Consider the following 72,089-nt stretch of genomic DNA (forward strand, 5'->3'; position numbering starts at 1 on the left):
TCTGGAATCTGAGAGGAGCCACAAATTTCCTTCCACCCAGCGTTCCCCCACGTCTCCCGATAAAAATGATACCTCACTTGTGTGGGTAGGCCTAGCGCCCGCGACAGGATATGCCCCAAAACACAACGTGGACACATCACAGAAAACAGAGCTGTTTTTAGCAAAGTGACTACCTGGAGATTTTGGCCTCTAGCTCAGCCGCCACCTAGGTAAACCTACCAAACCTGTACATTTCTGAAAACTAGAGACCTAGGGGAATCCAAGGAGGGGTGACTTGTGTGGCTCGGACCAGGTTCTGTTACCCAGAATCCTTTGCAAACCTCAAAATTTGGCTAAAAAAACACATGTCCCTCACATTTCTGTGGCAGAAAGTTCTGGAATCTGAGAGGAGCTACAAATTTCCTTCCACCCAGCGTTCCCCCAAGTCTCCCGATAAAAATGATACCTCACTTGCGTGGGTAGGCCTAGCGCCGGCGACAGGAAACACCCCAAAGCGCAACGTGGACACATCCTAAATTTTGGAAAAAAACAGAGGTGTTTTTTGCGAAGTGCCTACCTGTAGATTTTGGCCTCTAGCTCAGCCGGCACCTAGGGAAACCTACCAAACCTGTGCATTTCTGAAAACTAGAGACCTAGGGGAATCCAAGGAGGGGTGACTTGCGGGGCTCGGACCAGGTTCTGTTACCCAGAATCCTTTGCAAACCTCAAAATTTGGCTAAAAAAACACATGTTCCTCACATTTCTGTGGCAGAAAGTTCTGGAATCTGAGAGGAGCCACAAATTTCCTTCCACCCAGTGTTCCCCCACGTCTCCCGATAAAAATGATACCTCACTTGTGTGGGGTAGGCCTAGCGCCCGCGACAGGATATGCCCCAAAACACAACGTGGACATATCACAGAAAACAGAGCTGTTTTTAGCAAAGTGACTACCTGTAGATTTTGGCCTCTACCTCAGCCGCCACCTAGGGGAAACCTACCAAACCTGTGCATTTCTGAAAACTAGAGACCTAGGGGAATCCAAGGAGGGGTGACTTGCGGGGCTCGGACCAGGTTCTGTTACCCAGAATCCTTTGCAAATCTCAAAATTTGGCTAAAAAAACACATGTTCCTCACATTTCTGTGGCAGAAAGTTCTGGAATCTGAGAGGAGCCACAAATTTCCTTCCACCCAGCGTTCCCCCACGTCTCCCGATAAAAATGATACCTCACTTGTGTGGGTAGGCCTAGCGCCCGCGACAGGATATGCCCCAAAACACAACGTGGACATATCACAGAAAACAGAGCTGTTTTTAGCAAAGTGACTACCTGTAGATTTTGGCCTCTAGCTCAGCCGGCACCTAGGGAAACCTACCAAACCTGTGCATTTCTGAAAACTAGAGACCTAGGGGAATCCAAGGAGGGTGACTTGTGTGGCTCGGACCAGGTGCTGTTACCCAGAATCCTTTGCAAACCTCAAAATTTGGCTAAAAAAACACATGTTCCTCACATTTCTGTGGCAGAAAGTTCTGAAATCTGAGAGGAGCCACAAATTTCCTTCCACCCAGCGTTCCCCCACGTCTCCCGATCAAAATGATACCTCACTTGTGTGGGTAGGCCTAGCGCCCGCGACAGGATATGCCCCAAAACACAACGTGGACACATCACAGAAAACAGAGCTGTTTTTAGCAAAGTGACTACCTGGAGATTTTGGCCTCTAGCTCAGCCGCCACCTAGGTAAACCTACCAAACCTGTACATTTCTGAAAACTAGAGACCTAGGGGAATCCAAGGAGGGGTGACTTGTGTGGCTCGGACCAGGTTCTGTTACCCAGAATCCTTTGCAAACCTCAAAATTTGGCTAAAAAAACACATGTCCCTCACATTTCTGTGGCAGAAAGTTCTGGAATCTGAGAGGAGCTACAAATTTCCTTCCACCCAGCATTCCCCCAAGTCTCCCGATAAAAATGATACCTCACTTGCGTGGGTAGGCCTAGCGCCGGCGACAGGAAACACCCCAAAGCGCAACGTGGACACATCCTAAATTTTGGAAAAAAAACAGAGGTGTTTTTTGCGAAGTGCCTACCTGTAGATTTTGGCCTCTAGCTCAGCCGGGCACCTAGGGAAACCTACCAAACCTGTGCATTTCTGAAAACTAGAGACCTAGGGGAATCCAAGGAGGGGTGACTTGCGGGGCTCGGACCAGGTTCTGTTACCCAGAATCCTTTGCAAACCTCAAAATTTGGCTAAAAAAACACATGTTCCTCACATTTCTGTGGCAGAAAGTTCTGGAATCTGAGAGGAGCCACAAATTTCCTTCTACCCAGCGTTCCCCCACGTCTCCCGATAAAAATGATACCTCACTTGTGTGGGTAGGCCTAGCGCCCGCGACAGGATATGCCCCAAAACACAACGTGGACACATCACATTTTTTTATAAAAAGCACTGCTTACCTGTGGATTTTGGCCTGTAGCTCAGCCGACACCTGAGGAAACCTAGCAAACCAGTGCATTTTTGAAAACTAGAAACCCAGGGGAATCCAAGATGGGGTGACTTGCGGGGCTCTGACCAGGTTATGTTACCCAGAATCCTTTGCAAACATCAAAATTTGGCCCAAAAAACACTTTTTCCTCTCATTTCGGTGACAGAAAGTTCTGGAATCTGAGAGGAGCCACAAATTTCCTTCCACCCAGCGTTCCCCTAAGTCTCTCGATAAAAATGGTACATCACTTCTGTGGGTAGGCCTAGCGCCCACAAAAGGAAATGGCCCAAAACACAACGTGGACACAACATATTTATTCACAGAAAACAGAGGTGTTTTTTGCAAGGTGCCTACCTGTGGTGTTTGGCCTGTAGCTCAGCCAGCCCCAGGGGGGGGGGGGGGGGCAGAAATGGCCTAAAATAAATTTGCCCCCCCCAACACCCACCCCCCCCGGGAGCGACCCTTGCCTATGGGGTCGCTCCCCCTGCGTGACATTGGCGTCAAAAAACAAATCCCCGGTGCCTAGTGGTTTCTGCCCCCTTGGGGGCAGGTTGACCTAAACTCAGCCAATCTGCCCCCAAGGGGGGCAGAAATGGCCTAAATACAATTTGTCCCCCAGGGGAGCGACTTTTGCCTGATGGGTCGCTCCCCATCTCTAAAAAAAAAAAACAAAGAAAAAAAAGAAAAATTCCCCTGGCGCCTAGAGGTTTCTGCCCCCCGGGGGGGCAGAAATGGCCTAAAATAAATTTGCCCCCCCAACACCCATCCCCCCCCCGGGAGCGACCCTTGCCTACGGGGTCGCTCCACCTGCGTGACATTGGCGCCAAAAAACAAATCCCCGGTGCCTAGTGGTTTCTGCCCCCTTGGGGGCAGATTGACCTAAAATTGGCCAATCTGCCCCCAGGGGGGCAGAAATGGTCTAAATACAATTTGCCCCCCCCAGGGGAGCGACCCTTCCCTGATGGGTCGCTCCCCATCTCTAAAAAAAGAAACAACAAAAAAAAATACAGAAAAAAAAAATTGCCCTGGTGCCTAGAGTGTTCTGCCCCCCCCCCGGGGGCAGTTCGGCCTAATAATAGGCCGATCTGTCCCCCGGGGGGGCAGAAATGGCCTAAAATAAATTTGCCCCCCCACCCCCCCCCCCCCCGGAGCGACCCTTGCCTACGGGGTCGCTCCCCCTGCGTGACATTGGTGCCAAAAAACAAATCCCCGGTGCCTAGTGGTTTCTGCCCCCTAGGGGGCAGATTGACCTAAAATTGGCCAATCTGCCCCCAGGGGGGCAGAAATGGTCTAAATACAATTTGCCCCCCCAGGGGAGCGACCCTTGCCTGATGGGTCGCTCCCCATCTCTAAAAAAAGAAACAAAAAAAAAAAAAAACACAAAAAAAAAATTGCCCTGGCGCCTAGAGTGTTCTGCCCCCCCCCCGGGGGCAGTTCGGCCTAATAATAGGCCGATCTGTCCCCCGGGGGGGCAGAAATGGCCTAAAATAAATTTGCCCCCCCCCGGGAGCGACCCTTGCCTACGGGGTCGCTCCCCCTGCGTGACATTGGCGCCAAAAAACAAATCCCCGGTGCCTAGTGGTTTCTGCCCCCTTGGGGCAGATTGACCTAAAATTGGCCAATCTGCCCCCAGGGGGGCAGAAATGGTCTAAATACAATTTGCCCCCCCAGGGGAGCGACCCTTGCCTGATGGGTCGCTCCCCATCTCTAAAAAAAGAAACAACAAAAAAAAAAAACACAAAAAAAAAATTGCCCTGGCGCCTAGAGTGTTCTGCCCCCCCCCCCCGGGGGCAGTTCGGCCTAATAATAGGCCGATCTGTCCCCCGGGGGGGCAGAAATGGCCTAAAATAAATTTGCCCCCCCAACCCCCACCCCCCCCGGGAGCGACCCTTGCCTACGGGGTCGCTCCCCCTGCGTGACATTGGCGCCAAAAAACAAATCCCCGGTGCCTAGTGGTTTCTGCCCCCTTGGGGGCAGATTGACCTAAAATTGGCCAATCTGCCCCCAGGGGGGCAGAAATGGTCTAAATACAATTTGCCCCCCCAGGGGAGCGACCCTTGCCTGATGGGTCGCTCCCCATCTCTAAAAAAAGAAACAACAAAAAAAAAAAAACACACAAAAAAAATTGCCCTGGTGCCTAGAGTGTTCTGCCCCCCCCCCCCCCGGGGGCAGTTCGGCCTAATAATAGGCCGATCTGTCCCCCGGGGGGGCAGAAATGGCCTAAAATACATTTGCCCCCCCCAACCCCCACCCCCCCCCCGGGAGCGACCCTTGCCTACGGGGTCGCTCCCCCTGCGTGACATTGGCGCCAAAAAACAAATCCCCGGTGCCTAGTGGTTTCTGCCCCCTTGGGGCAGATTGACCTAAAATTGGCCAATCTGCCCCCAGGGGGGCAGAAATGGTCTAAATACAATTTGCCCCCCCAGGGGAGCGACCCTTGCCTGATGGGTCGCTCCCCATCTCTAAAAAAAGAAACAACAAAAAAAAAAAACAAAAAAAAAAAATTGCCCTGGCGCCTAGAGTGTTCTGCCCCCCCCCCCGGGGGCAGTTCGGCCTAATAATAGGCCGATCTGTCCCCCGGGGGGGCAGAAATGGCCTAAAATAAATTTGCCCCCCCCAACCCCCACCCCCCCCCCGGGAGCGACCCTTGCCTACGGGGGTCGCTCCCCCTGCGTGACATTGGCGCCAAAAAACAAATCCCCGGGTGCCTAGTGGTTTCTGCCCCCCTTGGGGGCAGATTGACCTAAAATTGGCCAATCTGCCCCCAGGGGGGCAGAAATGGTCTAAATACAATTTGCCCCCCCAGGGGAGCGACCCTTGCCTGATGGGTCGCTCCCCATCTCTAAAAAAAGAAACAACAAAAAAAAAAAAACACTCAAAAAAAATTGCCCTGGTGCCTAGAGTGTTCTGCCCCCCCCCCTCGGGGGCAGTTCGGCCTAATAATAGGCCGATCTGTCCCCCGGGGGGGGCAGAAATGGCCTAAAATAAATTTGCCCCCCCAACCCCCACCCCCCCCCCGGGAGCGACCCTTGCCTACGGGGTCGCTCCCCCCTGCGTGACATTGGCGCCAAAAAAACAAATCCCCGGTGCCTAGTGGTTTCTGCCCCCTAGGGGGCAGATTGACCTAAAATTGGCCAATCTGCCCCCAGGGGGGCAGAAATGGTCTAAATACAATTTGCCCCCCCCAGGGGAGCGACCCTTGCCTGATGGGTCGCTCCCCATCTCTAAAAAAAGAAACAACAAAAAAAAAAAAACACAAAAAAATAATTGCCCTGGCGCCTAGAGTGTTCTGCCCCCCCCGGGGGGCAGTTCGGCCTAATAATAGGCCGATCTGTCCCCCGGGGGGGCAGAAATGGCCTAAAATAAATTTGCCCCCCCAACCCCCACCCCCCCCCCCCGGAGCGACCCTTGCCTACGGGGTCGCTCCCCCTGCGTGACATTGGCGCCAAAAAACAAATCCCCGGTGCCTAGTGGTTTCTGCCCCCTAGGGGGCAGATTGACTTAAAATTGGCCAATCTGCCCCCAGGGGGGGCAGAAATGGTCTAAATACAATTTGCCCCCCCCCCCAGGGGAGCGACCCTTGCCTGATGGGTCGCTCCCCATCTCTAAAAAAAAGAAACAACAAAAAAAAAAAACACAAAAAAAAAATTGCCCTGGCGCCTAGAGTGTTCTGCCCCCCCCCGGGGGCAGTTCGGCCTAATAATAGGCCGATCTGTCCCCCGGGGGGGCAGAAATGGCCTAAAATAAATTTGCCCCCCCAACCTCCACCCCCCCCCGGGAGCGACCCTTGCCTACGGGGTCGCTCCCCCTGCGTGACATTGGCGCCAAAAAACAAATCCCCGGTGCCTAGTGGTTTCTGCCCCCTAGGGGAAGATTGACCTAAAATTGGCCAATCTGCCCCCAGGGGGGCAGAAATGGTCTAAATACAATTTGCCCCCCCCCAGGGGAGCGACCCTTGCCTGATGGGTCGCTCCCCATCTCTAAAAAAAGAAACAACAAAAAAAAAACACAAAAAAAAAAATTGCCCTGGTGCCTAGAGTGTTCTGCCCCCCCCCCGGGGGGCAGTTCGGCCTAAAAATAGGCCGATCTGTCCCCCGGGGGGGCAGAAATGGCCTAAAATAAATTTGCCCCCCCAACACCCCCCCCCCCCCGGGAGCGACCCTTGCCTACGGGGTCGCTCCCCCTGCGTGACATTGGCGCCAAAAAACAAATCCCCGGTGCCTAGTGGTTTCTGCCCCCTAGGGGGCAGATTGACCTAAAATTGGCCAATCTGCCCCCAGGGGGGCAGAAATGGTCTAAATACAATTTGCCCCCCCCAGGGGAGCGACCCTTGCCTGATGGGTCGCTCCCCATCTCTAAAAAAAGAAACAACAAAAAAAAAAAACACAAAAAAAAATTGCCCTGGCGCCTAGAGTGTTCTGCCCCCCCCGGGGGCAGTTCGGCCTAATAATAGGCCGATCTGTCCCCCGGGGGGGCAGAAATGGCCTAAAATAAATTTGCCCCCCCAACCCCCACCCCCCCCCCCGGGAGCGACCCTTGCCTACGGGGTCGCTCCCCCTGCGTGACATTGGCGCCAAAAAACAAATCCCCGGTGCCTAGTGGTTTCTGCCCCCTTGGGGGCAGATTGACTTAAAATTGGCCAATCTGCCCCCAGGGGGGCAGAAATGGTCTAAATACAATTTGCCCCCCCCCAGGGGAGCGACCCTTGCCTGATGGGTCGCTCCCCATCTCTAAAAAAAGAAACAACAAAAAAAAAAAAACACAAAAAAAAAATTGCCCTGGCGCCTAGAGTGTTCTGCCCCCCCCCGGGGGCAGTTCGGCCTAATAATAGGCCGATCTGTCCCCCGGGGGGGCAGAAATGGCCTAAAATAAATTTGCCCCCCCAACCTCCACACCCCCCCGGGAGCGACCCTTGCCTACGGGGTCGCTCCCCCTGCGTGACATTGGCGCCAAAAAACAAATCCCCGGTGCCTAGTGGTTTCTGCCCCCTAGGGGGAAGATTGACCTAAAATTGGCCAATCTGCCCCCAGGGGGGCAGAAATGGTCTAAATACAATTTGCCCCCCCCAGGGGAGCGACCCTTGCCTGATGGGTCGCTCCCCATCTCTAAAAAAAGAAACAACAAAAAAAAAACACAAAAAAAAAATTGCCCTGGCGCCTAGAGTGTTCTGCCCCCCCCCGGGGGCAGTTCGGCCTAAAAATAGGCCGATCTGTCCCCCGGGGGGGCAGAAATGGCCTAAAATAAATTTGCCCCCCCAACACCCCCCCCCCCGGGAGCGACCCTTGCCTACGGGGTCGCTCCCCCTGCGTGACATTGGCGCCAAAAAACAAATCCCCCGGTGCCTAGTGGTTTCTGCCCCCTAGGGGGCAGATTGACCTAAAATTGGCCAATCTGCCCCCAGGGGGGCAGAAATGGTCTAAATACAATTTGCCCCCCCCAGGGGAGCGACCCTTGCCTGATGGGTCGCTCCCCATCTCTAAAAAAAGAAACAACAAAAAAAAAAAACACAAAAAAAAAAATTGCCCTGGCGCCTAGAGTGTTCTGCCCCCCCCGGGGGCAGTTCGGCCTAATAATAGGCCGATCTGTCCCCCGGGGGGGCAGAAATGGCCTAAAATAAATTTGCCCCCCCAACCCCCACCCCCCCCCCCCGGGAGCGACCCTTGCCTACGGGGTCGCTCCCCCTGCGTGACATTGGCGCCAAAAAACAAATCCCCGGTGCCTAGTGGTTTCTGCCCCCTTGGGGGCAGATTGACTTAAAATTGGCCAATCTGCCCCCAGGGGGGCAGAAATGGTCTAAATACAATTTGCCCCCCCCCAGGGGAGCGACCCTTGCCTGATGGGTCGCTCCCCATCTCTAAAAAAAGAAACAACAAAAAAAAAAAACACAAAAAAAAAATTGCCCTGGCGCCTAGAGTGTTCTGCCCCCCCCCGGGGGCAGTTCGGCCTAATAATAGGCCGATCTGTCCCCCGGGGGGGCAGAAATGGCCTAAAATAAATTTGCCCCCCCAACCTCCACACCCCCCCGGGAGCGACCCTTGCCTACGGGGTCGCTCCCCCTGCGTGACATTGGCGCCAAAAAACAAATCCCCGGTGCCTAGTGGTTTCTGCCCCCTAGGGGGAAGATTGACCTAAAATTGGCCAATCTGCCCCCAGGGGGGCAGAAATGGTCTAAATACAATTTGCCCCCCCCAGGGGAGCGACCCTTGCCTGATGGGTCGCTCCCCATCTCTAAAAAAAGAAACAACAAAAAAAAAACACAAAAAAAAAATTGCCCTGGTGCCTAGAGTGTTCAGCCCCCCCCGGGGGGCAGTTCGGCCTAATAATAGGCCGATCTGTCCCCCGGGGGGGGCAGAAATGGCCTAAAATAAATTTGCCCCCCCAACCCCCACCCCCCCCCCGGGAGCGACCCTTGCCTACGGGGTCGCTCCCCCTGCGTGACATTGGCGCTAAAAAACAAATCCCCGGTGCCTAGTGGTTTCTGCCCCCTTGGGGGCAGATTGACCTAAAATTGGCCAATCTGCCCCCAGGGGGGCAGAAATGGTCTAAATACAATTTGCCCCCCCAGGGGAGCGACCCTTGCCTGATGGGTCGCTCCCCATCTCTAAAAAAAGAAACAACAAAAAAAAAAAACACAAAAAAAAAATTGCCCTGGCGCCTAGAGTGTTCTGCCCCCCCCCCCGGGGGCAGTTCGGCCTAATAATAGGCCGATCTGTCCCCCGGGGGGGCAGAAATGGCCTAAAATAAATTTGCCCCCCCAACCCCCACCGCCCCCCCGGGAGCGACCCTTGCCTACGGGGTCGCTCCCCCTGCGTGACATTGGCGCCAAAAAACAAATCCCCGGTGCCTAGTGGTTTCTGCCCCCTTGGGGGCAGATTGACCTAAAATTGGCCAATCTGCCGCCAGGGGGGCAGAAATGGTCTAAATACAATTTGCCCCCCCAGGGGAGCGACCCTTGCCTGATGGGTCGCTCCCCATCTCTAAAAAAAGAAACAACAAAAAAAAAAACACAAAAAAAAAATTGCCCTGGCGCCTAGAGTGTTCTGCCCCCCCCCCCGGGGGCAGTTCGGCCTAAAAATAGGCCGATCTGTCCCCCGGGGGGCAGAAATGGCCTAAAATAAATTTGCCCCCCCAACCCCCACCCCCCCCCCCCGGGAGCGACCCTTGCCTACGGGGTCGCTCCCCCTGCGTGACATTGGCGCCAAAAAACAAATCCCCGGTGCCTAGTGGTTTCTGCCCCCTAGGGGGCAGATTGACCTAAAATTGGCCAATCTGCCCCCAGGGGGGCAGAAATGGTCTAAATACAATTTGCCCCCCCAGGGGAGCGACCCTTGCCTGATGGGTCGCTCCCCATCTCTAAAAAAAGAAACAACAAAAAAAAAAAAACACAAAAAAAAAATTGCCCTGGCGCCTAGAGTGTTCTGCCCCCCCCCGGGGGCAGTTCGGCCTAAAAATAGGCCGATCTGTCCCCCGGGGGGGCAGAAATGGCCTAAAATAAATTTGCCCCCCCAACCGGCACCCCCCCCGGGAGCGACCCTTGCCTACGGGGTCGCTCCCCCTGCGTGACATTGGCGCCAAAAAACAAATCCCCGGTGCCTAGTGGTTTCTGCCCCCTTGGGGGCAGATTGACCTAAAATCGGCCAATCTGCCCCCAGGGGGGCAGAAATGGTCTAAATACAATTTGCCCCCCAGGGGAGCGACCCTTGCCTGATGGGTCGCTCCCCATCTCTAAAAAAAAAAAAAAGAACAAAAAAAAAACACAAAAAAAAAAATTGCCCTGGCGCCTAGAGGTTTCTTCCCCCCCTGGTGGCAGATCGGCCTAATAATAGGCCGATCTGCCCCAGGGGGGGCAGAAAAGGCCTTCCCAAAAAATTGCCCCCCCTGGGAGCGACCCTTGCCAAAAGGGTCGCTTTGTTGCGTGACATTCGCGCGCAAAAACAAACTCCCTGGTGTCTAATGGTTTCTGCCCCCCTTGGGGGCAGATTGGCCTTATCAAAATAGGCCAATCTGCCCCCAAGGGGGGCAGAAATGGCCTAAATATATATTGCCCCGTAGGGGAGCGACCCTTGCCTAAGGGATCGCTCCCCACCTAAAAAAAAAGAATTCATCACAAAAAAAAAAAAAAAAAAAATGGTCCCTGGTGCCTAGAGGTTTCTGCCCCCCCTGGGGGCAGATCGGCCTAATAATAGGCCAATCTGCCCCCAGGGGGGGCAGAAAAGGCCTTCCTAAAAAAATGCCCCCCTGGGAGCGACCCTTGCCCAAGGGGTCGCTCCCTTTTGCCAATTTCAAGAAGAAAAAAAAAATCCCTGGTGTCTAGTGGGGTTTCAAAAGCCGGATTGCAAGCAATCCAGCTTTTGAAACCTGTGAGAGACTTCAAAGGGAAGGAAATACATTTCCTTCCCTTTGAAGCCTCTCGGGGCCTCCCCCATGGGATTGAAAAAGAAATGCAAAAGCATTTCTTTTTCAATCGCGCTGGAAGCTCTGCTTCCAGCGCGATGGGGGAGACCCTGTGACTAATCAGCGCGCGCTCGCGCGCTGACGTCACAGGGGGGGGTTGGGGGGGGGTCGGGGGTGGGAGGGGAAGGGCTTCCCCTTCCATCCCTGACTTGGGGGGGTGGGGGGGAACCCCTCAGAGGGAGCGAGAGCGCTCCCTCTGGGCTGTGTGCCGAGGACGTAGTGGTTACGTCCTCGGCACAGCAGCACTGTGCCGCTGGACGTAACCACTACGTCCGCGGCACAGAAGGGGTTAATGAAGCATCATACAGATGAGGTTCTGTTGTCACCTTAAACTATCTTGGATCCACAAGGAACCAGGTTAATCCATCTAATAAACTGCTATTAGATCTTACGGCGGATAATAATAAAAAATATTGTTGACAAGAATTTTGTAACAAAAGTTTTATTTACCACAAAAATCAAATACTAAAATAGCAGAAAAAATATCGTTGACACTAATATCATCCAAAATTTAGTTTAGTAGTGAATGTTTTATATTCAATATATAAATTTAATATAATGTAAATTAAATATATTCCACTAATATTTAATACTATATATACATATATACTGATATAAATACATTACAATAGTGTAAATGTATTACTATGACAATGTATATATTCTCATAATAGTACATTTGAATATGTAAAAACATTAATGTAAAAGAAATAGTTTTATTAATGATGTTGCTATACATATATATAGTAGGGAAAGTGTTGGACTTCAGAGGGGTTACATTTACTATTTCAACTCAAAACAGAGCAACAGTAGGGAAAGTGTTGGACTTCAGAGGGGTAAAATTTAATATTCACACTCTAGTCTGTGCACCAGAAGGGAAAGTGTTGGATTTTGGAGAGCTACCAATCAAAACAGCCAGCGGTAGGGATAGTGTTGAGCTGCAAAATGGTTACATTTACTATTCCTACTGCTGTCTAAGGAAGACTAAGGAAAGTATGTCACTTAAAAACATTAAGGCCCATATTTCTACTTTTTTAGCGCCGCATTTGCGCCGCTTTTTGACACAAAATCGGCGCAAACTTGCAAAATACAATTGTATATAGTATTGTATATTAATATAGTTTTGTAAGTTTGCACTGATTTTGCGTAAAAAAATGACTCAAATGCGGCGCTAAAAAAGTATAAATATGGGCCTAAATATATGAGTAAACCCATGAATGTAAAAAAATCTTAAAGTTTTAATATAAAAGTTATTAATAAACATGGAAAGTGTGTATGTATATAAATATATATATATATATATATATATATATATATATATATATATATATATACATATATATATCTATCGATCTATATATATATATATATATATATATATATACACACACAAGCACACCAAACCTGCCGGTTCTCCGAGGCCCTCGACGGCAGTCCAAGCACGGGTCCGGCCAACCATAAATACAATCCACACAGTATCTAATCAATTATAGATACACCCAGAACAGCATAGGTTGTTATCGTGTTGTATTGAAGGCTTCTCCCCAACGCATTTTGGCCCAGCCGAGCTTTGATCACGGGTGCAATGGCAATCAGCCCTCCTCACCATAAAAGTCCAAAATAAACATAGATGAGGGACTATTAAAATTTCTCAATAAGCACACCCGAGAGTCCCTGGGGCTGTTTTGGAGTGAAGTAAAAGGATTACTGAAATATTAATTTTGACAGATTAATACATAGTAATTTGTCTGCAAATGCCCCTGGAGAAAACATAGGTTAAAGTCAATCACATAAATAAAAATAGTCCTCAAAAGAGAAAGTGCGTGTAGTAATACATATAGCAGAAACACATTAGCATTATATTCTCTCAGTTTCCTATATACTGTACATAGTCACTAGATAGTAATTACCAATGTAATGAGTGAATTAACCTGTTAGGCCACTAGTCTGCCTGTGCATCCAACATTCCAAGCAAAAAAAGGGGCAAACAGTCATAACCATTCAAATGTTACTGTCAATAATCCACAGTCTCGCCCATGTGGGCCCTTTAAGCAAAGATTGCATACTAATGAAAACAAAATGTCATAATTTGGCTCCATCTAGTCATCCCTGTGTGCACATAATCTCGCCGCTGTAGGTTCACAGGCATTCCAAACCATTGTGAACATCCACGACCAAGATAATAGTGCTTGCCCCAAAACCTTGTGAAGGCCTCTGAAAGCACAAAACATTCTATGAAAGAAGGGAAAGGAAAAAGACAGGGTAATTAAAAACATATAAAAAAATTTGAAACACATTTTGAAAACCAATTAGAGGCTAAACAGAAACATTTATCTGAACAATCATTGCAAATGCATTGCCATATCCTCATCACAAGTCAACCCTTGAGGTGTCACTGTGTCGAAGTCAAGGACAAACCTTGACTCCAACTCCCTCAGAGTCTTCTCACTGTCACCCGATGGTCCTTCAACGTACTCAACCACAGGTTTTAATATACTCCGGTAGGGTACATCGGTACATCGGCACTCCTTAACCAAAAGATTTCCGAAAAAGAGCCTCCTTGCAAGGCACATCCGGAATTGCAGCGCCGGCCCGATGAGGAGCCAGCCCGTTAATGAAGCATACCTCCAATTGGTGGGTAAGGGTTCTTGCGTCTGACAATTGAGTGCCCTAATGACCTGGAAGTTCCCCCCTAGTTGGGCTAGAGTAGGACTTCACCTCTCGGAACAGTGTACTTTGTTGTATTGGATTCTAGTTAAGGGAGATTGTACACTAGGGCTGATTCACTATCCCGGTCCTTCTCATTTATTATGATAATTATAACTCACGCCCTGGCCATGCCCTGCTAATTACACCACACATTACATAATTCATGACATCTTCTATGACATCATTGATAATATCACTGCACATCTGCAGTGAAATTATAGATGAGAAAACTGTGCATGGCAGGGGAGCGAGTTATAGTTACTCTAGGGCATGTGTTAAAATTTCTTGCGATAACTATAACTGCTGAATTTCTATGGATTTGTGTGTGTAAAATCTGAACCTAACTGTAACACCCCTGTAAGCTTTGTTTTTCTTCAGTGAATTTCTAAGGGTTTTTTATTATCTTTTTATTACAAATGAAAACCAACAAACAGTGCACTGTAGCAGCCAGATCAGACAGGTAAGATCCACGATGATTGGAAGTGAGGTAGGGCCATCATTTTGAATAAGGCTACCTTTCCCAGCAAGGAGAGAGGTAGTGCTCTCTAGTGATGAGTATCTAGTCAGAGGCAGTCCAACAGGGGTTCAAGGTTTTGTGTGTAAAAGTGTTTAGGATTCGCTATAATGTATATCCCCAAATAGCGAAAGCCCCCTCCACCACCCCGGCTTTGCAATCTCTAGGGAGGTGAGGCACCTGTCCATGCAGAGGGTAAATGAGGGATTTATCCCAGTTGATGGTGTAGCTGGAATGTAGACGGTATATTTCGAGGATATGCATTGCCCTCACCAAAGTGTTTACAGGCCCAGAGATGTACAGAAGTATGTCCTCTACGTAGATGGAGATCATATCTTCTCATTCACCAGCCCATCACAGACCTCTAAACAGTGCATCAGCTCTCATCCAGGCCGCTAGAAGCTCAAGGACAAGGGCGAATATCAGGGGGGGAGTCGGCACCCCAGTCACGTACCCCACCTTAGCAGAAAGTAGGTAGCTGTACCCTCACCTGAGCCAAGGGTGCAGTGTAGAGGAGCTTTACCCTAGATATAAACTGTGGGCCAAAACCCTTACTCAAGATATAAACTGTGGGACAAAACCCAGTCTGACCAGCACTTCCAACAAGAAAGGCCACTCAATACTATTGAATGCCATTCGGGCATCCAAAGAAAGAACCAGAGTGTCTTCTTGGAGGTCGGGCACATGCCCCCGTGCACCATGTAGGCGTCATCGGTTGAGAGAGGTGTTACTTCCAGGCATAAAGCCAAATTGGTCTAGGTGGACTAGGGTACCAAACACCTGGACCAAACTAGTGACCAGTAGCTTGGCCAGGATTTTCACCTCCACGTTCAGGAGCGATATTGGCCTGTAGGAGGCACAGTTTTGTGTTGATTTATCCTCTATAGGTATTACCACTATTGTGGCCTGCCACTGGTCTATGGGCAGGGAACCCTTCTCCCTGCTTTCGCTGTACATTCGCAGGAGGTGGGGTGCTATCTTGGTTGCAGTGAGCGTGTACATTTCTATTGGGAGGCCACTGGGGCCCACCGCCCTGCCCGGGCCCAGGGCTCGGATTCCCTGTATCACCTCTGTGAGCTCTAGTTCCAGGGCCTTCGCATCTGGTTGGGAGAGTGTCAGAAGTTGCATGTCATTTAAGAGGTCTCTGCATTCTGCCGCCATCATGGTATGTGCTGATGAGTAAAGAGCCACATAGTGTGCCACAAAAGCATTTGCTATTCCTTGTCTATACTTCACCCATCCCCAATTCTCATTCAGGATTTCCAGAACCTAGCGGCTAGCTGCATTTCTCTTGTCCAGGCAAGGCAGACGTTTCCCTGCTTTATCCCCAACTTCAAATAGATGGTGCTAAGTTGTACGATAGTGGGCCTTAGTGACGTCCATGGCCAATTCCCTGTATTCGGCTTGTTTGAGTGTCAATTTGTGAGCAGAGTCTCCTCCCTCTCAGCACGTGAGCCCAGCTTCAGCCTCAAATATCTGTTGTTCCAGGGCCTCTAGTCTAGCTATCTGTTCTTTCTTATGCCCAACTATTAATGAGAGACCCTGGCTCCATGTGACCACTTTATAGGCCTCACACAGGGACTGGATGGACTCAAGGGAGTGTTCATTCTACTCTGAGTATTTCTCTGTGGCCTCCAATAATCTCTCACCGGGCGAGGAGTCTTCAGCTATCAGTGATCATGCACTATACAATATGGTCCTGGCCGTCCATTAGACCTTTGAACCGCCTATACCACAGAATGATTGAACATTCCTAAGGCTAAGTGGCGGGCTCCCTGAAAGCCTGGGATTTGGGTGGACAGGGTCAGGATATGATCATTTTGTGAAAGGCTTCCATGGGCTCCACAATGATACGTGTATTGTGTGGCCGTGGGGTTAAGGGTTCACCACACATGCACAAGGCAACCCAAAAGTCTGCCAGGGAAGAGGTGGCAGAGTATGCACCCCTTGGGGTGACAGTTTCTTACATTGCACATGGTACAGTTGAAATCGCCCTCCATCACCAATCCACCCAAGGGGAGGCGGAGCAGGAGGGCACTGAGCACCGAGAGCACCAAATCATGCAACCTCGGGGGACATAGACCGATATCATATTACAGACCTGGTCTTCCCAACTACCAGCGATCGATACATACCTCTCACGTGAGTCATGAAATACATTTTATAAAGTGAGGGGCATGGATCTGCATAGGAGTATGTCCCATCCCCTGGATTCAGTGGTGTAATCTGTGTGTGCCAATATTTTGTATCCCCATCTGTCCAGTGCTTTGTATGTATTCCCTTGGAGGTGTGTCTTCCGGAGTAGACCTACATCCAGAGAGTGTCTCTTGAGGAACTGTAAAACTACCCCCCCTTGATCCTATCTCCCAGGCCATTAACATTCCATGATAGGACCCCAAGGGTGGGGACATTTAGAGGATCAATCATGGTTATTTACTGGGAAAGGCCAGTGTAATGGAGAGGTTGATTCCCTCTACCCCTGGAGGGGGTTGTGGTCTAAACATGGGAACAAAGCTTGCACAGTACATCAAGAACAAGAACAAAAAATAAATACATTCCCCCTAAACAAGTAGCCTAGTGGGCCCATACCCAACCGCCGCCCCAACACAGTAGAGTACCCGTCACTCCAACACAACGTATACAACATTTGGAGGACTGCGACAGTGGACCAGGGGGCCATCAGCCCATCCTGAACAATGAAAGAGCTTTTACCAATGGAGGTCAGTTCAGTATGTCATCATTAGTGTCGAGGCTAAGGAGAGATGAGATGTCAAATCAATCTTGAGTTGTACTCTTCACCCCTCTCCTTTCGATATTAAGTCACTGCTTCTGTGCGGTTTGTGGAGGTAGGGATCTGCTGGTGTCCTGGTGGCTGCCAAGGTCTGGTGCAGTCCCTGCATCTTTGTGATCTTTTTGTTTCTGCTCCCAGCGGGCCCTAGGCCTGGGTCTCTATACCCTTCTCCAGCCTTCCAGTCAGGTTTTTCCTTCAGCCTATACACAAAGTTTAGCCAGAAAGAGCATAGAGTACTTAAGCTCACTGTCTCTCAGGGCCTTTTTCACCTCAAGGAAGCCGCATGCATCTTTTAGACCTTCATACCTTCATAGTGAAATCAGGGAAAAAGGTGATCTCTGAGTTTTCATAGAGGAGCATCGTGGCACTCCAGGCTGTTTGCAGTATGACTTCTCGATCTCAAAAGTTAAAGATTGTAGCAATTATCGGCCTGGGAGGTGGTCCCGGTTTCGGTGGGGCAATGGGGACTCCGTGGGCCCTCTCAACCAAGAAGAACTTGGAAAGGCCTTGAGACTGCAGTTCCTTCAGGTTTAGGGGCCCAACCCATCTGCGGAACTTCTGACAGGGAGGTTGCCGACATGCTGTCTACCTCCCTGTCGGACTCAATGCGACTTTCCGGCTGGGCTGACGGGCGGAAACCAAGGTTTCCGCTCACCAGCCCAGTGGGAAAGTCGCAGTAGCATTGTCGCTGACTCGTAGTCGAGCCGGTGGAAAATCTGCCACAGCATGGGGCAACAGCACCCTCGCAATGCTGTCTGCACAGCAGACAGTGAGCATTACAAGGGTGCTGGACGGGGGGGCTGCTGCACTGCCCATGCAAAGTGGCCCCCTGCACCTGTTCTCTCCCAACCTTTTCATGGTGGAGATACCACCATGAAAAGACTGGTGGAGAACTAGGTTGCAATCAGCAGGCGGCATTCCATGCAGCCCCACCCTGGCTGATTCCGACCTCCACCACCGTCAACCCATCAGGATCATTAATCCCATAGGAGATGGCAGTCCCCTGGGGGTCATAATCGCCACTGTGAGGCTGGTGGTCTCAAGACCGCCAGCCTCATATCGAGGCCCTAAGTCCTCAACAGAGAGGTCCACAGAGGGGCCCTCTGTTTGTTCAGGCACCCCAATTACCTAAATGTTATTGTGCTGAGAGCGGCCTTTGTAATCTTCAAGTCTGGCTTCCAGGGTATTTGTGGTGGTGCACAGGGTGCCTTAAAGACTGCTGCATCTGCTTTTAGAGAGGATGTGGGTTCCTCTACCTCTTTGGTCCGGGTCCCCATGTTCCGAAGGTCTACACAAATGAGTTAAACCTCTGCTGTCACAGAGTCAATTCTACTTTTCAGGGAGGTGCGCACACCCTGGATGGCACCATTATGTCCTGCAGTGTGCGAGACTCACCCACAGGGGACAGAGAGGAACTCGGCCCTGCACATCTGGGCCCTCTTTTGGTCCAGCAGTCTCCCTCAGGAGCACAAAATGATCCAGCTTGGTTTGGTGTCACCCACGGGCACTCTTGCCATCCGTCATGTTTCCTACACCCAGCTGTGGATATCAGGCCCGTGATGCCAGTCGTGTGAGAGAGGGAGTAGCATAGAGATAGCTGGGGGGCCAGCGGGGTAGTCCTTGTCGCCTGGCTAGGGCTGCAGTGTGGCTCGTGACAGCCTGTCTGTTTTCCCTCCGCCTCCTCCACTACCCCAATCTAGTAGTTGGTAGATGCATGTAAGGTGGCAACAGTGCGCCTGTGCACTGATGAGAATAACCTCAGGGTCTCTGCATCTAGAGATCAATGGGGGGCCATCATTCATGGCAGGGTTCCCTCTCCATTTTCCAATGTGCAACAGATGGTCACCTCTCCATGACTTGGACCCCTTCAGGCGCTTCTCCTCCCCGGCAGCATGAGCAAAATGTACTACTGGGCCTCAAGCTGATGTCAAGGAGTTCCTTCCATAGGGTGTCCCCAGTATGTCGCTCACTTTAAATCACTGGACTCAGTCTCCCCCACTGCATTTGAAAATGGTACCAAGTCAGAAGACAGTACCAAGTACTTTACTTGAAGGGCCCCCGTGGCGCAACACTTACTCTTGGTTTCCCTGATGTGGCCAATGTCCAAATGTCGTGGGCACTGCTGATCAGGCGACACTCTATTCATTTCCCAGGGTGGGATCTAGCGCACCACTACCACCCGCTCTGCAGGCCATGCATTCTGTTTCCCGGCCTCAGTGCCAGCATCGCCAGCGTAGCCCACCACCTCCACTTGGTGTGCCCCGCTGATCCTTCAAGCCCTAAGGGGCACCAATTTGGTGTCACCACGATCCAGGTTCCCCTTGGGGAGGAACGGCATCCAGGCCATGGCAGAGCGCACACCAGGGAACGCCCTTCGCTGACTGACAGGGCTGCACAGCCTCCTACAGGCCGCATCTCCTTAACTGCCTTCCAGGTGTATCTAAGTGTCACATGTGTGACTGGCTGTGTAGGTCTGTGAGTGAGTATGGGAGTGGTTGTGTGAATAGGTGTGTGAATGGCTGTGTGGGTGTGTGAGTGGCTTTGTGCACAATTGAGTGGGTGCGTGAGTGGCAGTATGGGTGTGTAAGTGGTTGTGTGAGTGGTTGTGTGAGTGGTTGTGTAAGAGGGTGTGTGAGTGTGTGAGTCAGTGTGGAAGTGGCTGTGTGGGTCAGTGAGTACATGTGTGAGTAGTTTTGTGAGTCTGTGAGTGGGTGTGAGAGTGGCTGTATTGACGTATGAGTGGTTATGTGGGTGTGTAAGTGGGTGTGTGAGTGGGTCTGCGAGTGGGTGTGTGAGTGGTTTTGTGATCTGTAAGTGGTTGTGTGTGTGAGTGGGTGTGTGAGTGCTGTGTGGGTCTGTGAGCGGGTGAATGAGTGGTTTTGTGGGTTTATGAGTGCGTGTGTGAGCATGTGAGTGAGTGTGTGAGTAGGTGTGAGTCTGTGAGTGGGTGTATCTGTTTTTTTTTAATTTGGTGTCCAAATCTGCAGAGGCACCTGAATCCACCCAAATCTGTGATGATCTGGTTGGATCCAGGTGGATCTGTGGATCCTTGTGCGCTAAAACAACATTTTGGACCATTCTTGTCCATGAGTTGTCCCGCACAGGCCCTTTCATCACTCCTGCAGGGTCAGGGTACCTCTACGAAGTCCCATTGAACAAAATGCCAGCCCAAACTTTCCTCTCAGGTTGCAGCCAGCCAATCATGGTCTTACTGTTGGCGAGTGGCGAGTGGCTCCACTAATCCATTTGGATCTGGGGAGGATCCACATAAGTTCAGTGTCTCTAGATATACATCAATCTTTTACTTTATTAACTCCAAAACTACTGAACAGATTTAGTCCAAATTCCAAAAATTCCTGGACCAAGATCTAGCTTTCTGCCAAATTTGGACGAATAACCCTGAAACTTTACAGATAGCAACTGAAGTGGCTGGCACATTAGTTTTGAAAAAAAGTTAAGATTTTTCAAACAGCACCAAAGATAACTACTTACTGGCAACCGCCAGTTTGTGAGATAAATATATATATATATATATATCTATATACATACACACACACACACACTCTCACTCACACACACGTGTTCAAATAATTTATCAATTCACATAATTATTATTTAATAAAATGATGATCAATTAATAAATATTTGTTATTCAATAATTAATTGATGAACTTCCCACCCTATACCCCTAAAAACCTAGCAGCCTGCACCTAAAATATATCTAAAAAAATAAGTACTCCTAAATTCTAAATTTGAAATCAAATAATTATTTAATAATTAATTGTTAATTATTACTTAATTAACTTCCTACCTGTCACCGCTACAAACCTACCATTCCACAACTAAAATATAGTTAAAATAAATAAGTATTCCTTAATTTACACATTTAAAATTCAATTCAATAATTAATTTACAAATAATAATAAGTAGGTAATTAATGGTTACTTAGGTTCCCAACCTATACCTCCTACACACCTAAAATCCTGCAAATAAAATATAAGTAAAATAAATTGGTATTCCATATGTTACATAATTAAATGTCAATTTAATAATTAACAACTAATAATAAATCATTAATTAATTTTTGCTTAATTACTTCCCGTCCTACACCCCTACAAACCTAACAGCTCACAAATAACATTGAACAAAAATAAATCAGTATTCAAAATTTATATAATAAATATCAATCACATAATCAAATAACATTTATTCAATAACTCATAATTAATTATTATCTAATTAACTTCCCACCTTTTTCCCCAAACACAACAACCTGCAACAACATTATACAACACTATTAAAAATTAAAGAAAAAATTCTTTATCACTTAAAATACAAGATATATTTAAAAAAATATTAACATTTATATAAAATATAACAAAATTAATATATAAACTAAAACACATTACAATAATTTTTAAAAAGAATATTTTAACATCTATACTGATGAACATGATATTAAAAACATCATTATTATTTAAAACGATATTACTTGCCTCAAAAACTGACATTCTTTTCAACGATATTTGTGGATCACAATATTTGTGTGTCACGATATTTAATTTTAGATATTTCGGTTTCCCTATATTTTTAATTTGTCCAAACACCCTTATGGCTGACCATTTAGGTGCGGTCAGTATGGGCAGACCAACCCTTGCTTGGTTCAGATCTTTATTGACTTGCAGAATTTAGACAATGGTATTTGCCTTGTTCCTCTCCATTTAGCAATCCACCAACTGTTGTGTTCCGCAGGCATCAGTACATTTCCTGATACTATTTACATCTGTGTTGGCCTCTAGGAGAGTTAATTATGGCACTCTCATATGTTCGTGGCGTCTAACTCCTGCTGAGGTTCAACCATCAGGCTTCAAATGGCTTCATACATTTAGGAGAATGCTTTGTGGCCATCCACAACTTGATTGTGAGGAGTTACCTTTAGCTCAAATGGTATTTGACTGAAATTCTGATACTCATAGAAGAGTCTTTAGTCTGGTCTGCAAGACTGTGGCCCAATTAACTGGGAAATCTTGCTTCTTAGAACCTGCAGCCAAAAACCTGGTGATTTCAATGCAGCAAGTTCTGAATTTTTATACCCAGGTTGAGAAATTTTGATCCTCCCTAATTGTGTTGTGTCACAATGCAGCACGGACATTCTTAAGTCTGTGCACTTGTCCTGTGTCATGCGTTTCTCCCAATCATTTACTGAACACATGTTAAGGTGCACAGAGTTTGGGTGTCACCTGGACGGAAGTCTTGCATCTCAGGGAGACACCCTACACCAAACACCTGAGTAAAGGCAATAGGACTACATGTTCCAAGAAGCTACATGACTCTTCTGAGAATTTCAGATGGTGGCAGCTACCATGAGTATAAGTTCTTTGGGGTCATAGTTAGGCAGTTGTGATACATTGTTGCTGCAGCTGGGGTTTGTTGTTTAGAAGTTGACATTCTCACAATCTGTTATTCTGAGAGGTCGACGAAAGACATTGTTGGAATCGTATAAGTATTCTTGAACCACGTACTTAAAAAGACATAAACTTTCACTTTAGGATTGCAAATTCTATTTTTCCTTTTTCTATATTAGCACAATGAGATGTCCTTTAGAATTAACAACTCAATACTCTACAGTACTGTACTGCTTTTACAAGAGGAGTCAATGGAATCATGTCTGTATTGGTTTAAAGCACATATGATAGAAACGTACTGATTAGGGCAAGTATGTGATTGCTGAATGTGTAGGCAAACCACAGGATGTTAATGAATGCTTTTCATATTGCAGTTGTCATCATCAATCCATTACATTGAACGTAATGATAACCATAGAGTATTGCCGCATAACATTTAAGGTAACTCTCCTCAGCAAACAATTTATAATAACTCAGAACGTTTTTTGCACTTTCCATATCAATCCTAATTACATTGCAGCTCAGGAAAAATAAAAAAGCTTCATTCCAAAATTGAGTGTGAAATGCAAAGTGTGCCAGCAGGTGTATCACATACAGTATCTGAAGTCAGATTCCTAGTGCAAAGCATAGCATGCTAAAAGTGTCAAGTCCAGCTGTTCAACCAGGCAGTGTGATAATATCCAGAGACTCTGTGCTCCCTCTCCTGTCCTGTTGTCCTTACCCCGGGTACACTGCTCACCAGCATAACAATCCTTTGCACAGTCATCAGTGACTTCAGGGAAGTGTGATTAGTAGCCTTTTAACTTTTTCTCTCGGTATACGTTTTATCTACATGTTGTTAGTATAAGGCTTACTGAGGGTTCAGAAAAGTGTGGAAGCTCACGTCGCTCCCACTGGGAATGGACTGCAAGGTTAGTACATCTTGACATGCTGTTACAAATGTCGAAGATAATTCTTCCTTTCACTGTCCTAGAAAAGCAAGCTATAATCATTGTAGCTATGATATTGTCTTGCCTTGATTTTGCCAATGCAGTTTAGTTTAGACTCCTAGGGAAGCTGTTGTGACTGCAGAACATTGTAATACACCTAGTCTAGGGCCTCCACAAGCATGATCACGTCCTGAGAACATTCCGCTCTTCACTAGTTGAAAATAAAGCAGAAAATACAAATTAATGTACTATGCTTTGTATGGCATGCATACTATAACTCCCTATGCTCCCGCAAGAATCTTGACACATAGCTAACTCTATTTGCTGAAGGTGTCCCACTTCAAAAGTCTGAGGTGTGGAGGGAGAGGTTTTTAAGTTCTTGGTGCTCAAATGTAGAACACCCTTCTGCTCTGTCTTGACCTAATTTCCAACAATCCGTTTTTTATGAAGATCTTAATAGCATATCTCTTTTTCCAAGGTTTGCACACTCATCTTTCCCATTGTGTCTGTGATCTGTTTGTTGTCTCCATGTTTGTGATCGCCTAACACCATGATGAAATTCCTGTCAAAGTTAGTTTCAAAATAAATAAATAAGTAAATGTAAACAAAATTTATTGCTAATAATATCACTTTTCTGACTTTCTTTGGGCTTTCCTATCTCCCCATCCTCCAAAGCTATTTACTTTATTTATGTTTTAATGAAATGCATCCACTTATTTTCTTTTGCACTTCAGATTTCAATTTATAATTTCGCTACCACACGTTGCCTTTCAAGAATGTCGCCTGCGGATTTGTATGCAAATGTTCAATAAGGAATACACAGTTTTTGCTTCCAGGATTCTTTCAGTTGGCTTTCAAGTTGACAATTTTTACTATTCATGACAATCCACACTTTATGAAACAGACACTGGCAAAGCCAATAGGTCTCCTCCTGTTGTCCTATTAGCTTTGCCAATGATGTGTAGCATTGGCAAAAAATAAGAGAGAGAAAAAGAGATCAAAAAGAGGAAAGACGCAATGATGCAGCGTGTCATTCCATAAGCATGCACATTTGTCACTTTGCATGTGCGCAGCATGGAATGATATGTGTTGTATATATTTTTTTATTTACGGATCCACTTGAGGCAGTAAATAAAAATTAATAAAATGTTCTTAATACAAATGTGATTTTGATAGTGTGGAGAGGCCTGGAGACAAATGGCAGCTGCTGTAAAAAAATGATTAACAATAAAAACATTTCTAAAGGACCGTGACCACAGTAGAGGAAAGGGTGACGAGCGAGAGGAGGAGCGCCTGGTAGTAGGCTAGGTGAAAAAGGAGCAACAGAGGTGCGCAAGAACCCTCTGTATACCTCAGAGTGGCCTGGCTGGAAATGCCAGCTGCCAGCCCCACCAAAATATACATAAAAGTGCTTTTATAGGATCGTGAGGTGAAGACAAGCAATGGGGGAGCAGGTGGGGCGAGTGCAGAGGAAGCAGCTGGAAAGGGCAAGGGGCAGGTATTTAGGAAGAGGAAGCATCATAAAGGAAAGAGAAAAAACACATGCATTCTCAGGTAGTGCTTATTTGAAAAGAAAAAAATAGGTCTTAAATTTGAGCTGGAAGGAGATGACAGCCAATCAAAGGAAAGGTAAAGATGCTAGGGTCTAGGGTATGGTCAAACAGAAGATGAAGAGGGTAACAATTGAATAAAAAAAAAGTAAATTAGTGTGACAATAAAGCCATCCAATGGTAAGTGATAAGCAGGATCAAAGCACACTAACTTTTTGCATTGGTTGACACACAGCTAACTCTATTTGCTGAAAGAGAGGCTTTCACCTACAGACAGCTAAAAACTGTTTAGTAAGTGAGACCTAAAAAAGCACCTGGTGCTACTAATGAAAATTCACACAGCAAATGCTGAGCTGATGACATCAGATTCTCTGAAGTGCTGCAAGAATCTAAAAGGGGGAGCTCTCACACCTCTGTTTGTTAAAAACATGGGCCCATATTTATACTTTTTGACGCAAAACTGCGCTAACGCAGTTTTGCGCCAAAAAAATTAGCGCCGGCTAACGCCATTCTGAAGCGCCATGCGGGCGCCGTATTTATTGAATGGCGTTAGCCGACCGGCGCTGCCAGGTGTGCGTGAAAAAAAACAACATACACCAGGCAGCGCCGGCGTAGGGAAAAATGGTGTTTGGGCGTCCCAAAATGGGGCAAGTCAGGCTGAGGCAAAAAAATCGTCTTAACCCGATTTGCGCCATTTTTTTGGGGCGCCCAGATGCCATTAACATGACTCCTGTCTTAGCAAAGACAGGAGTCATGCCCCCTTGCCCAATGGCCATGCCCAGGTGACTTATGTCCCCTGGGCATGGTCATTGAGCATAGTGGCATGTAGGGGGGCACAAATCAGGCCCCCTATGCCACAAAAACAAAATAAAAAAAATACTTACCACAACTTACCTTTTCTTCCCTGGGATGGGTCCCTCCATCCTTGGGTGTCCTCCTGGGGTGGGCAAGGGTGGCAGGGGGTGTCCCTGGGGGCAGGGGAGGGCACCTCTGGGCTCATTCTGAGCCCACAGGTCCCTTAACGCCTGCCCTGACCCAGGCGTTAAAAAGAGGCGCAAATGCGGGGTTTTTTGCCCCGCCCACTCCCGGGCGTATGAATACCACGCACATGCCTGGGAGTCATTTTTTAAGACGGGAACGCCTACCTTGCATATCTTTAACGCAAGGAAGGTGTTCACGCAAAAAAATGACGCTAACTCCATGAACTTTGGCGCTAGACGCGTCTAACGCCAAAGTATAAATATGGAGTTAGTTTTGCGTCAAATTTGCGTCGAAAAAAACGACGCAAATTCGGCGCAAACGGAGTATAAATATGCCCCATGGTGTATTATACCAAAGAATAAAAAAACAAAAATTGTAAAAACACCCTATTAGTTTTGTTAGATTAACATGTTTGACATGGTCATGTGACTGTCCCCATGGACACAATATTATCCCCGCTGTTACACGTGATCAAGAAAGCAGATATGTTGCAAGATATACTGAGACATTTAAAGAAAGGCTTGAGCTTTCCTCCTAGTAACTCTATTAATCCTGTCTATTTATCCCCCAAAATAAACAGCCAATATATTTTCAAATAAAACCTTTCACCCACCCAAACCAAACAGCTCTTTCACAGGGTCTGCTCACACACTCATGCTTGCTTACACAGTTACAACTAAGTACTCATTTACAGTTTTGCGCGTAGTAAAAAAACATTTTGCGTCTGTTCTCTACTTGCACCTATTGGAAGTCAACACAAACTGTGCTTGCTTGGGTTTTTGTACTTCACTTTACTCAAAGAAATAAGCAAAACTCATGTGGCACTGTAGTTCCCTAAAAATGCTAAAATTAGTGTTAAAGCCTGGTTTAGTGCAATATTGCATCACTGGAGCAGATTTACTATCTTTTCGTGCACAAAAATGTTTCTATGTGCATATGTTCAAAATAATCTCCTGTCTGTACAGTTTTGATATAATCTCAGGTATCTCATCATCACCCACAGTGCCCTTTGGACCACAGATATGTATGTGTTTTTGGTTCATACAATCTGTTAAGAAAAGAAAATTAGTCATAGAATCTAGTCATTGTGTACACAACTTACTACAAAATTATGTTCTGCTATTTGTTCTCCTAATCTCTTGTCAGTAGCTCTGCATTAACCATAAATTATCAACTTGTTGAACCTGAGTCTTGAACCACTACCTAAAAGCCCCCCTAATTATACTATTAAAATCCTCATTGGCACACCCTAACTGAGCACAAATGTCTGAGCAAGCATTGGCAATGCCAATAGGTCTGGTTTATGAGTGACTGTTCATTGTGTAATTGATGGGTTTAGGCTCCAAATAAGTAATCAAACAACCACTCTGTCACTCATTTTTGCACTAAAGCATCCATTCATCTATCCTCTGACTCATTCTAGAATTCACCCTCAGACACTATCGCAATAAAGTACAGACAAACTCAAGGATATACGCAAGATAAAGTAAAAGAATACATGTAGAAAAAAGCCATGCTGCAGTCTAAACCTGACAGGCAAACCTAAACATAGCAGCCGGTGTCTATCTTGTAGTGAAATACTACATACTTTATCATTGCTTTAAAGTTCCGACATGGCTTCCATGTTTACAACCAATGTGTTGGGCGTATTGGAATGGTAAAATTCACTGTGGACAAGAGCATTCCACAATGGTTGCCTGAATTAGAAGTGGGATGTGGTGCATTGCAGATTACTTGAAGGGTAAGCAAGTAGCCTATCAGAATTAACTGGGGAGCTGTAATATGCTATTAACATAGATCAAAATGAAAAGAGAAGCAAATGTAAGTAGAAAATTGAAAATAAAAAGAACTGGCCAACCAACCATGACACTGAAGCACACTCATTTTCAGATCGATATACACATGTGATTGGAAAATGGTGTCATTCACAGGGCAAGAGAGCTAATGGCTGATGCGGACTCAACCGTAACCCAATACAGTAAGCTGTGATGGACTGAAGCAGAGTGCATATAACATAGACAGACCAATGCAGAAGAGTTCTGCCCCAAAGGCCCTCTCTGGATATTTATTTAGATATGGATGTATGTATTATTGTTGGAAATTACCATCTTTTGCATAGTACTACACCAAATTTTTGCCTTCACTACCGGATTTTTGCAGAATCCATTTTTGCTGCCATTAGGACTCTGCACATTTTAATCATGCTAATGAACAGTAAAGGGACTTTGCTCTCCCTTCCAAACATGGTTAGATTGGTATACACCTAACTGACACATTTAATTTACTTATTATTCCTTAGTGTGTAAACTCTGAAGAAGGACTGCCCTATTGTCTGAAGCCTAAAAAAAGACTAGACCCACTTGCCTTTAACTCAGCAACCCAGATGTTACTCCAAGGATCTATTGGCTGACCCAACCTTCTCTTTCAGCTACTGGGACACAACAAGCGTCCAGAGGCCTTTCCCAGATGACTAGCACTAACAAGATCTGCCAGAACCCTCCTGCTGGTCTCGGCTGGAGTGAGTCCTAACCTTCAAGAGGTGTTCCCTCAGTCCTGAACTTTTGGCTGGTGTTAGAGTGTACTCCTCTAAACTTAAGACTGCAAGATCTGGATTCTGGGTGAAGAACCATCCCCTGTCTCCTTGCAAATACGAGCAGACTTCACCATGAGGCAGGAACTGCATCCGACTGCCGACAAGACCTACCCAGATACAGGCCCCAGACTTCACTGTCCGGAGCTCTTTGGCCCATATTTATACTTTTTTAGCGCCGCATTTGCGTCATTTTTTGACGCATAATTGGCGCAAACTTACAAAATACGATTGTATTTTCAAAGTTTGAACCGCTTTTGCGTCAAAAAGCGGTGCAAATGCGGCGCTAAAAAAGTATAAATATGGGCCTTTGTGTCTACAACTACCCCATGATTCCCACCAATGTGATGTTCTGATCACTGACCAGCTCTTTGTGCTGATGACAACTCACCTCCAATGCAAAGTTCATACCGAGGCCTGGAATTTCAACAACTGAGCTTGTCTCCAGATCATGCATGCAACCCGACCACTGACAACCTCGTCTATTTCTCGCATGTAACTGGATTTTGTGGGTGCACTCTCTCATCCCATGGCTCAGCTACAATAAATTGTAACAGTCACGTCAGTCCTCATTGGGACTGGGGAATTGTCATCGCCCAATTGGAACACCTGGAGTTCAGGTGAGTGGCTTGCATCAGAACACTGGACCACGTTAGAAAGTAAACTTTCCACCAGGACCAACCTGGTCCTTGTATCCGACCTGTTTTCATTGCAATCACCATTACATTTTGACTTTGATCTGGTTAAGTGTGACCAGAAAACCGCGATTGGCACTTTCGGCTTCTTGGAGCAATTTCTACTGAAATCTTCAAAAATTCATGTCTCTGGTTCTAATCATTAGCTCTGTGTCATTTTGGCTGTATTTTGTGTATTTAAATTTACTCTATTTTTTCTAAATTGGTTTAGGATTTTTCTTGTTTTGGGTTTTCACTTTATTACTGGTGAGTGCTGCATAAATACTTCACACAATGCCGCAAAGTTACTCCTAAATGCTTTTATGATATGCTACCAGAGGTTTAATCACAGGTTTATTTAATGATTTTGTGGTTCACCTTGACAAGGATTGTGTTTATTACTTGAATGAAAATCTCACCGTTCTCAACTAATAACCCTATTTCTTGCAATTATGTAATTGTTTTATTAGAGGATCCGAGCAGACAACTAAGCTTGTTTGATCTTCTACACAGATTCTAGCAAGAATCATTACAGGGCAATTTTCTAATGGTAGGTTTTATCAAAGGGAGTAATTAACACCAAAATTCTTCCCTACAAGGGCAATCAGTGAGATTATGTATAACAAAATGCCTGACTGCAGGCTTCAACACAGTGCAAAAACAATCCACATTTAAAGTGCTGTAGACTTGAAGGTATGTGAAACATAGTAAATAAATCAGGCCTACTGCTTTGTAATAACGTCTCATAATAAACAGATCAGATATAAAGCATTTGAATACCTTTACATAGTGAACCAGATAGACCTATAGCTGTAATTGGCTTGTCACCATAACCAACTCAGGCCTACTATGTTGAACTTAGGCTTTCCCACAAGACAACCATCAGGCATACAGTCATAAATGTACAAAGTATACAGAATTCAGTTGGCAGAGCAAAATATTAGCTCTCTAAAGAGGGTCTGACATGGTTCTAACAGTACAAATCTTCTCTACATATGTTTTTTTCAGCTAGAATAACCAACACCAAAAGCCTTACATACTATGGTAATCTGTAAGATTCCATGTAACAAAGTACCTATCTGTAGGCTTCACTGCAAAGTAATAACCATCCACACTTAAATGCCTATTGATTTAACATATGCTATTCATATACGTCAATATGTCAGGTCTACCATATTTATCATACATTTCCATAGTAAACAATATAACCTTTATATGTCTCCATAAACTACTCAGACTTATTATTTTGGGCAATCACCTGTCCCACAAGGCAGCCATCAGGTATACCTTTGTAAAATTACAAATAAGTGCATAGTTACAGTTGTTAAAACAATATAAAACCCCTATTGGTCGAGCAGTATAAGGATTGCCATAGTGCAAATCTTCTGTGGCCATGGTTTGTTTGGATGGGTCAACATCACCATAGCCCTTGCTCACTATGATAAACTGCGAGATTCTTTGTGACAAATCACCTCCCTACAGGCTTTAGCACTATGTAATAACAATCCATCTTTAAAAGCCTATAGCTTTTAACACATGCTTTTCACAATATGTATGTCAGGTCAATGGCTTTATCATAACTTTTATTACAAATAGACCACACCTGATGAATCTGTTATAGCTTTTCCCTGTTATGTCATAAAATTACGAATGCATACAAAATGACAAAAAAAAATACTATCTCTTCTAAAAGGGTCTATCATATCTTGCATAACCATGGTGTGTCAGAGGTGGCATCCAACACAAAAACTCTTGCCTACTACAGTAATCTGTGATATTCCATTTAACAAAATACCTATATGTAGGCTTTAACGGAGTAATAACAATCCACCTTGAATGCCTATTGACTTTAACATATGCATTTTGCAATAAATATGTGAGGACTACTGTCTTTATTGTTACTTTTCACAACAATCAAGCCTATAAGTTTTATCACTGGCTTTTCACCATAATCAACTCAGACCTACTCTGTTGGAATTAAGGTTTCCCACAAGGCAACCAGCAGGTATACTATAATAATATAGCTAATATGTGCAAAATTACTGTTGTGAAACAATATAACATCCCTCCCAAGAAAGCATATTAAGGATTATTGTAATGCAAAACGTCTATTTGGGTGGCTCACCAACACAAAAATCCTTATTTACTATCTCTACAATTCTATGTAACAAAATACCTGTCTACAGACTTTAGCACAATGTAGTACCAATCCGTGATTAAAGGCCCATTACCTTTAGTTTATGCTTTTCACAATTTATAAGACAGGCCTTCTGGCTTTGTCATAAAACTTCATTAAATACAAATTAAACCTATGGTATCTGGCATAAAGTTTCTCACTGAGCCAATAGGACAAAGGCTTTACCGCTCCCTTGACATCATAACGAACTGTCAACTATCATTCATCCAGTTATAAAAATATAAAAATGTAAAAAACGAAAGTTTGTAAAACAATATACAATGGCTCTCAAAAGGGCCATCAAGAATCATCATAGTGAAAATCTCCAGGATTTGTCAGAGTGGGTGGCCAACACCAACCCCTTACCTAATTAAGTAATCTCTGAGTTTATAAGTAACAAAATAGCTATCTATAGCATGTAACACAATGTGACAACTGTTTCAGACCTACTGACTTTTACAAATGTTTTTCACAATAAGTAAAATAGGATTTCAGTCTTTGTCATAAGTTTTCATAAGAAGCATATCTAACATAAGGCATTGGACATATCTCTTCCCAGTGCGCAAATTAGGCCTATAGAACTTGTCTCCATAACCATTTTAGGCCTACTGTTTTGCAGATCAACTTTCCCACAAGGCAACCCTCAGGCACGCAGATATACAATTACAAATGTATTCAAAATTACAGTTGGCCAAGCAAAATACTAGCTCTCCCAAGAGGAACTAGAAATTCCAGATACATACATACATACATACATAACATATCCACAGTTTGTCACATGGGTAACCAGGACCAAAACCATTGCCTACTAAGGTGATCTGTTAGATTCAACATAGCAAAATCCTCCTCTGAATTTTCATATGGAGTAATAACAATACACCCTTAAATGGATTGATGTTAACATATGATTTTCATAATAAATATGTCAGGCCGACTGCCTTTATAAATACATTTCATAATAAACAGATCAGGCTGATAGCCACGGTCATTAGCTTGCCGCCATAAGAAACTCAGGGCCTGATTTAGAACTCCACTATATTCTATGGGATTTAGTTTTAGGCAGATGGTATATCCATCACCGTTGTGATAGAGTAACCCATCTGCCAAGTTCTAGACCAGACCCTTAGTCTTGCTGTGTTTAGTAAAAGCTTTGCCACAAACTGCAGTGAAACCACTCTTCTCAGTGGAAGCACGAAACGTTGGTCCAATCAAATTCTGTATTCAGGGAAACAAACATGTGGGTGGAGCCTAGGGCCCCTTCAGAAAGCTCCTTGTGTGGTGATCACATAAGTTCTAGTGACAGCTCCACTATCAAGCCACACCTAAAATGAGATATATTTTATAACATTTGTGATTATGGGTAGAAGGTGCTGGTGTAGTAGTGATGTTGCACTTTCTTGCGCACCAGTTTGCCCTGGCCACTGTGTATCAGGTGCACCATGAGTAAGTGCAATAAGCACTTAATTATAGATGTGTGGACAGTGAGTGTCTATTCTTGTATCATGGCCCATAATAGGGGTCAAGCTCAGTGATTAAGACATATGATGTTCGTCATTAATTACTATGCCCTGCATTTGTTGTCATTGGTCTGCTTAAACAGCTCTATACTAAATATTCTCTCCTTCTTTCTGTTCTGTTTCTGGACGTTTTTTGCATTGGCATTTGCATGTGTCTCACTACTGCACACAAAGCTGCTGGTTTGAAGTATGCTCTGCATTTGGTGGCTCCTTCTATGTTCTGCTGCTGTTGTTTGCGCCATATATAAGAACTGTAGGGCATATTTACTAAACTTTCACGCAAAGCAGGGCAGCAAGCAAAGTTGCTGTGCTGTGTTGCGTGAAAAGGGAGGGCAGAAATGCTCCATATTTACAAAGATATGGAACATTTCTTCTCTTTCCTTGCTCTAGCAATGTAAAACAGCTTAGCACCAACGCACGCACCCTTGCACCACAGTGCAAGGGTAACTGCATTGCAAGGAGAATTGTTTTTTTGCAGGAAGGGATACCTACCTACACAAAAAACTACTTTTCAAGACAATTTCCTCTTTTTAGAAAGAGGAAATAACAAGGAAAATAAAAGATGTTTCTCCTCGTTACTCCATCCCCTGGGAGGCGGAGCGATTTCACGCAATCCCAGGTTTACAAACCTTTGTAAATCTAAGATTGTGTGAAACCCAACGGTACGGCCATGTTCCACCCATGGAACGCCAGAATGAAATGTAACGCAATGCCGCACAAGCCGCTGCATTGCGTTATGTTTCTTTACAAAGCCAGGCAAGGCAGCGTAAATCACCCCTTGCAAGCCTTTGTAAATATCTACTAGCATTTTGTGTCATGGATGCGCCACAAACGTGGTGTAACCATGACACAAAATGTTTGTAAATATGACCCTATGTTTGGAGTCTTATGATTTTATTTTCATTTTAATGGTGTTCATTTATTTGCATACGCCATCTGCTGAATTTGCTTTGCAAAATTGAAGTTGCAGGGTCACGAAGTCACTCTGCAAAAGACCAATTCACAAAATGCAGCACAGCAACCCAATATGCTGTGCAAGCAGAAATCACAGCACACAGCCCTTTATTCTAAGAGTATCTTGCTGCTGCTGTCATCCAATGTGCTGTTGCTCGAATTAGGCTGCCCAACCACTCACGATGGTGCAGACGTGAGTCTATGCTGTGTAGAATAGGATCTGTACTGAAAGCATACCTTTCCAGTAATAATATATTTGCCTAGACCACTTCAGAAGGATCTCGTGTGCTGCAATGGCCTCCAATACACATGCAATGTGTTGGTTTCCTAGAGAAATTAAAACATTTTCCTTTGTTAACAACTGCTTCATACAGGCGTTCGTTTTTGACGCAGGGAAACCCCTGCATGGATCAAGCTATATGTTATAACCTATGGGTGTTTGTGCTAATCTACACAAAAAACATCTTATTGCCGCAAAAGAACGAGTAGCAGCGCAGCTCGTTTTTTGAACTAGAAGTAGTCACCTTTGAAATGCAAAATAGCTGGAGCACTGGTAAGTAATTGTTCATGAGGCAATAACCTCGTCGAAAAGCTTACTTTTCGCAAGTGGAAGCGCATCCCATATCGACTTTTTCCCTATCCAAGGCAAATAAATAAATGCCTTTTCAAACTGGATTGGCTCTTACAGTAATTCGTGATTTTGTGTGTTAGATTAAGTAATTTGTACATTTCAAAGCAACAACCTCAGTTCAGCAAGAATTGTAGAAATACTTTCTAAGAATTATGGCTGAAGCGACACGCCCCTGGTTTGGTGGACTCTTTAGGAGTACCAGCAAGGGTGCATTGCAGTAGTCATCGCAAGAAGACAGCTCCAAGTAAAGAATGATTTTTCTAATCTATTAACTTGGGATGGGATCTATTTCAGGGGCTTATTTACAAGACCCTTTCGCATGGACGTCAATTCACTGGAATGCCAGGGGTAGTGGAAGTGACATCACATGCCCTTTGACCTCCACTTTCACTCACACACTCATACACATACACACAAATTCACACTTACACACACACTCTCACACACCCTCACCCGCAAGCATGCACACAGCATACATTTAAAAGCATTTTTTAGTTACCTCATCTGCCATGGAAGAGCATATTCCAGCTAACTGTACTCCATTTCTATTACACTAAGAGTGAATAATATCTTATTATTCACTCTTAGTGTAATAGAAAATTGAAAGAAAACAAAGAAAGGGGAGTCCTAGCTGACGTCCACGAGGACGAGCTACCACTGGGTTCCTGGCACTGAATTTGCCACCTCTAAGACCAGAGGTCGCAAAGGCAGTGCCAGAGGTAGCAAAGGGCAAGCCAAGGGTCACAGCTGCGACCCCTGGTGACTCCTAAATGACATCCATGCTCTTGCCCCACAGTTGTGTCACTTGTTTGATGCAAGTCAGACTTTCTGAAACATCTGTGGACTCTGCGCCATGGAGCTCTGTGCCATTAATACAGCTCTACCATGGCGTCGTTAGGGAGGTGCAGGGCAGCGCAAAAAATCTGACTTATCGATGGCGATGCGTCAGATTCTTGTAAATAAGCCCCTATATATTTTTAACGACTGCCCTAATTAGAGGGTTCAAGTGTACATCAGAGATAGAGTGAAACTCCAAAAGTTCTCCTAAATTCAAGTGCAAGTGGGTACAGGGGGCAATTAACCTTCCAATCCAAATGGAGATGGCTTATCTTGACCCTCTTCCAGTGAGAGTTGGCCACTTGTAGGCTAAGAAGGGTTTTAAGACATGAAGTTAGAGCAGCAGCAAATCAGTGGGTGGGCATCTCTGTCTGAAGAAACTCAGGCATTCCTTAAGTGAGTGAGTGAACAACATTCTTAGGTCAGTCGAGTGGCTGGAAAACAGTGTTTGGTTCCACAGCTGGGCCCTGAACCAGGTACCACAGTGCCCTCTGACCTTTGTTATTTTATATTTTATCATCTGTATTGAGGATATGCTTTATAGAAACATAATTGCAAGAACTATAATTCGAAAAACATACTTTACAGAGCAGAAAGTAATTGTTGGTTCCCGATCAAGCACACATTCATCTGCAGTCAAGCTCAGCCCAGTTGACAGCTGCAGCCGTCTTTCCTGCTGGTGCGGTTCAGGGGTCCCTGGAAGTCGATAGAGGGGCGGACAGGACAAGTGGTAGAATGTTATGTTTGGCCTGCTTCCAGCTGCAGACTTCTTCTCTTTGAAATCTAAACCCCAGCAAATCAGAAAAAAAGTGCATCAATGGCAAACTAATAGTGGCTCATTATCTGCAGATCCCGCTATTGTGAAGGCTTTCTGCATTGAGAAAGGTAACACCAATACATACGAGGTCAGTGGTTTTATACAGTGATTTGTTAGCTTAGAACAGATCACGTAGGACGCGAGAGGACAGTGTTGTGCCTGCATACTGATGGCATCTTCATCGGTTCCATTGTCACAAGAATAGTACAACCTATTGCGAATAGGAGTGACCTATTCAATTCTTAGCTCCACATCTGCGTACCTTGATGATCTATCTATCTATATATGTATATATATATATATATATATATATATATATATATATATATATATATATATATATGTGATCAGGATACATGTGTGAGCTAAGGTTGTATGCCAGTATATCGAAAGTCATAATATTGTGCTATCAAAATATTGTAGCCTTTTTCAAGCATAATAGTTTGGTTACCATAGTCTGGTGGAATACCACACACATAGCTTTAGGTGCTTTCCACATTTCCTCAGTCTAGACATTCATCTAGTTTTTCTTTGAGACTGGTGATATTTCCTCACAAGTGCGGATATTTGATCTCGCAAGCTAACTGGTAAGGACAACAAATGCACTGTTTTCTCACAAGTTTTCTTTAACACCATTCTCCTCGCACCTTTGAAACTGGATGAGTATTGTTGATCTTAATTTTTCTTGCAACGACTTCCAGGAGTTGCAAAAAGTCCTGAATTTAATGGAAAAATTCAAGTGCACATTTTTTTGCATTCTAGGGATAGTAATTGTAATATTAATGAGAATTGCAAGAAGTTCGTGAGAAAAGCACTTCTCAACTTCACCCACCTAAACACGTGAAAGGTCAAGCAAATCTAAATAGGTCGTACAAAAATGGATGGGTGGCACTCAAATGTTTTGTGCAACTGTTACTTAGGTGCATTGAAAACTAATTTGCAATAGTAAATTCTGCATTATGATTAACAGAATAAGGATTTGTAAAGTTTTACAACCAACAATTCCATTTATGAGGTTGGTGGATTTTCCAGGAAATGTAGATTTACAGGCAGGAAATGAAGTGTTTCAGGCTAAAATGGAGTTGCAGAGTATAAAACCAAAGGCTCTGGGCTCATTGTATAAAATAAAAAAATGCCCGGTCTGCTCACAAATGCAAGCAGACTTCACCAAGGGCAATGCAGGAATTGCATCCAACTGTCGAAGCAACACTTTCCCAGATACAGGCCCCGGACTTCACTACGTACTGAAAACAACCACGCTCAATCAATCAATCAATCAATCAAAAAAATGTATAAAGCGCGCTACTCACCCATGAGGGTCTCAAGGAGCTTGGGGGGGAGAGGAGGGCAGGAGGGTCACTGTTCGAACAACCATGTTTTGAGGATCATTCTGAAGAGCAGGAGGTCTTTGGTTTTGCGGAGGTTGGTGGGGAGGGATTTCCAGGTTTTGGGGGCGAGGTAGGAGAAGGACCTGCCTCCTGTGGTGGTGCGTTGGATGCGGAGGACTGTGGGTAGGGCGAGGTTGGCTAATCGGAGATTGCGGGTGGGAGTGTGGAAGTTCACTCTTTCGTTGAGGTATGTCGGGCCGGTGATGTGGAGGGATTTGTGTGTGTGGATGAGGATCTTGAATGTGATTCTCTTGTTTATGGGGAGCCAGTGAAGGGTTTTGAAGTGTGGTGAGATTTGTTTGTGGCGGGGAGGCCAAGGATGAGGCGTGCGGCTGTGTTCTGCATTGCGCTGCATTTCCCACCCTCAGAAAGTTACAATCATCAACCGGCTCTTCATGCCAGCTATGGCCTAACCTCCAACATGAAGTTCAGACAGAGGCCTGGAACTTTAGCAACTGAACCTCTCTTCAGATCCAACCCGCAGCCAAACCATCCACGACCTCCTCAACAAGGGTTTCTCATGTGAAACTTGAATAAGTTATAAGATAACGTTCCACCGGGACGAACATGATCCCTGAATCTGATCCACTCTCCATTGCGATCAGCCTTAACCTTTAATTTTGAACCAGTATAGCATGATTGGATACCAGCAATTGGCTCTTTCTGCTTCTGGTTGCACTTTCCTACTGAAATCTTAAAAAATTCGGATCTCCAGTTCTGCTTATTACAATTTTTGTCGTACTGGTGTCATTTTATTTATTTAAGTTTACTCTATTTTTCTAAATTGGTTTAGGATTTTTTTGGTGTTATGTTTTCACTTTATTACTGGTAGGTGTTGCGTAAATGCTTCACACATTGCCTCAAAGTTAAGTCTAAATGCTTTTGTGCCAGGCTACCAGAGGTTTATGTGACTTTTGTTGTTCACCCTAAACATAGTGTATAGTGGACACCCCCAAACCCATAGGTTTGCAGGTCCTTACAAACATCTTGAAGCTATTTACTTACCATGGAAACCCACACAGGGGTGGAAGCAACAATGAGGGCCAGAGTCATCACAGAGGGTGCAGGAGGGAGGAAGCAACATGGAGGCTTGGGGTAGCAGTACATGACATGGAGAGAGAGCATTGTGGAATGCTGGGGGAGAAGAGAATCACATAGACAAGGAAGAGCAGTGTTGATCTTGGGGGAGAAACACAGAGGCCAGAAAACACAGGTGGGAGAAGCATACGATGGCAAGTGCATCATGGAGGTTTGAGGACAAGTACTCAGGCGAGAGAGAGCAACACAGCACAGCTGAGAGGGGAAGAGGAGTACACAAGGGAAAGCTGAAAAATCATGCACTCTCATGGAGTGCTCGAAAAGTAAGTATTGGAAGGACACAAGAAATAAGGCTATGCTCCAGGTGAGAGTCAAATAGAAAAAGAGATAGGAAAAGCCCACACAAGCTAAGGAATAAAAAGCAAGTAAATGAAAATGACAATAAAGCTGACCAATAGTAAGCAATGGCCAGGCTCTAAACCCACTAAGCGAGCTGTAAGCTGATAAAAAGTATTTTAACAGACTGCGCTGTATGTTAGGCGAGCCCTAAAAATGGAATAATCCTCGAAAGCTAAAACAGTTGCAGATTTCTGGTAGTACTTAAATATTCTTGATGAATTCCTTAAAATAAAGAAATTTAGTCCATGCAAAGAAGTAGAATTCTCACGTTTCATCTACAAGCCTTGGGAATCAGGACCAATTTACCACACTTTGGGGGTCATTACAACATTGGCGGGCGACTAACACCGCTCGCCAAGCTGTAACCGCCGTGCGGCCGCCAATGCAACCGCACTCCCGCGGTCCCCACTGGGCCGGCGGGCTCAAACCTAGTTTACGCCCGCCGGCCCAGCGGGGATGTGGCCGCAACATAGGAGCCGGCTCCTAATGGAGCCGGCGGTGTTGCGGCCGTGCGACGGGTGCAGTTGCACCCGTCACGCTTTTCACTGTCTGCTATGCAGACAGTGAAAAGCTGCACGGGGCCCTGTTAGGGGGGCCCATGCACTGCCCATGCCAGTGGCATGGGCAGTGCAGGAGCCCCCAGGGGACCCAGGACTCCCCTTACCGCCAGCCTCTTCCTAGCGGTGCAAACCCCCAGAAACAGGCTGGCGGTAGGGAAGTCATAATCCCCAGGGCAGCGCTGCTTGCAGCGCAGCCCTGGCGGATTATCACCGCCGGGGCTAAAACGGCGGGAAACCGCCGGCCCCGGTGGTGCGACCGCGGCGCTACCGCCACGGTCAAAATACGCCGGGAGGCACCGCCAGCATGTTGGCGGTGCTCCCGTCGTTTTGGCCCTGCGGTTGTAATACCGCCAGGGTCATAATGACTACCTTTAACTGTTATGGCTTAAAGCCAGCAATAATTAAGTTATACAAGACTTCTCATCTGCAGATTAATAGCCATGAATATTGAAGGCGTGCATATTTATCAAAGATCTCGGTATGGTACCTTAAGGTGCATGATATCAAAAACGAATTTATTAGATGGAGTGACAAGAAGCCCTATTTGGAATTCAGTAACTATTAGAAATGAAAATGCAACAAACTTCATTACATTTTGTATGTTTCCATTAGATTATTCAGCAGGTTTTGCTTTCGTCTAGTGCTACTTGTCTGGATTCTAAGGCCCTGATTCATACTTTTTGACGCAAACCTGCATTAGGGCAGGTTTGCGTCAAAAAGTATACCGCCGGCTAGCGCCATTCCTGGACACCAGCCAGGCATCATATTTAAGCTATGATGCTTGCCGGCGGTAAGGCACAGTTAGCGTCAAAATTATTGATGCTAACCGGGTGGGGGAGGCGTAGGGGAAACTGGAGGTTGTGCAGTAAAAAATTGACTCTAACCTGATTAGCCTCATTATTTCCATGCACAACCCCCATGGACATGACTCCTGTCTAAGTAAAGACAGAAGTCATGCCCCCCAGCCATGCCCTACCCTGGGCATGGCCAGCCCAATGGCCATGCCCAGGGTACTTAAGTCTTAAGGCCATTGGGCACAGTGCCATGTAGGGGGGCCCAAGTTAGGCTCCCCTATGGCACTTTGCAAAAAAAATAAAAATTCTTACCTGGACTTAACTGGGATGGGTCCCCCCATCCTTAGGAGCTCTCCAGGTGTGGGTGCGGGTGGGTGGGTATGTCCCTGGGGACATGGAAGGACTCCTGTAGGCTGTTTTGATGGTCTCTGACCAAGAAAAAAGGCCTACAGGTCCCCTAACGCCTACCCTGACCCAGGAGTTAAATAATGGTGCTAAGTAGGCTTAGTACCATTATTTAAGGCCCTCCTCCTCCGTGCGTGATTTTTGCACGGAAGGATAAATAAGGCGCTAGGGCCTTTGAGTAATTTTTTGCCCGGGAATGCCTACCTTGCGTCTCATTGATGCAAGGTAGTTTCCCGCAGGCAGTTAAAAATGACTTTAACTCCAATATTTTGGTGCTAGACATGTCTAGCGTCAAAATATAAATATGGAGTTACGTTTGCACTGGATTTACGTAAAGTAAATTATGCAAATCTGGCGCAAACAGAGTATAAATATGCCCCTAGGTTCTAAGACACTACACACAATTAGGACTTGACTTGGCCTTAGTAGGTATGCCATGCCAGAGCTGGTCAATAATACCACCATGGGTAATATCGTTACCTGGATGAAAGAGGAATAATGGACGAGAATCTCCTTTGCTGTTGCTAAAACTGCACAATATTCTCCCTTTTCACACAGTTTTTTGGCCACACAAATTCCTCCAGGTATACCCCGAAAAACTTGCAGGGCCAGAAGCGTGATTTCACAAAATTAAACAATCTGGAGCAAAAAAACTGTAATATCAAATACAGTTTGCTGTGACATTGCACAGAGCAATTAAATCAAACTGAACATTTACAGTACCAAATCTGTGAATAAATAATATTACCATTGAGTAGTATGACAATTTATATTGAACGAAAACACAAGTATTAAATGGTGAACATAATTGTACATGTTTTCTTTAAGGTGAAATCGTCGTTGTCTCTTAACTACTAGGATCAGCGTTCAGTGTGAGGGAATCACCCCAATCATGACACTGGATTTTTGGAATGTGACACATATATTGGGCAATGCAATTAACAAAACAATGGGCCCAATTACCAGGCTGGTGATTCTAGGGCCGCCAGCCTCGCAGTGGCGGTCAGACTGCTGTGACTGTAGCGGTCCGATTGCCACATTACAAGGTTGGACCCGCCACCTCCGTCAGGATCTCAGATCCCGACAGGCTGACGGTGGTCTTGTTTATAATCAGCCAGGGCTGCGCTGAAGCCACCTGATTTACAATCTTGTTCTCCACCAGCCTTTTCCTTGCAGTTTGACTGCCATGAAAAGGCTGGCAGAGAACAAGTGCAGGGGGCACGGGGGGCCCTGCAGTGCCCCTGGCATGGGCAGCGCAGGGACCACCTGTCCAGCACCCTTGAAAAGCGCACTGTATATAATTGATATGTTTTCATAGGAAACTCAAGTGTTTCTAGACAGAAGAAATCAGTACAACTTTACGCAACAGCACCAACAGGACCACGAATACCAGCATGCTTTTAGCTGTACCCAAAAATGGCAGTGACACAGTGTTGCTAGAAGAGGAGAAGAGAAAGCATGTTTATGTTTTTAATGGGAAAGATCGCCGGAATGCACAAGGATGTTTATATGTCTCAGATCGTTCGCAAGTGGCAAGATTTTAACATTTTCAGTTCAGGTAAATATTTCTTAAAATGCTTTCAATAACCAATGTAGAGAAAGTTAAAAAGTAGTGAAATGGAGGCCGTACGTTTTTTATTTTTTTGTGTTACACTCTGCAAGTAAATTTGAAAATCACTTGTGTGTTTGTGTTGATAAAATATATTGATTGCCTACATAGAAGAATAAAGAAAGACGATGCATCAATGACCTCAAAATTTTGAAGAACTGTTCCAGAATATGTTTTCAAAAGTGAGCACATTGGAAACTCCTTATTGATCTTTGTAAAAGCTGCTGAAGTTGTTTTTTCTCCTTTTAGCACTACTGGAGGAAACACAAAAACATTTATTGTGCAACATTCTCTTGCACCCCAATAAAGCATCACCACAGAACTCATAATGAGGCGGCCAGCTGATTGCTTGATTGTGGTATAAATCGGGGATTTCACATATTTATATATTTCAGTAATCCTTCTTGGCCATTCTCTCATAGAAGATCAATCAATCAGGAATTTGTAAAGTGCATTACTCACCTGTGAGGGTCTCAAGGCGCTGAGGAGAAGGGGGGGGGGGCTGCTACTGCTCAAACAGCCAGGTCTTGAAAAGTTTCCTGAAAGTCTGCTTCACCAACACGACCTCTCACTGTATAACCTCTTCTCATAAAATAATGTAGATGTTAGTTACATCCCTTTTCTTGCTTCACAAAAAAGCAGAAAAATACCTTAAAAAAAAAACGCACAGTGTCTGTCAACGTTTTCTGCTGATTTTGAAGCTACATCTTCTACAAAGGAGTTGCTGTAACACGATGCAGTAATATAAATTAGATAACTGCTGAATAAAGGACATATTTATGAAAAAATAAAACCCAATTGCAGCACAGTACACTGCACTGAGACCAGCTTCATCGTTTGTGGAGTGAGGCCAATGCCCACTCGCCCCTGCCCCTTCCCCTATTTCACCCCTACCTTCCTCCCTTGACCCCTTGTTCAATGTGTGTGTTTGTATGTTCTTCACAACCTAGTGTAATTTTTATTGTATGTTTGCACAACCGGAACTCACGAAGACATACTCCTTGCACGCCCTGCACCCCCGGGGGCTAGGTTTATGCTATTTAAATAATCACAGTGGAGGGGACCGCGGAGAGAAAGAGACTCGCTCTAGTCTCTCCGCGGGTTCTTTCGGGAGAAGGGAAGTGACGGCGCGGGACAGGATTGGAGGAAGGTAAGTGGGGGTGGGTTTTAAGGGTGGGGAATAAAACGGGGGTGGGGGAGGGACCGGCCTCTTTTCCGCGCAGCCCATCGCGTGGTTAAGTTTGGCCGGTCCCTGGGGAAAGAGGTATTCACGTAGGAAGGGGTGAGTTTTTCACAGGTCCTGGGGGAGAGGTTGCGTTTATTTAATCAAGGGTGGCAGGGCGTTTTGGACAATGCTCAAGAAGAGGATAAGATATTTTTTACCGAGCAAAGCGTCGGCCGCGTGTTCATTACGACGCGTCGACCGGCCGTTCCATAAGATTACAACTGAGTGACGGGCCAACGACCGGCTTTGATTTTACTGCTTCAGACACACAGAGAGTGACCGCCTCGGCGTCATGGCAACCAGCCATGATGCTGAGGCGGTAAAGGCCGCGCTTCGCATTCTAGGCGAAGCTGGCCGATCCGACCTCCTCAGGCCTGGGGTTTTGGACCAGGCGTGGGACAGAATGGTGCGGCCGACGCGCAGCGCGTCTGGCCGGGTAGCGGCAGCCGCTTGTTCTTCACCAGAGAGGGCTAAAAAGCCCAAAAAAGCGGCAGTGGGGCGAGCACAAGGTGCGGCCTCCCCCACCAGCCATATGGGAGACAGTGAGGGCCCCTCCAGTGAAGCAGAAGTATTGGAGGAGGGAACAACAGGTGAGCAGCTAGAAGGGGGCAACTTGGTAAGCCAGGAACAGACAGTGGGGGAAGGCGCCCCCCAGCAGGAGCAAGGGGCACAGGAGCTCCCGGGGCCCAGTGGGGAGATGGCACCCATGGACCTGTGCCTCCCCAGAGACAGGGCCAATACACTATGCACCCCTGTGCCAATGATAAGGAAGAAGGGCAAGGGTCCCAAGCAGGGAGGGGGCACAGCCAACGGGAAGTCCAGCAAGGTGCAGTCCAAGAAGGCTGGGGGGGTGGAGCGCCAGATCCCCTTGCGGGCCTTGACCAGAGTGGCCCCAGGCAGGGCAGGCTGGACTGGAGTGATGCATGGGATTTGGAGTCAAGGATAAGGGAGCAGCGCCGCATAGTGGCAGAGACGGAGGACAGGTGGGCCCAGTTATGTATAGAGCGTGAGGTGGCTGGTTCACGTGGTAGGGAAATGAAGAGGCCAGTGGAGAGTGCAGGGAGCGCAGGGACCACGCCACAGGCAGCTAGCAAGGGTAGCTGGGTTTGGGTACTGAGTGGTAATGGCCGGGAGGCCTGTGCGGCGGGGGGCTAGGTAGCGCGATGGGCGACAGTGGCGCACACGGCCACGATTGGCACGGAATGTCGATGCCAATACCTGAGGTTGGCAGAAAAAAGGTGATGCCAACGGGGCGCAACCCGGCCCCAGCACGTTGGTCCAAAGTGCTAGAGGGGTCTTCGGCGGCCTTCTCTACACCGCAGGATAGGGGGCATCACAGAGATGGTGTGCGCCATGAGGGACAAGACGATGTTTCATCGAATGACATGAGGATGAGTGGTGGTGTTGACAGCAGGTACGAGATGGGTGAGGAGGATGTGTTGGAACTGGATTATGATGACGATCTGGATGAATGGGAAGATGGGGAGATTCGGGAGGCAGATGTGAGCAACGTGAGAGGGAGAGGACGCAGGAGCGGCGCAACCCCTCTTTCCGTTTCTGTTTTGCAGGATCAGGTTATTGGTGGCGAACAACAGCAAGGGCGGCAAGTTCCTGCACGTGGCCGAGGGGCCTTGAAGGTTTTGCGGCCTTTGGGGACACAAGGAAGAGTTAAGGGGCAATGGTGGTCGGTTTGGGGGGATGGCGTGGGTTTCGGTGGTGCCTACACGTAAGTCTATAGGGTTGGGTGATTGTTCAATTCTTGACACACCAGCAGACAAAGGCTCCCAAAGTGGGGAGAATGGAAAGGAACTGCAAGGAAACACCACAGCTAGGGGTGAAGGTGGGTCCAAGTTAACGGGAGAAAATACAGGGGTGGAGGACAAAGAAGGCGGAGGCCACAAAAAGAGGCTTCCATATATGGGTTTAACTATGCCTCTGGGATCACATGTCGCAGACAAAACAAAGGCGAGAATATGGAGACATGGGGATATACAAGCTAAGGAGGCCTCCAAGGAAGAGGAGTGGGAGCTAGCACAGAGACCAAGGGTACCAATTACAGTGGGTAATTGGACCTCAGCATTTTTGATTTTCGCTAGCAAATACTGCGAAAAGTACCCAAATAGGGCCAAAGCACTTTTCAAGTATATGGACATCATTTGTAAGGCGCAAATGCATTTCGGGGGATTTGCCTGGTTGAGCTATGATGAGGAGTTCAGGGCCAGGGTAAGCGTCAATCCTGACAAGCCATGGGGAGATGTAGACCCAGAATTATGGATGCAGTGGATGGCGTCGTCGCAGTCCACTGCGTCTACGCATACCGCCAGTGGCCTGCCTGTGCTTTATAAGCTGTTTCAGGCGCGTCCCGCCCAAGGACAGGTTGGCATGGGTCAGCGAACCCTGATATCTACGATGGGAGCTTGCTGGAACTTTAACAAAGGTTTCTGTTCCAGACAACCATGCAAATTCAAACACGATTGCTCCAAATGCGGGGGCCATCACCCGGTTACACAATGTTTTTCGCTCTCTAGCCCAGCAGAGCAATGGAGAGCGTCCAAGGGTAGAGGCACACAGAGTGCTCCTGTTCCAAAGGGGTCCTACGCCAATTAAGCTGGACTTTATACTACCCTGGCTACACATATATACTGATAGGGCCACAGCGATTAAGCTAGCAAGGGGTTTCCAGGAGGGTTTTCGGGTCAGCTACCAAGGTCGGAGTATGAGGCGGTGGGCAGACAACTTGAGGTCTGCAAAAGAATTGCCACAGGTTGTAAGGAGTAAGTTGGATAAGGAAGTGTCATTGGGCAGAATCGCAGGGCCTTTTTATGACTGGCCAAGTCAAACTCTGATGATCTCCCCGTTAAGAGTAGTGCCGAAAAAGGCCCTGGGCGAATTTCGGCTGATACACCATTTGTCATGGCCGGAGGGCACATCTGTCAATGATTTCATTGCAGCGGAAGACACCAAGGTAGTACACGCATCAGTGGATGATGCTATAAAATTGGTCAGAGGATGTGGCAACGGGGCTGAATTGGCAAAGTGTGATATACAATCAGCTTTCAGGCTACTGCCGATACACCCAGGAGATTTTGACTTGTTGGGGATGCAATTCGAAGGTGCCATTTATGTGGACAGGGTCCTTCCCATGGGTTTTGCTATATCATGCGCCCTGTTTGAAGCATTTAGCACTTTCCTGCAGTGGGTTTTGGTCAAGGTGAGTGGGCATTGTGCAGTGACCCATTACTTGGACGATTTTCTGTTTGTAGGGACAAGTGACTCTGGGGCTTGCTGGAAGGCCTTGCGGACCTTTCAAGAAGTGTCACGCCAAATGGGGGTGCCTCTGGCCCCTGAAAAGACCTAAGGACCGCTGCCGGTACTCACTTTCTTGGGCATCGAGCTAGATTCCATTACCTTGACAGCCAGACTACAAGCGCAAAAAGTCAAAGAAATGCTGGAATTTTTTAGTACTGTGAAGGAGGCACGAAAAATTGAACTGCGAACTGCACAGAAGCTTTTAGGTTACCTCAACTTTGCATGCAGGGTAGTCAGGGGCGGGAGGGCTTTTTGTAGGAGGTTGGGTCTGGCTATGTCTGGAGCAGTACTGCCACACCACAGAATACGAGTGTCAGTGGGTTTGAGAGAAGATATGAGGGTGTGGGAAACCTTCTTGAAGCATTTTAATGGGGTATCCATGTTTTTCTGTGAGGAAGAGACAGTGTGGCAAGTGCAAATATTCTCAGACGCGGCAGGGGCCAAGAGTTTTGGATTTTTTTGGGATGACAGGTGGTGTGCCGAAGCGTGGCCGGCACAATGGTTGCAGCAAGGGAGGAGTATTGCCTTTTTGGAATTTTTTCCCCTCTTGGTAGCAATGGCAGTATGGGGGCAGGAGCTAGTGAAAAAGAACAGTGTTGTTTAGAGTTGACAACATGACAGTTGTAGAACTGGTCAACCTACAGAGGGCAAGGGACCTTAGAGTTTTGCACTTGTTGCGTCAGTTTATGCTGCAGTGTTTATCTTTGAATGTAATTTTTAAAGCTGCTCACATACCAGGGGTATACAATGAGATTGCGGATTCCCTGTCTTGTTAACAGTGGCAGCGTTTTCGCAACCTGGCGCAGGAAGCAGAACGGAACAAGACTGCGGTCCCTGCAGACATTTGGGAGTGGGGGGCATGATGATCACAGGGCTGGTGGAGATGTCCTTAGCAGAATACACTCGGCAAAGTTACTGGCTGGCATGGTTGGATTTTCAATCATTTGAGTTGTTTTCAGGAAACTTTTGGCTGCAGAAGGGTAAACAGTTAGAGCGGCGTGCGTTGCGTTTTGTACTGTTCATGATACAGAAAGGTTTGTCACCGGCGACCATTGGCGGTAAACTGGCGGGTAATTCCTTTTATGGGAAACAGTTTTTTGGTCATGACCCAGCTAGAGATGACCTGTTGGGTAAGATGTTAAAAGGGTGGAGCAGGGTCAGATCAGTCGAGGGCAGGGCGGCCAGAGAACCTATTGGTTTCGACTTGTTGCTGGAATTGTTGCACGTGTTGCCAGTGTGTTGCACAGACAAATATGAGTTGGCATTGTTTTGTTTATGTATGGTGTGGATGTTTTTTGGTGCATTCCGGGTGTCGGAATTGTTGGGGGTTAGGACAGAGGTAGGGGAGCGGTATAAGGAGGTTTGCTTACATGGAGAGCGTTTGGGGATATGGCTTAAACGTTCTAAGACGGATCAGCTAGGTAAAGGGAAATGGGTGTGGTTGGAAAAAGGGGGCAATGTTTTGGCCTGCCCAGTGTTGGAGTGGATGAGGTTTCAAAGTTTGAGTTTTGCCCCTAGAGAGGCCGGGGCAGCTACGCCCGCTGCGCATTTGGGGTGGGACTCGGCAAAGATCAGGGCGATAGGGCGTTGGAAGTCAAGGTGCTGTGAAAGTTATGTGAGGCCCTGAGGGCGGGTCAGCAACAGCCGAGTTTTTGGTAAGGGGGGTGTTGATATTCCGTACACACTTTACAAATCTTTTTCCTTTACAGGCGATGTGTCCGGTCCATCGAATGGCAAGATGGTTAAGTGGATTGTAGGCCATTCCTTTATCCATTGGGCAGCGAAATTGGCAGAGAAACAAATTTACGGCGGGCCTTGGGTCTTTCCAGTAACCGGCACGAAGTGTTTTGGTGGGGGAAAAGCGGTATGCGGTGGGGTAACCTGCTTCCTTTCATTACATCTAACTTGCCGAAATAGGGGGGGGGTCCTGATTTTCTAATCAATTACTTGGGGGAAAATGACCTCGTTAAGCTATCAGGACTCACACTACTGCAACACATGCAGAGAGACTTGGAACTCATCAAGCAGAGGTTACATAGCACCTGCTTGGTGTGGACGGAGTTTGTACCTGATCGGGTGTGGAGAGGGGCAGTCAAGTATGGAGCCATGGAGCGGGCTCGCTGGAAGCTCAACAGAGCTATGAGAGTTTTTTGCTGGGCGCAGGGGATAAAGACCTTGAAACACGAGGACATCACAGAGCAGGACGAGGCACTCTTTAGGGGCGATGGTGTACATTTGTCCACACTAGGGAACGCTTATTATTTGATGGACTTGAGGTTGTTGGTGGGGGAGCTGTGGGGGGAAATCATGTGGGTCAGAAATAGGGAGTGAGGGTGCTAGGTTGCAGTAGTGTGTCTGTTGGGGTGGGGCAGCAAAACGCCAAATGGGTTTGTGCTGGTTGGCAGTAGATGGGGGAGGGTGGTGAGTCAGATGCAGGCTTGGCCACCCTTCCAGGGAAGAAACAAGCAGGTGAAGGCTCTGAGTGGGGGTACGCACAAACAAAATGGAGCATGAAAGGAGAAGCGGAGTGTGTAGGGGAATGGAAACGAAATGAGGGTTTGGAGTGGAAGGATGAGCAAGGAGATGTTAAAGGGTGGGCGTCATTAAAGTTGGAGTTTCGAAATGAAAGTTAAGGTTATGTTATTAGTTGCAATCCTTTCCTAAATAAATGACCTTTTACACTAAATGGTTGTCACTGAATTATGACCCGATGGAGGGGCCCACAGAGAGAAAGAGACTCGCTCTAGTCTCTCCGCAGGTTCCTTCGGGAGAAGGGAAGTGACGGCGCGGGACGGGATTGGAGGAAGGTAAGTGGGGTGAGTTTTAAGGGTGGGGAATAAAAGGGGGGTGGGGGAGGGACCGGCCTCTTTTCCGCGCAGCCCATCGCGCGGTTAGGTTTGGTCTCCCACCCACCCGGCAAAGGACGGAAGTTGAGAGACGGATGGAAGTTTTAGATAAGTGAAAACAGGGGTAGGTGGGCTGAGTGTCAGGGCGGGTTGCAAGGAAGGGCAGACAGTAGATGGGGGAGGGTGGTGAGTCAGATGCGGGCTTGGCCACCCTTCCAGGGAAGAAACAAGCAGGTGAAGGCTCTGAGTGGGGGTACGCAAGAACAAAATGGGGCATGAAAGGAGAAGGAGAATGTGTAGGGGAATGGAAACAAAATGAGGGTTTGGAGTGGAAGGATGAGCGAGGAGATGTTAAAGGGTGGGCGATATTAAAGTTGGGGTTTCGAAATGAAAGTTAAGGTTATGTTATTAGTTGCAATCCTGTCCTAAATAAAATGACCGTTTACACTAAATGGTTGTCACTGAATTATGTCCCAATTACAACAGTAAATAAATGCAGCCTGCCTCCTGATTATCTGCTGAGTGCGTCTGAGCACTACTGAATGCAGAGACGGATGCCCTCAAGAAAGAGTACAACAATGTCCTGCATTTAATCTCACAATACACCAGCCTAGCATCGGCAGATCAGACGAGAAGCTGCGTACTCAGCTCTCCAAAGACCCAATTTTTGCTGGCTTCTTCCGACTCTAAGCGCATTCGGAGGCTAGTCCACTACGCCCAACTTCTCAGCCTTCACCGACCCTGCAGCAGATAAAGGCCTTTACCCCCTTCGCTGCCAGGCCTTTTCCCCCTCAGGTGCCAGGCGCTTAGGCCCTCATAACTTTTTGTTCACATAAGCTACCTACGCAAAATTTGCATCCTTTTTTCCAACATCCTAGGGATTCTAGAGGCACCCTGAGTTTGTGGGTTCCCCTGGAGGAGACCAAGAAGTTAGCAAAATACAGCAAAAATGTCGTTTTTTTACAAAAAATGGGAAAAAGAAGAAGGCTTGCGGTTTTCACCCTGAAAATTGCAACAATAAAGGGTTTGGGGTGCTAAAATCACCATTTTCCCAGCTTTCAGGAATAGGCAGGCTTGAATCAGAAATACACATTTTTCAACACAATTTTGGCATTTTACTGGGACATACTCCATTTTTACAATTTTGTGTTGTTTTAGCCTCCTTCAGTTAGTGTCAGAAATGGGTGGGAAACAAATACTGGATCTGGAAAGCTAAACATTTCAGAAAAGTAGCCAAAATTCTGAATTCAGCAAGGGGTCACTTGTATAGATCCTGCAAGGTTTTCCTACAGAAAATAACAGCTGAAATAAAAATATATTGAAATTGAGGTGAAAAAAACAGCAATTTTTCTCCACATTTTACTCCGTAACTTTTTCCTGCCATGTCAGATTTTCAAAAGCAATATACCGTTAAGTCTGCTGGACTCTTCTGGTTGCAGGGATATATAAGGCTTGTAGGTTCATCAAGAACCCTAGGTACCCAGAGCCAATAAAGAGCTGCACCTCGCAATGGGTGCTCAATCCATACCGGGTAAACAGCAATTCATTTGCTGAAATATAAAGAGTGAAAAATAGGTATCAAGTAAACCTTTGTATTTTCGAAATGGGCACAAGGTAAGGTGTTGAGAAGCAGTGGTTATTTGCACATCTCTGAATTCCGGGGCCTGATATTAGCATGTGAATTACAGTGCATTTCTCAAATAAATGTCTTCTTTTACACACTGTCTTACATATAGAAGATAAAATGTAGAGAAAGACAAGGCGCAATGTTAGAAATGGGGTCTTTGGTTGGCAGTCAGGTTACCCCCTGTCCAAGCAGGGACCCTCACTCTAGTCAGGGTAAAAGAGAATCACCCTCACCTAACCCCTGCTTACCCCCTTGGTAGCTTGGCACAAGCAGTAGGCTTAACTTCAGAGTGCTAGTTGTAAAGTATTTGTGCCAACGCACACAATAACTTAATGAAATCACTACAAAATGACACAACACAGGTTTAGACAAATAGGAAATAGTTATCTAAACAAAACAAGGCCAAAACAACAAAAATCCACAATACACAAGTCAAGTTATCAATTAAAAAGCAAAAAGAGTTTTCATGTAGTTTTAGACACATTCTAACACTGTTAGCATGAAAATGTACCTCGGGTGCATCAAAAATAACCCCGCACGGACGAGTGTGCATCATAAAAGGGCTTGCGATGCGTCGATTTCACTCACGAGCGAGACCTTGTGTCGTTTCTCCTTTTGTCACGTCAAGGCGCGTCGTTTCTTCTCTCTGAAGGAGAGCGATGCGTCGATCCAGTCAGCACTCTCGGGTCCGGGCAGGCCTTGCGTTGTTTTAACACGCCCAGCGGTACTTGCGTCGGAAATCCAACCGCACGTTGATCCGAAAACCACGCAGCGCAGGTTGTGATCTCACCAGCCTCCGGCAACGATGCTGTGCATCGTTTCTCCAGCTCCGTGCAACGATTCTTCGGCCGCGTTACAGGTGAGTGTCGATTTTCAGCCGCAAAGCCGGCTGCGCGTCGATTTCCCAGTCGCAGATCGGAGTCGCGTCCATCTTTTCCCCACACAGCACTCTGTGCGTGGATTTCTTCCTTTTAGACTGCCTGCTTCTCCTTTCAGGGTCCCAGGAACTGGATGGGCACCACAGGGCAGAGTAGGAGTCTCTCCAGAGACTCCAGGTGCTGGCAGAGAGAAATCTTTGCTGTGACTGAGACTTCAAACAGCAGGAGGCAAGCTCTAGATCAAGCCCTTGGAGATCTTCACAAGACGGAAGGCACACAAAGTCCAGTCTTTGCCCTCTTACTCTGGCAGAAGCAGCAACTGCAGGATAGCTCCACAAAGCACAGTCACAAGCAGGTCAGCTCTTCTTCCTCAGCTCTTCAGCTCTTCTCCAGGCAGAGGTTCCTCTTGGTTTCCAGAAGTGTTCTAAAGTCTGTGTTTTTGGGTGCCCTTCTTATATCCAATTTCTCCTTTGAAGTAGGCCTACTTCAAAGTAAAGTCTCTTTTGAATGTGAAATCCTGCCTTGCCCAGGCCAGGCCCCAGACACTCACCAGGGTGTTGGAGACTGCATTGTGTGAGGGCAGGCACAGCCCTTTCATGTGTGAGTGACCACTCCTACCCTCCCTCCTAGCACAGATGGCTCATCAGGAAATGCAGACTACACCCCAGCTTCCTTTGTGACACTGTCTAGTGTGAGGTGCAACCAGCCCAACTGTCAAATTGACCCACACAGGTATTCCACAAACAGGCAGAGTCACAGAAATGGTATAAGCAAGAAAATGCTCACTTTCTAAAAGTGGTATTTTCAAACATACAATCTTAAAATCAACTTTACTAAAAGATGTATTTTTAAATTGTGAGCTCAGAGAACTCAAACTCCACATGTCCATCCACTCCTAAAGGGAATCTACACTTTAATCAGATTTAAAGGTAGCCCCCATGTTAACCTATGAGAGGGACAGGCCTTGCAACAGGGAAAAATGAAAATTAGCAATATTTCACTGTCAGGACATATAAAACACATTACTATGGGGGTTATTACAACTTTGGAGGAGGTGTTAAACCGTCCCAAAAGTGACGGTAAAGTGACGGATATACCACCAGCCGTATTACGAGTTCCATAGGATATAATGGACTCGTAATACGGCTGGTGGTATATACGTCACTTTACCGTCACTTTTGTGACGGATTAACACCTCCTCCAAAGTTGTAATAACCCCCTGTATGTCCTACCTTAACCATACACTGCACCCTGCCCTTGGGGCTACCTAGGGCCTACCTTAGGGGTACCTTACATGTAAGAAAACGGAAGGTTTAGACCTGACAAGTAGGTACACTTGCCAAGTCGAATTTACAGTTAAAACTGCACACTCAGACACTTCAGTGGCAGGTCTGAGACATGATTACAGAGCTACTTGTGTGGGTGACACAACCAGTGCTGCAGGCCCACTAGTAGCATTTGATTTACAGGCCCTGGCACCTCTAGTGCAATTTACTAGGGACTTACTAGTAAACCAAATATGCCAATCATGGATAAATCAATTACATGCATATTTTGTAAAGGAGCACTTGTACTTTAGCACTGGTTAGCAGTGGTAAAGTGCCCAGAGTAACAAAAACAGCAAAATCAGAGTCCAGCACACATCAACAACCTGGGGAACAGAGGCACAAAGTTAAGGGAGACCACACCAAGGATGAAAAGTCTAACATGCAATAGCACTTGTTCTTCTATTCTGTGTTCCTCCAAGTCTCCCGATAAAAATGGTACCTCACTTGTGTGGGTAGGCCTAGTGCCTACGACAGGAAACGCAACATGGACACATCACATTTTTAAATTGAAATCTGCAAAGTGCTTAGCTGTGGATTTTGGCCTCTGGCTCAGCAGGCACCTAGGGAAACCACCAAACCTGTGCATTTGTGGAAACTAGACACCTAGGGGAATACAAGATGGGGTGACTTGTGGGGCTCTCACCAGGTTCTGTTACCCACAATCCTTTGCAAACCTCAAAATTTGGGAAGCAAAAACACCTTTTCCTCACATTTGGGTGATGGAAAGTTTTGGAATCTAAGAGGAGCCACAAATTGCCTTCTACCCAGCATTCCCCCAAGTCTTCCGATAAAAATGCTACCAGAGTTTTTGGTCCTGGGCTCAGCAGCCATATAGGGAAACCTACCAAATCCAAACAATTCTGAAAACTAGACACCCAATGGAGTCCAGTGAGATGTGGCTTGCATGGACCCCCCAGTGTTTTCTTACCCAGAAAACTCAGCAAACCTCAATTTTAGCTAAAAAATCTAATTTTCCCTCATTTCTGTGTGGGATCACTGCACCAGGACAAATTTCCTACCACCCGATGTTCTCCTCAGTCTTCAGGTAGAAATGATACCTCACTTGTGTAGGTGGCCAAGTGCCTGTGACAGGGAACAGCCAAAAGCATGTCAAAATTGAGGGGGAACCACAGTGGGTCCAAAAGGGCAGTTTGGAAAAAAACATTTTAGGCTGTCAAGTGGGGCAGAATTTTTATTGGTATAGATGCGACAATACTGGGTGGTAGGAATTTTGTGGATTCCTGCAGATTCCAGAAGGTTCCATAACAAAAATATCAGAAAAATGTGTGATTTCCGGCAAAGTTGGAGGTTTACAGGGCATTGTGGGTAAGAAAATGGTGTGGGGTGCATGTGAAGCACACTACCCTGGACTCACCCAGATGTTTAGTTTTCAGATGTGTCTAGGTCTCGTGAAATGTTTTTAGATGGCAGCGTCCCAAAGTCCAAAAAGTGCAGCCTTCACCATTCCAAATGGGACAATTTTGAGAGTTAGACAAGCTCTCATGGCCCAAATGTAAAACCAAAACCCAAAATAATCAAATGTCCTCTTGCTTGACGTGGGATAAGATGTTTTAGTGTGCAGGGGAGAGCTGAGAGACTGTTACCCCCTTCAGTTGGGGTGGGGGCATAACCATGTCCATACTGGTTGGTAGCCACCACCCCTCTATTTATTTCTTTTTTAATTCCCTGCCATCTAGTAGGCTTTCTGCCCCCCGGGAAGTGGATCGGGGGTAACTGCCCCATCTGCCCACTGGTGGACAGGACATCTTCGGCTCCATTTATTTGGGGTGGGGTTATGGCCATACCCCCACCCTCTTTAAAAAAAAACAAAAATCTTCTCTGCTCTCTGGTGGGCTTTGTGCCCCCCATGGGGGCAGATGGGCCTTCCAAAAATAGACTGATCTGGGGCAGATATGGCAAACAGTAATGTGCCCCCATGGGGAGCGACCCTTGCCCAAGTGGTTGCCCCTCCAAACATAACATACACATAAACACACCAAATTCCTGGTGCCTAAGTGGTTTCTGCCCCCCCGGGCGCATATCGGCCTAATAGAAATAGGCCGATCTGCCCCCAAGGGGGGCAGAAATGGCCTAAAATAAATCCCCTAGGGAGCGGCCCTTGCCTAAGGGGTCACTCCCCTTGTGTGAAATTGGCGCAAAAAAATCCCTGGTGCCTAGTGGTTTCTGCCCTCTTGAGGGCAGATTGGCCTAATAAAGAGAGACCGAAATGGCCTAAAATACATTTCCCCCACCAGGGGAACGATCCTTACCTAAGGGGTCGCTCCCCTTGTGTGAAATTGACACACAAAAAAAATTCCTGGTGTCTAGTGGTTTTTGCCCCCTAATTAAAATAGGCCGATCTGCCCCCAAGCGGGGCAGAAATGGGCTAAAATAAATTTGCCCTGCATCCCTCCCCCCGGGGAGCGACCCTTGCCAAAGGGGTTGCGCCCCTTACGTGAAACTGACCTAAAAAGAATCACTTCACGATCGGACAGCAGAAGTGCTGAGAGAGACATCAAAGAAAAGGAAAGGCCGAGGACGTAACCATTACGACCCGGGCACCCGAGGGGTTAAAGAAGCCATGCTGCAAATCTTCATGGCAATACTAGCTGCCTCTGGAGTGCCTTCAGGCCTCACGCAGTTGTAGGGGGTCACCAGTCCTACTTGCGTCCGCTGGTCCTTCCCCAGCGCTAACCCCAGTGGGGCCTCCTTGAAGTTTCTTGCTGGCCCATAGTTCCTCTCTGGACCATGTGGCTAGACCAGTCCTAGACACCGGGAGCTAATCCTGACTCCAGTTGCATCTATGCTGGATTTGATGGAGACACTGATGGCGCCGACATCACCCAGCACCATCCATATGTGACTATGAGATTACCTTCATGCAAACCCCAACACTGGAAAGTGATCAGCATTCTCTCCCTTGATGCCTATATTACAATACAGGCCTGCCCTGTGTTCCTCAGAACCTGGGTCAGCATGTTATATCAATCAAATAGTGGATCTGTTGGAGATGCTTGCTACATATTTTATATACACTTGGAGGAAGTGCAAAACAAACCCTCTATCAAGTGTATCAATCTGAATCTTAAAGAATTCAGTCACAAATAATTTAATTCCTAAAAAATATATTGTTTGACAGTAGTTTAATTCAGTCTGATAGCAATAAATATATATATTGAAAAAACGTTTTTTGCTAATAACTTTGGCTTCATTTGATGAATCTTCACGAAAGAAAATACAACACTCACTTCAGCGCCGGTCTTGAAGGGTTCAGGTGACTCTGCACGCTGTCCTGAAATTTCAGGGTGATCCGTCAAGTAGGGGTTGAGAAAAAGGGGAGTCCCAAAGCACTTCTTCCCCATTCATTTTTTCATGGGGATTTTGAACAGCGATATCGCCCGAACCACTGGACGGAATTACACAAAATTTGGCACAAATTTAGCTCTTGGGCCAGTAAGAGGCCTTTTTGTTATTTGGTGTAAATCCGTTCAGTAGTTTTTGAGATATTAAAGACAATTCATATTTGTATATAGGGACATGAAGGCTTTGTGAACCCTCCCGATCTTGTGCTGAGATCTGATTGGTTGTCAACACTTCAGGAAGGAAATGTTGGCGGCCATGTTGGGACTTGGCTTCAGCTGAGTCCCAGATTTAAAAAAAAAATAAAAAAAAAATAAAGGGGCCCGGGTAGGATCACCCTGACCCTTTAGCTCTGGTGCTGGGGTCCAAGAGGGAGCCCCCCAGGACAAAAAAGCATTTTTTAAAGAAATATTTCAGCGGAAGTCACAGTGAATCGTACAATAATTTCCACCCAAAAAAACAAGCACGGGCTCTCGCGCTTGTTAATGCTGAGACACCTGGGGTCATTGCCACCTCCCTGGGGCACTAATGAAAACTAATGCACCTCCCTGGGGCTCTAATAATAACTAATTTGGAGGGGATGTCTGGCCCCCTCCCCTGCAGCCCCAGGGACAGTCACCTCTGTGAGGCACCAAAGTAAAACTAATGTGGGGGGTGGGGCAACTAGCCCCCCTTCAGCTCCGGGGACCGCCACTTCAGTAGGGCACTAATGAAAACTAATGCAGGGGGCTACCTGGCCCCCGCAGCCCCACATACGGCCACCTCCCCAGAGCTAATTTCAAAAGAGATAGGGGTTCCGTCTTGAACTCCCAGGTCCTGAGGACCACCACCTCTCTAGGGCTACTTTAGTTGGAGTGGGGCCGTGCAGCACCCCTCGATGAGCCAATGAAGGCCCTGGGGACCACCACCTCCCACAGCCGGCTTCTGCTATGTCCGGGGTGCCCACCCCAAGGGACATAGGTGTTTGCTCTGACTTGGTGGGAGCTGACAGCTCCCACCAAGTCACAGCAAACACTGCGCTGGGATGAAGTGAAAGCTGTCAAACAGCTCTCACTTCAGGCGAGCAGAGTTTTCCTATGTTTCCATGCCTGCAGAGATGCAGACAGGGACACCGAGGAAACATTGCTCTCACAGAGAGGGTGCTGCTCCTGCTCTGTGACAGCATTGCTGGCTCCCGCAGGAGGTGGGGGACCCACGATCGGCCTGGGGAGGGGGGCCACAAGGGCCTCTCCCAAAAAAAATGGAATGTTTAGGCCGGGCCCTGGGGGATGGGATCCCCAGGGCTTAGATCGGCATGGGGCGGCATGCGGCTCTCCTCCCTCAGCAAAAATGTTATATTTAGGCTGCGCCATTGGGTATGGGGTCTCCGGGCCATGATTAGCCTAGGGAGGGGAGGCCGTGAGGGGTTTGGTTATTATAGGGGTTGGCTGCAGACCCTGTGGCCAACTCCTGCTGCCCACGGCAATAAGAGCAGGATTGGTTCATCATAGGGATTGTTTAAAGGGCCTGGCCACAGCAGCCAACCGCCACCACACATGGCCAAAGACCGTGCATGGTGGTGGCTGGATTAACATATAGTAATGAAAATCACTTTACATTAAAAAAATATATAATTCACAAAAAAAAAAACAAAGGTTACAGGGACTTTATAGTTAGGAAATAGAATTTAAAAAGCATAGAAAATCACCTAAAAAAACAAAGGTTACAGGGATGTTATAGCCAAGCCATAGAAATTCGTCAGTTATGGTTAGAGTTATCGTTACCTTAGGGCACGAATTACAGTTACTTGAGATAACTCTAACTATAACTGGTGAATTTCAGTGTTTTTAGGGTTTAAAACTGAACATTTCACCTAATTATAGTGTTACTTTAACCTTTGTGTTCTTTCATTGAATGTCTAGTTTTTTTTTTTAAGGTAAAGTAATGTTTAATTACCATACGTTAATCCAAACCCTGTGTACAGTAGGGATTTGCCAGCAAGGCCCCCACCTCCGCATGCAGCCAACTCCAAGCTGCACAGGGCATTCTGTCATGCATGGTGGGGGATGGTCACTGATGAAAAGTCTGCTCCCAGCGGGGGGAACATTTTCCAAGTTCTTGTCTGCTGGGAGTAGACTTTTTGTTTTCCCCAGCATGACCGGAGATTTAAAATTGCTTTAAATTTGCTTCCGCTAAGCAAGTGCAAACACATGTGTGGGCAGAGAGTCTTGCTATGTCTCGGGGGTAGACTCAAGGAGGATGGACCCCTCCCTTTTGCCCAAGGGCCAAAATGGGTCTGGGGAGATCAGCCGTGCACCTCCCATCCCCCTTTAGATATTTAGCTTGGCCCCAGAGGATGTGGTCCCTGGGGTCAAAATCAGCCTGGGGAGGGAGGGGCCACAGCTCCCCTCCACTTTAACAACAAGGTCTGGCCCCAGGCAATGGGGTCACTAGGGTTGAAAATGGCCAGGAAAGTGGAGCTATGTGCCCCCCCCCCACAACAACGAGGTCAGACCCAGGGGATGGGGTCCCTGGCCGAAATCAGCCAAAAGTGAAACATATGGGACCCCAGGACCTGACCCGCCCACAGGGCTTAAAAAAACAAGCACAAAAGACCGCGCTTGGGCTTTTATTAACATTTTGCAGCATATTCCTGGATCCTCAATGAATTTGTTGCAATTTTTTGTAAATGTTTTTGTCGCCAATCCTCTGGGACCTCACCACCAGGCCTAGGGGGTAAGGTATTCCTACCCTGCCCAATTGTGTCTTTTTTTCTTCTGTTTTTTAGGACTGAGTCCCGAGTCCAAAGATGGCTGCCACCACTTTCTGGTTGAGGTGGAAGAGCCAATCTCAGTTTGAAATCAGTCAGGATCTACGGAGCCCTTGTGTCCCTATATGTACAAAGCTATTTTATCATTAACTGCTCAAAAAGCTACTGAATGGATTTACTTCAAAACACAAAAAACACTCCTTCTGGACTTAAATCGAGCATTCTTCTAAATTCAGTGTAAATCCATTCAGCAGTTTAGGCTGCAGCTGTGTCTAAAATTCCCATGGGAAAATTTCATACATTTTGACTAGGTAATCTTTTGAAAGTCCTTGAACTGAAAGAGTACAGACAATCATGCGTCACCATTTCGATTCCGACCTCAGGGGTCATCCTCAGGACAGCATGTAAAAAAATACGGATGTAATCTATACTGTATGTGTGTGATTCTCATTCCGTATAGGAGAGGAAATATGGGACTTACCACGTCTCTCAAAATGGGTGTGGGAGGTTGGCTCTGTTCAATTACCACTGTTGTTACAGTGCAGCTAATTTAGGTCATCTGCTATTACGTATGCATTAAGGTCTAACATGACTTGTATGACAGCAGATATATTTAAAATTTGCTATTTAAATTTATGCTTTTATCAGAGGATTTATTTTACGGACTACAATCTACACCTCCATGCATGGAGGTTAAATGGTGACAGCTGACCAATTTTGCTAAAATAGTGTATGCGATTCTTGAGGGCAGGTGCCCCTTGATGAAGTTTATGTATTCAGGCCATTGGGAGAAATTTGTGGCCTTGTGTCACTTTGATACATTGCAGGCCAAATTGTTAGATGTCATCTTATCTTTGGCCCATCAAGGCTTTGTGGTGGTCACAGTTCAAGGCTATATGTTGACACTCTCTCCCTTTTCAAGCTTAAATTGAGGGGTTAGAGCCTAATTTAGGAGTTTGAAGTTACTACTAGTAACTTTCCACATCTAGGAGGAGGTAGGCAGAGGTCTACGCCACTGGGGAGGAGATCTCCTTATGATAAAGTGTAAGGAAATCCTAGACAGTTTATTCAATAAAAAAAAAGTAAACTTGTTTTTATGTTACAGATTAATGTAAATTATTTAAATAGATTTATTTTAAATGTTGAACAAAATAAAGAAAATGTGACAGCACTATTACCTTAATTTTGAATTAAATATTGAATTAATTTAACTATATTACATTAAATTAAAACAATGTAAGATTTTTTTTTTAAATGTCCACTTAAACTAAAATATTATAATTATTATGTAGTAAAAGTTACAAAAAGTTATATAAAGAATTAATTTAAATATATTTATATATATTTTTAAGTTGCATTTATTTTTAAATTAAAAAGGGTTAATAAATATTTTAAAGTAAAATAATACATATTGTTGCTTTACATATATTTTAAAATATTACATGAAATGTACATATATTTAAAAAGCCGAAATAAGTTATTTTTTACCATTATTTCTAATGGGGTTCTATTTTAACACCCTGCCTTCATTATTTTATATGGGATGGTGTTTCACTACCAGTAGTTGGCCATGTGAGGTGCTGAACTCACTCTAGGTTTGAGTTGGATCCTTTTAGCTGTATTAACTTTGAAAGTGTAATTTGTGAAAAGCAATTGGCTTACTATTATGGGGGTGGATTCCCTCCATGAACCTCTGTGTAACTCTCCATTAACCCTTCCTTATTTCTCCCCTAACCCCTCCCATTTTGTTGTTAGTATTGTGTATTTTCCAGCCAATTTGCCTTTCCCCTCTTACATTTACTTCTAAAGCATGGAGATCTCAGCGGTCCAAACCATCTCCACAGCCAAACATATAGGAGGGGCATGAGCAGGGACCTCCGCACGTTATTGAATAGCGTTTTGTAGTCATGAGTAGAACTACTGTAGTACTACTAGACATACTATAAAATGGAGTTTGTGACTAGGCCCCAATATGTTTCTCCTCACCCAGCTGGAATGAGATACCCAACAGGTAGAACTTCTAGAAGGCTTTAAATCCTTTCTGTTCGAAGAGTAATGGAACTGGAAGCAATCCTAATTCTTTGCCTCGAGCATAAGCTCTTTCTGCTACAGAGAGGATAGTTTGGTCAGGGTCTGGTCAGGTTTGCTCTGAGTGTTTCTTCACCTCTAGACACTTGACACCTTACTGTCTGTACTAAATCACTGACACTGTCTCACTTCATGTCTTATTTTTTTTTTTCAACATAAATATTGTTTTGTTTCCAGTAATACAGTAAGAACAGAAAAATCAAAACACTAGCAGCAGTCAAAAGTGCATCAGCCACAATTCCAAACATAATCATAACATATCAAGACTGTTGACAGTCAACCAACCTATGTGGCGCATTGACCTAATTTGTAAGGGAAAAATACCTCATCTAAACAGAAAGATAAAGTAAAAAAGAGAAAACCTTCAGAACTAGAGGGATGGAATTTAGAGTTTCAACAACTGGTGTGACGTAATAGTGTTAGTGTCCTCGGTGAACGTGTAAAAGAACTGTGCAGTGTTATAATCATGTCTTATCTCATGCTGTGAATTCTAATTTTGTGCTTCTATGCCCTGTTTTCCAAGTCCTCACAGTTTTCTGTCAATTCTTAAAGACCTTCGTTCAGAGAAATCTTAGCTCTCATCCTGTCTCTTTCTCTTTTTGCACGCTTCAAACCTAGGTGGTCTAGACCCGATATTAGGTTAGGATTGTCTCTGAGACTTACTTGCTATGGTTTAGTAGCTAACACTACAGTGTATTTTTTCTTTCCAGCTGCTGCTTTGCTATGCACTTCTTTCTCAACTCAGAGCAGAGTGTGCGCCCCTACTACTTTATGCTACGACTTTCATCAGTGATCTTATCTTTCAAAAGGTCCGCGGAGTGATTCTCATTGTTAGGGCTCATTATAGATCCCTGTTAGACCTGACAGCCTTAGGGTGGTCACCCCTGACTTTTTGCCTGCCTCCCTCTACTTTGAGATACTGTTTTTGCTGGTTTTTAGACTCTGCGCACTTCACCACTGCTAACCAGTGCTAAAGTGCATATGCTCTCTCCCTTTAAACATGGCAACATTGGATCATACCCAATTGGGCTATTTAAGTTCCTTATAAGTCCCTAGTAGAGTGCACTCTATGTGCCCAGGGCCTGTAGATTAAAAGCTACTAGCGGGCCTGCAGCACTGATTGTGCCACCCACTTAAGTAGCCCCTTAACCATGTCTCAGGCGTGCCATTGCAAAGCCTGTGTGTGCAGTTTCACTGCCAATTCGACTTGGCATTTAAAAGTACTTGCCAAGCCTACAACTCCCATTTTTCTACATATAAGTCACCCCTAAGGTGTGCCCTGGGTAACCCATAGGGCAGGGTGCTGTGAAGGCAAAAGGCAGGACATGTACCTATGTAGTTTACATGTCCTGGTAGTGTAAAACTCCAAACTTCGTTTTTACACTGCTTTGAGGCCTGCTCCCTTCCCTAGCTAACATTGAGGCTGCCATCATTCATTGTTTGAGTGGTAGCTGCTGATCTGAAAGGAGAAGCAAGGTCATATTTAGTATGGTCAGAATGGTGATACCAAATTCCTGCTGACTGGTGAAGTTGGATTTAATATTACTATTATAGAAATGCCACTTTTAGAAAGTGAGCATTTCTCTGCACTTGAATCTTTCTGTGCCTTACAATCCACGTCTGGCTGGGTTTAGTTGACAGCTCCTTGTGCATTCACTCAGACACACCCCAAACACAGGATACTCAGCCTCACTTGCACACATCTGCATTTTTAATGGGTCTTCCTGGGCTGGGAGGGTGGAGGGCCTGCTCTCACACAAAGGACTGCAACACCCTCTACTGGGACCCTGGCAGACAGGATTGAACTGAAAGGGGACCTGGTGCACTTCTAAGCCACTCTTTGAAGTCTCCCCCACTTCCAAGGCACATTTGGGTATAAAAACAGGGCCTCTGCCCTACCAACTCAGACACTTCCTGGAGAAGAAACCTGAAACAGAACCTGCATCCTTCCAAGAAGATCTGCCTGGCTGCCCAAAGGACTCACCTGACTGCTTTCTGAGAAGGACTGCTGCCTTGCTGTTGCCCTGCTGCCTTGCTGCTCTCTTGCTGTGCTGCAGAAGTGCTCTCCAAGGGTTTGGATAGAGCTTGTCCCCTGTTCCTTGAAGTCTCAGGACCAAAAAAGACTTCTCTCTTGCAACTGGAATCCCCGTGCAGATAAATTTTGATGCACCGCCTGCCAAAAACGACGCACAGCCTGCTCACGGTGAAAAATTCACCTCACGCCGAGACCAAAACAACGCAACCCGACTTCGCGATGGAAGATCGACGCAGCACCAGCGACGAGACTGGAACTTCGATGCACGGCCCTACTGGATCAACGCAAGTTGACCCAGAACGACGCAGCCTGACTTCCTGAGAGGAATCGACGCAGCGCCTGCCGTGCGGGAGAAATTTCCATGCATCGCCTACCGGAATCCACGCAGTGCCTGTGACCTCGCTCCGCAAGCCCAGGATTCCACCCATCATCCCCGGGGTGTCAGAAACCTCGCAACCCAGAGAGGATCCAAGTCCGCACGCCAGAAATTGATGCAACGTCTTCCCCGCGTGGAAAATAACGATGCAAGTCCGTGTGCGAAGGGGTGAAACCGACGCCCACCTACCATTTTTCACGCATCTTCCCCCCTGCGGTCCCTTGCGAGGATTTTTCAATGCAAACCAGGTACTTTGCCCTGCAGGAGACACTTGTTGTTTCTAGGAGAACTTCAGACACTTTTTATTGCTTTTACAGTAATATTTCAATTCTAAAACACTTTACATTACTTTTACAGTAATACTTCATGTATACTTATTGCATCTTTGATCGTTTTGACCTGCATTTATCCAGATAAATATTATATATTTTTCTAAACACTGTGTGGCATATTTTTGTGGTGCTATATTGTGTTATTGTATAAGTTATTGCACAAATACTTTACACATTGCCTTCTAATTTAAGCCTGACTACTCAGTGCCAAGCTACCAGAGGGTGGGCACAGGATAATTTGGATTGTGTGTGACTTACCCTGACTAGAGTGAGGGTCCTTGCTTGGACAGGGGGTAACCTGACTGCCAACCAAAGACCCCATTTCTAACAATCCCCACTTAGGTATTTGATTTACAGATGGTTTTCATAGACCAGAGGTCTCCAAACTTTTTTATGCCGTGCCCACCCAGTTGAAAAATAAAAATCACTGGGCCCCCCCTTCAGAATGTTTCAGAAATATTTTATAAAGATGACAATGTTTAAATATGTCTAGATATATTTAAACATTGCAGGTAAGTACTGTTGCCATTTTAAAAATGCAATAACATGTTTCTGCTTAAAACAAAACACTGTTATCTGTGAAATGCTTCTTTTGGCCAGAGCCTGGTGCCCCCCGGGATCACTTGAGGCCCCCCTAGGGGGGCTCGCCCCCCAGATTGAAGGCCCCTGCTATAGGGGGTTCACTGCTCCACAGAAGTCTTTGAAATCTGGAAGAGATAAACCTTGTGAGTTTGTTGTCTCTGGAATAACAATCTAAAATAAAAACCTATGGTGAAGTTGAATTTTAAATTTCAATTCTAAAAATGCCACTTTTAGAAAGTTGGCATTTTCTGACTTTAGCCATTTAGTCCCACATTTATACCTTTTGACGCAAACCAGCGCCAATGCAGGTTTGTGTCAAAAGGTTTACCGCCGGCTAATGCCATTCCAGCGCACCAGCCGGGCCTTATTTATGGCATGACGTTAGCCGGCGCAGCGGCCTGGTTTGCTTCAAAATAAATGACTCAAACCGGGCAGCGCAGGCGTAGGGAAGAATGGGGGTTGTGCGTCAAAGAATGGTGCGAGTCAGATTAGAGTAAAAAATCTTGGCTCTAACCTGACTTGTGCCATTTCTTGATGCACAACCCCCATTGAAACGACTCCTGTCTTAACAAAGACAGGAATCATGCCCCCTGCCCAATGGCCATGCCCAGGGGACTTCTGTCCCCTGGGCATGGCCATTGGGCACAGTGGCATGTAGGGGGGCCCAAGTTAGGCCCCCCTACGCCACTTAAAAAATATATACTGTGAGAGAACAGGGCTGATTGCAGAGGCCCCCTAAATTTTTGCCCCCATTTTCCACTTTTTGCTGGTGTTTTCCTGACTCTGATGGTGCCCTGGGTACTGCTAACCAGTCCCAGGGCCTGTGCTCTGTGTAATCGCAGTATGCAAATTAGGCTAATTATAATTGGCTAAGTCAACCTACCTACAAATCCCTAGTATATGGTAGGGCATGTAGGTTTAGGGACCACAGCATAGGTAGTGCACCCATAGGTGCACTGATGAGGTGCCCAGTGTCATTTTAAAGGCAGGCCTGCCTTGCTGGCTGCTTTTAAATTAAAGTTATATGCAAATTCGACTTTTGAATTAAAAGTAGTTCCAAAGTCTTAAACTACTTTATTTTTACATATAAGTCACACCTAAGGTGTGCCCTATGTGCCCCTAGGGCTGGGTGACTTGTAACTATAAGCAGGGACCTTATAAAAATAGTTTTATAAGCCCTGGTGAAGTAATAACAGCCAAATTTGTTTTTCCCTCATTGTAGTGAATGGCCTTCATAGGCTAGAATGGGGAGACTTTATTTTAATTTTAAAAGTCCTCTTAAGTGACAGAAACAAGAAGTTTGGTATCAAATTAATTGTTATAATAAATCCCACAACTTCCAGTTGTGGGATTTAATATAACTTGTTCAGGTGAAGAGTTTTAAACTTTACCTGAAAAGTTGCCAACTTCAGCCCTGCATTGTTTTTGCTGCTGTGCTCTGATTGGCCAGCCTCTGGCAGCCTGGCCAGGCTGCTTGATGAGGTGTTAAGTGGCCTGGCTTCACACAAAGAGATGTGCCTGTGGGAGGAGATCTCCCCTCAGCAGATGGTGAGGCAGGAAGGGGGAGGGCTACCAAACTGGTCTTTACAGGCAGAGAAGGACATTTGGAGCAACCCAGCAACACCCCCACATCCTGTAACCCCAGACAACTAGGTGCCCCTTGATTAGATTAGGAGAGGGCAGTTTAGGTTGAGGTTTAGATTAGGAGAGGAGTGTGTTTATGATTTTTAGCTACACCAGTGGGTGGGCTCAGCCAGATGTAACCTCCAAAAATCACTTTCAGCCATGATGGATTTTTGAGGAATGTTGCCTCCTGGGTTTGATTTTTGCCACACTTCCCAGGAAGTGGTCATCACAGGGGGAAGGATCCTGCACCTGATTGGAGAATCAGGACCCCCCTGTTTTTCACCCAGAGGCAAGGATAAAACTGGCAGACCTGCACCCACACCTCAGATCCCCATCAGATTCCAACAAGGAAGAACCAAAGGAGAAGAAGGACTGCCCTGCTGGACCCCTGGCCTGCAACTGGACCCTGCACTCTGAAGGACTGCACCAGCTGCACACTTGGGCTTCACCACAAGAAGGACTTTGCCTGACTTCAACTGGTTCAAGGAAGGACTCCCTATTTGCTACAGGTGAAAAATTGCTAACCAGAGTACCCTGCACCAACTCCTGAAGAAATCAACCAGCTGACCACTGCCCAGTGGCCAAAAAGGAGCCTTGTGCCAGGTGCATTCTGGGAGTTGTAGTCCAAACACCCCCAAGGATCATCTCAGAGCTTCTGGAACCTTGGGGTGCGCTGTGGACCCCAAAAGAACCTTAAAGGAACATCTGGGAGAAGATCCAGAAGTTTGGAGAAGTTTGGAGACTTTTGAAAAAAAGCTCCATAGAGGGACCGACCTGCCGCGACAACTCTAGCCGGCTTGCCTCAACTGCAACCCGCCCTGATTTGCAGGTTTGTCCCGGTGAAGAAAATATCCAAAAACGATACTGAGTCCGAACGTACAAAGTTGACCGGGACCTCCCAGCCAGCGTATTCGAGGAGGGCTCCAAGGACATTGGATCAAGATCCAGGTTTACCCCGGTCGAAGGATTTTCTCCTCAAAAAAACTACTAAGTCCGAAGGTACCGCAACGCGTATCCCGAGAAGAGTTCCAGGAGGTCGGATTGGACTGGCAGGTTCGTCCAGCTGAAGACAATCTTCAGGAAAACGACTAAGTGCGAAGGTAAACTTTTGACCGAGGCCTCCCGCGGCCCGTAGCCGAGCCGGGCTCCATCGCGGTTGGCCTTAAACTTTGACTTTGCCCCAGTCGAGGTGCGACCAGATGACCAGATTGGCGCTTTTTGTTTCTAGGTGCTAGAAAACAATAATTCTTTCAAAATTCATATCTCCAGTTCCCCTTATCCAATTTTATTCGTTTTTGTGTCATTTTATAAATAAAAGTATAATCTATTTTTATAAATTGGTTTTGGATTTTTAAACTGTTTCCTGGGTTTTATTTAATTACTGTTTTGTGATATTTTAATGCTTTACACTCTGTCTCCTAAGTTAAGCCTTGTCGCTCTTTGCCAAGCTACCAAGGGTTGAGCTGGGTTTAATTTACTGAGACCTAACTGGACCTAAGTGGAGGTTAGTGGCCTATTGCTAAGTGTAGGTACCTACCTGCCCTTACCAATAACCCATTTTCCAACAGCAACCATGTAGGGTGAGATAAAGATTTTTCCTCCCATATAATACCATTTAGGTCACAACCTCAACCACAATATCCAATAAAACATGAAGCTAGAGCACCCATGAGGGAAATCCTCATGCAGTTAGAATACCAGGGCAGAATTGAACTCTGTGTCTCACCAATGAACAACCGTTGTTCACCGTAGCATTTAAATAGTCATACACGCACATTTGCCATTCAAAATGCACACAGTACAGCACTTATTAACAATATAGTGCACAAAAAATACAAAACAACCTTGGATGTTTCCAATGGTATTTTCTACCAAAATATAGCACCTGAAAGTAGGGACTTAATAAGTTTTAGCACTTTAGGCTCGCAAAAAAGTTTTGCAGGCTTCCACAGGGGTAAAAAAAAAATCCAGGATTGTTTTCAGCTTGTGTTACTTCAATTTTACATGATATTGAGCCTGAAGCATTGTCCTACATGAATTATATCTACCTTAGGGGTGATGATCTTGTTCAACATATAAGACGGGTGAGCCACATTGTTGTGGGATTTGCCGAATTAGGCTACAAATGTAAAACAAAAATAGCCTTACTTACTGTCCTATTTTTGGGATACACATTATCAGAAGAGTCTAGCGCCCCAATTTTTTGAAAAATGTGCACAATTGCAACCACCAAACACCATCAAAAAGCTCCAGTCATTATTGGGCTTCTTAAACTATGGCAGAACTTACATTCCATACTATGCACAATGCATCAAACCATTATATGATCTAATACGCCCAGACTTTTCAAGTAAATATTGGACAGTCGAACACACATGCATTCCTAGAGCATTGCAACAAGACATGCTTGCAGCTAAACACACAAGAGACAACAAAACACATTTGGTCATGAGAGTAATTGCTGGTGCCATTGATCTCACCTATGTAACGTTCAATGAGGGTGATACCTTCCCTATTACATACAAATCACATCTGTATTCTACAGCTGAATAACACTTTGTTCCCACAGAATAATTCTGACTGCTGTTCAGATGGCCATCATTAAAGAGAGACCTCTGGCCCAGGGGAAACACATTATTGTTGTATCTCCGATCCCAGCCCTTCAGGTTGTCACAAAAGCCAGCGTTCCTAATGCCAAGGCACTACATCCATGTTGGATTCAATGGGCAACGTCTCTGACAGCCACTGTTGATTATGTTTTGATTATGTTTTGACCCTAAATTACAAACTCAAGAATTTCTCCAATATGAACTAGAATACCCAGTTTCAGCAAACACTTTGCCTATTGAACAATATCAAACAATTATGTACACTGATGGCTAAACCCAACCAGCAGTAGGCACCAAACATCAAGACGCCTGTGTGGTTGTGAGTGGCTATATTAAGGATGATGAATTCCATCCACATCATACTTACAACCACTGCACAACTAGCATAGCTCATGGCTCTGTTAATGGCACTAGTACACACAGCTCCAGGACAGTTAACCTTAATTGTCTGTGATTCTTACTTCTGTGTCCAGTCTTTCAATGAATACTTGCATTACTGGTGCCAGAATGGTTTCAGAGATTCAAAAGGCAAAACCATCAAACACAGACTTCTAAAACATACTCTGCATATTTTTCTGGGCACAATGTTAAAAATGCTGAATTGTATTATTTTAAATTGCCAATAATGGGAATGCACCATATTTTATTGAATTATACCAAAATTGATTTATTCTGATTCCTTTGTTTCCTGGTTGGCTATAGAAGGCTATGAATATTGGTTGAAGTTGATTGACTTAACAAGTGTATGGGGAACTACAATTTGACAAATAAGGGGAAAGGTAGCTTTATTTTACAGCATGCCTGATACTTGTTCAAATGATATTTTTAAATGAAACTGTACAACAGACAATTTATTTAGGCTTGGCGAAAATTAAGGAATTAAAAGTGCCCAGCATCACTATGCTCCACAGAAGTCTTTGAAATCTGGAAGAGATAAACCTTGTGAGTTTGGTGTCTTTGGAATAACAATCTAAAATAAAAACCTATGGTGAAGTTGAATTTTAAATTTCAATTCTGAAAATGCCACTTTTAGAAAGTTGGCATTTTCTGACTTTAGCCATTTAGTCCCATATTTATACCTTTTGACGCAAACCAGCGCCAATGCAGGTTTGTGTCAAAAGGTTTACCGCCGGCTAATGCCATTCCAACGCACCAGCCGGGCCTTATTTATGGCATGACGTTAGCCGGTGCAGCGGCCTGGTTTGCTTCAAAATAAATGACTCAAACCGGGCAGCGCAGGCGTAGGGAAGAATGGGGGTTGTGCGTCAAAGAAGGGTGCGAGTCAGATTAGAGTAACAAATCTTGGCTCTAACCTGACTTGCGCCATTTCTTGATGCACAACCCCCATTGAAACGACTCCTGTCTTAACAAAGACAGGAGTCATGCCCCCTGCCCAATGGCCATGCCCAGGGGACTTTTGTCCCCTGGGCATGGCCATTGGGCACAGTGGCATGTAGGGGGGCCCAAGTTAGGCCCCCCTATGCCACTTAAAAAATATATACTGTGAGAGAACAGGGCTGATTGCAGAGGCCCCCTAACTTTTTGCCCCCATTTTCCACTTTTTGCTGGTGTTTTCCTGACTCTGATGGTGCCCTGGGTACTGCTAACCAGTCCCAGGGCCTGTGCTCTGTGTAAACGCAGTATGCAAATTAGGCTAATTATAATTGGCTAAGTCAACCTACCTATAAATCCCTAGTATATGGTAGGGCATGTAGGTTTAGGGACCACAGCATAGGTAGTGCACCCATAGGTGCACTGATGAGGTGCCCAGTGTCATTTTAAAGGCATGCCTGCCTTGCTGGCTGCTTTTAAATTAAAGTTATATGCAAATTCGACTTTTGAATTAAAAATAGTTCCAAAGTCTTAAACTACTTTATTTTTACATATAACTCGCCCCTAAGGTGTGCCCTATGTGCCCCTAGGGCTGGGTGACTTGTAACTATAAGCAGGGACCTTATAAAAATAGTTTTATAAGCCCTGGTGAGGTAATAACAGCCACATTTGTTTTTCCCTCATTGTAGTGAATGGCCTTCATAGGCTAGAATGGGGAGACTTTATTTTAATTTTAAAAGTCCTCTTAAGTGACAGAAACAAGATGTTTGGTATCAAATTAATTGTTATAATAAATCCCACAACTTCCAGTTGTGGGATTTAATATAACTTGTTCAGGTGAAGGGTTTTAAACTTTACCTGAAAAGTTGCCAACTTCAGCCCTGCATTGTTTTTGCTGCTGTGCTCTGATTGGCCAGCCTCTGGCAGCCTGGCCAGGCTGCCTTGATGAGGTGTGAAGTGGCCTGGCTTCACACAAAGAGATGTGCATGTGGGAGGAGATCTCCCCTCAACAGATGGTGAGGCAGGAAGGGGGAGGGCTGCCCAACTGGTCTTTATAGGCAGAGAAGGACATTTGGAGCAACCCAGCAACACCCCCACATCCTGTAACCCCAGACAACTAGGTGCCCCCTTGATTAGATTAGGAGAGGGCAGTTTAGGTTGAGGTTTAGATTAGGAGAGGAGTGTGTTTATGATTTTTAGCTACACCAGTGGGTGGGCTCAGCCAGATGTAACCTCCAAAAATCACTTTCAGCCATGATGGATTTTTGAGGAATGTTGCCTCCTGGGTTTGATTTTTGTCACACTTCCCAGGAAGTGGTCATCACAGGGGAAAGGATCCTGCACCTGATTGGAGAATCAGGACCCCCCTGTTTTTCACCCAGGAGCAAGGATAAAACTGGCAGACCTGCACCCACACCTCAGATCCCCATCAGATTCCAATAATGAAGAACCAAAGGAGAAGAAGGACTGCCCTGCTGGACCCCTGGCCTGCAACTGGACCCTGCACTCTGAAGGACTGCAACAGCTGCACACTTGGGCTTCACCACAAGAAGGACTTTGCCTGACTTCAACTGGTTCAAGGAAGGACTCCCTGTTTGCTACAGGTGAA

The sequence above is a fragment of the Pleurodeles waltl genome, chromosome 5 (assembly GCF_031143425.1).
Source record: "Pleurodeles waltl isolate 20211129_DDA chromosome 5, aPleWal1.hap1.20221129, whole genome shotgun sequence".
NCBI lineage: Eukaryota > Metazoa > Chordata > Amphibia > Caudata > Salamandridae > Pleurodeles > Pleurodeles waltl.